The following is a 72,089-nucleotide window of genomic DNA, read 5'->3' as shown; positions in this document are numbered from 1 at the left end:
GTGACCTCGCCTTTTACATGCTAAACATAAAGACGGGACGAACTGCGTGGTGTTTTCGCTGACTACTCATTTTGTTGCGGACACTTTTTCATGACCATCAAATAGACACTGCCATACGTTTAGTGGTATCAACAAGCTTAACAGAAAAGCTGTAAATCCACTTGGCTCAGTCGCTTGTTTTTCCCATGCTCACAGTATATGCAGGTTCACAAGACTTGAAAAGAAATTATTTTCGTAGATTGCTCTAGCTGTTCGTCAAGTCCAGCAGTCTTTGACATGTATTTTAATTTTGGCAGCTTAACAGCAACTGTGGAAAACTCCAAAATACCGCCATGAAAACGTTGATTGCACTGGTTTATAGTGCTATGCATTGCCAAATCTTTATACTAAATATAGTCATTTGCTCGAATGCATTAGTTACAAAAGTAACAACATTGTTATATCTTACTCCCTCTGGAGACGTATGCGGATATATTATTGCAAAACCTATATTTTTGCCCTTGGAAAAAAAAAAAAAAAACTTGTGGCTTTGGTGTCAGAGATGGCTAGAAATATACGTCATTAGCAGCTGCACAGCAGGAAAAATGTCATGATGTGATCATATGAGGCCCACAGCAATTAGCCGAGATTGCACTATGCATCGTGAATGCATTCACAGCGATCCAGGACGTATATATATAGACCACTGCCATTTCACAAGTTCTTATAGGTGCCGTTCCTCTACGTGTACTAACGACTGGTCGACCTTCGTGTTGCGCACCCTTCCCGCATAAGCATAAAAATTTCGATTAGGGTTTATTTTCGTTCCAGGCGATGCTACATTATTTTTTATTGCATGTAGTATGCATATGCTTGTCACGGTGGAGGCTATTCCGGGAAAGGAATTGAAACCAGTGATATACACCGTATATGTGCTTCCAGTTGCATACTTTGGAACCGTGAGGTTGCGGGGAATACGGCCAACAGACGCCGCTTGAAAAATGAGTCTGCATGGAATACACAAACACACATGTCGAATGCTTGACCAGCCCAGCGAACTTGCCAAAAACTTCACTCTAAACCATTAATATATGTAAGCAGTCTTAAATCGGTAAACATAAAAATAAGCATAAACGGTAGCTGATAGGTGGTGTGACGATATCCCTATATATTATGCGTGTCCTCTAAGGAAAGAATCAGTTGCCAGTAGCGCGTTGTCCTGTCTACCTGCCTTGTGTTCGTATGGTTTGCTCCAACTTTTCTGCCGTGCAATCGAGGACTTTGAACCAGCAACAAGTTTTACTTCCGTACTATGTTTTGCTACTCGAAGCACTAAGAAAGGTGTTGTTGTGTCTCCACTCGTGAAAAATATTTTTAGTGTTATGCTGAAAACGACTACAACATTGTAATCAATGACTATGAAGCTGTGGCTATTCATTGCAATTGTTCAGTGGTACGTATAGACTCCCTAATGAAAGCTTTGATGAATTTGTACCTTCTTTTAAAAACGTTGTGTTTGCATGAGAAAAATGCTGGCGCTTATTGTTGGCGATGATTTAATGTTAAATTGCTCAAACGTGCATGAGACACACATATTTAATTGTATAATTATCATGCACCGCAACGAGAGTGACGGATCAGTAATCAACTTTGCTAGATATATTTGTAACGAACCTCCTTCGTAAAAGAAGAAAGACGGACATATCGCGATATTTGACAGCTGAATTTAGAGCACTTCAAGTCATCCTTTCAGAATCTTACAGGGCAACATTTATACACAATAACAGATCTTGAGGAGGCCTATGCCCTTTTGTCCTTTTGAAGTTCTTTTGTTCGCTACTCTTGGCACACAGTGGTAGTCTTACGTAAAGGTCAGATTGTGAACCGAGCATCGCAATTGCATTCAAGCGCGAAGTGCTGATGCATTATGTTGACAGCCGTGTGCCTTGGGGGATAATAATGTTTGGAGGAGTACGCGTAGCCAATGCTCCAAACTAATGCCGTATGCTTCGTAAAGCAATGGCCAAGCACAGATACTAAATATATGAAAGACTAATAAACTGTGAAAGCAACATGCCGCGTATTCATGGAAATCTTTTGTAATTTCGCTGTTGAAACCTTTCTTTAAATTAACAACCTTTAAACCACATTGTTTGTCTCAGTGTTAGGCTTTATATGCGATGCCTCAGTTCTCTCCTCACTGCAAAATATTGTCACTATTTTTGTTACACTAGCGTTTGTCTTTATAGCCTCCGTTCTGTCTCAGACTCATGCTCTTGAATACAATATAATTATTCATTTCAGACCAGTCAAGGTTCCGAGATTGTGAACAGCCCTCTCAGAGAGCAGTCGGAAACATTAATCGCTATGGACTCTTTTTGCACCCGGAGACTTACTGCAGAACGCTCCGCTGATAGTTTGCCTTCTTGGTTATCACATCAAACTTCCGTGCCAGCATTCCTTATCTTCCTGTTTACACTGTTAAATCTTTCTCAGGACCTATTTTTTTTTTGTGTCAATACACCTGCTTATACTCTCCATCAGCCTCAAAGGCTGAGCTCCCAATTGTCCTCTCTTGGTGTTGTGAGTGGGGCGCAGTTTTAAGCTGCTAAAAACACTTCTGCCTCAGGTCTCTTGGATCCTTGAAAACTTAAAGCTGATTTTACTGCTCGCTATTCATCAGTTCTATGTTTGAAATTGAAGCCATGTTCATGAAAACAAAACAAAAGCCCTCAAAATGATTGCGGCTCTGTCAGTCAGACGATATATCATGTCATACTTTACTTATCTCTCTGTAATGGAGAATTGTGATGAGAAACAGGAATCACTATTTTAATGTATTCGCGAGAAGCTTTGTTGCATCAGCTCCGGCCAAGCTCGTGGAGCTCGTGTATCTTCGGCAGAAACCTGTGCATAATTTTACAGCTGATGACGAAGCTGTGGCATGATACTCAGAAACTGCGTCTCCCTTAACCGATTATTTTGAAGGCGAAAGGAAATCAGGCTTTATTATCAGCACGTACTGCTGCCCGGTGAGTTAAGAACGCTATTTTTTTGTCAAAATCGGCTGTTGGTTTTTTCGGTAAAAGCTGATAATGAAACGGTGTCAGGTTTTCAAGGCACAATCACACACACGTTTTTAGTTAAAAAAGCCAAGGGCTGTTAGAAATACCTATGTCCCATATTTAATAAATCTTAATATCAGACAATACTATTGCTTATTTGAAGGTAAATATTATTCCAATAACCAAAGGATAAATTTCACCACTTAACGTGTGACGTCAAAAGTTTTCAACATGTCCTGATTTTCTCTCGTCAACGCCAGGGACTCCCGTGATCGAGTTCTTTCTAGATACTTCTAGATTTCTGACGCGTTTACATCCACGAACATATCTTGAGCTCATGAGCAAGCGATGTGTTTAGTCTTTTCCCGGCGACTTACTCTACTAAAGCAAAATAACCTATATATCTTTATGTAGCTGTCATCGTGTATGTTGTGTTTTTAGGTCCCTTTCTTTTCGCTGCATTTGCCTATTAGTAATGACTAGAGGCAGGATTTTTAGGCCTAAAAATATACGTTAAAGGCGGCGAAATAGGCAGCTAAAATTGCACTTTGTGCACCAAACAGAGAAAAATGGCTACTAAGAAATTTATCAAAAGTGCATAACATATAAGATCTGAACACCAGTGCACACTATCTACCATAAACTGAAAAAAAAAGCAATAAAAATGAGAATAAAGACTTTGCGAATTTGTTAAGGGCGATAACCTTACAAGCAACATCTGGCCACCATTAATGTACCACACAATTTATATGCTTCAGTAAAGCAAAGGGGGCGCTAGGCAGATGTCTGCTGCGGGAGACCTTAGGAAATAGTGTTACCAGCCATTTTCAAACCCATGTGACGCGTTTGGAAGCAAACAATAAAATACAAATACAGCTGCAGAAAATCCTTAACATCTCTAACCAAAGTTTTATATGTGAAACACTAGAATTGGCCTGTCACGCTACAATAAGTAAAACAAAAAGCAGCTAAAACTTAACAGGAGGCCATGTGTTTTGAATAAAATTAACAGGATAAGCAGGAGGAAGAAAAAACCTTTATTTATTAAAAATTCAGTCAGACACTCCCAGGAGGGCCCTTTAGTCCAAGAGCCCTCTGACCTGTTCCCTATATTCTGGCGCGCTCTAGCAGTCGTAGCTGATCGGCAGGTTGCGTGGCCAGGGAAGCGGCCTCCCTGGAGGAGGGGGTGGGGTTATTGTTGGGAATAGCGCGTATGGGACGTGGGCATTCCCATAGGTAATGATAAAGAGAGGGTGGAGTGGCGTTGCAACTGGTGCAGTGCGATGGGAAGACTGTGGTGTTAAAGATGTGGGCGAATTGAGAAGACGGAAACAAATGTGTCTGCAGTTGTCGCCAGTACGTGCTTTCGATGTGATTGAGCGTTTGATGTGGTGGCGAGTACGGTGGTAGTGGTGGATATTGTAGTCAAGATGTTCGATGCGGGGTGCATACTGAAGGTTTGGGGAGGCCATCCGCCGGCGCCGCCCGGAAGCTCAGTTTGAGCGCGATCATTTCCGGTGATGTACTCGTGCCAAGTTCGCATGTGATGGGCATCGGAAGGGTCGGGTAGTGTAGACAGTATTGGAGCGGATGAACGTGGGAGGGCCCCTCGCAGGAGATTATGGTATGCTGTTTGGGAGTTTCGTCGTGTATCACTACTGCCACCACTTGCGCCGTATATATACACAGTATATATGGTGCCACAGGCGCCATTCTCTGTACATACACCGATTTACATACATTACAAATGTGGACGAAGTACATAAGCATGTTTCAAACCGCAAACCGGTTTCTTTTACCGGTTAACATCCCTGCCTTTCATCCTCATCCTCCTCCTCCTCCTCCTCCTGTTTGGGAGTCAGCATATCGTGGTATTCTGAGCCTGCATAAATCTCAAGTTTGCGATAGCGAGTGTGATGGCCAGGCATTCGGCTTCGGCGATACTATTGCATTGGATAGATGCCGCATTGAATGTTGAGCGGCGAATGTCCGTGAACACAGCAGTGCTGATGTGAGAATAGTCTAAATGTGGCATTAAATATAATTTGTTCGGCACGAACCTACATATATTCGTTTTAGGCCAATAATAAGGACCGTTTATTTAGAAATAACTGCTAAAACAAAAAAAGAACAAGCACACAAACACACAATATAGAGGTAGAAGAAATGAACTAGGAAAGGCTTTCGCGTTAAGGTACTTGAGCAAAGTAGAGTTCTGGGCTAGTTGGTAATACATGATAAGTACATGATAAGCGCTCGTCCTGTGTGCCTCTCTCGTCCTTGTCTGTTCCGCGCTAAGCCTCCCACTTATGCGTTAAGGTACGGCGACGGTTTCTCTGCCGAACGGCGCTCAACGCTATTTCGGAATACGAAAATTTGAGAGAGATAGAGAGAGAGCATTTGACTGCGTAGATCACAGCAGATTGTGGCAAGCTCTCCAAGAGATGGGAGTTCCAATTCACCTCATCTGTCTCCTCAGGAACCTGTATGAAGAACTAGAGGCCACAGTCAGAACTGGGCATGGTCTTACTGATTGGTTTCCGATTGAGAAAGGAGTGAGGCAAGGCTGCATACTTTCGCCCTGCCTATTTAACCTATATGCAGAGTGCATCATGAGGAAGGCCGGTCTGGACGAGTCTTCAGCTGGAGTGAAGATTGCTTGAAAACGTATCAACAACCTTAGATATGTGGATGATACCACTTTAATGGCAGAAAGTGAAGAGGAGCTCAAGAGACTTCTGATGCACGTACAAGAAGAGAGTGAGAAGTTTGGGCTTAAACTGACCATTAAAAAGACAAAGATCATGGCGTCTTGCCCTATCAAGTCCTGGAGCATCAAGGGACAAGAAGTGGAAGCTGTGACAGATTTTCTCTTTTTGGGCTCGAAGATTACCTCGGAAGGAGACTGCAGCCATGAAATTAGGAGACGCCTGCTTCTGGGAAAGAGAGCAATGGTTAGCCTTGACCGCCTAGTAAAGAGCAGAGACATTAGTCTGCCAACCAAGATCCGTATAACTCGTGCTATGGTCTTTCCAGTTGTGATGTATGGATGCGAGAGTTGGACTGTGAAGAAGGCTGACCGCCGAAGAATTGACGCATTTGAATTGTGGTGCTGGCAGAGACTCTTGAGAGTTCCTTGGACGGCCAGAAGATCAAATCAGTCGATATTGTCGACCATAAACCCTGACTGCTCATTGGAGGGTCAAATTTTAAAGTTAAAGCTCAGCTACTTTGGTCATCTGATGAGAAGAGAGGAGTCGCTGGAGAAAGATTTGATGTTGGGAAAGGTTGAGGGTCGCCGGAGAAGGGGTAGGCAGCGAACGCGATGGTTAGATGGCATCCTCGAGGCACTGCAGATGAAGTTATGTGATGTTACGAAGAGTCGGACACTAATCACATCCAAGGCCAAATTAACAAATTTTAAACGTATCCAGTTTCTTTGAAATGGCGCACAATAAAATACACGGTGCCGAAAGACGGACGTGAAACGTCTCGAAATATTTGTTTAAGTTCAATGATCTCAAAAAAAAGTCTGTTAGGTGCTATGTGGCCTGCAGACGACAGTTTCGACAGATGCGGTTTAACAAGCTGTACCGGTAGCCGAATGCCGAATTAGTGCGCTGTTGGAGATCTTTCACTTGGATATTGCTGATAAGCCCGATAGAAATCTGTGGCCAAATATTAAAATATATCGATACGTGCTGTACCAGCTCAGCTTCTCCTGTTTTTGTTAGCGTTGCTTTTACAGGGAACTTTCACAATGTGAAGAAGCGACGGAACGAATTCACTGGAATAAGCAAGGGAATACAGCGCGAGAGTGACGGTTGTTATTTTCTTCATGCTGGCATTAAATTATAATCTCGTTAAACGTTGTTGATGTCAGAGCATGCACTTACCTCTGACAGCTTTCGAGTGAAGCATGTTCCTGTTCCTACATCAGATTGCTGCCAAATATCATTTTATGTGGATAATATGGACCAGAGAACATAGGAAGATACGGCGGATAGTAAGGTGAAAATCGTAATACCCAGCTAGCTAGTTCTAGCTAGTTTTTTGCCACAATTCTCAGTTTGCTCTAGGCGAACCGAACTGGGAATTCGCCACATAAATGTATAAGCCACTTCAAGTACTCCATTATCACCCAAATTCTACATATACTATAACGAGAAACGTCAGAAATATGAAAATAGTTGATTTGGTATTTTCCGCTCATGTGGTTAGCGCAGTGTTTCGATGCTATTTTAACCAAAATAGGGCAATATTAGGTGCCAACGTCGGAAACAGGCATTTGCAGGCACTAACAGCAGAAATCGGCATTCAGGGGTACTAAACGTATTTGCAATACCAAATTCGTGCTCATATGAAAACATGGTGCGCCTATGATGCACTAAATATAGGCATTTGCCAAAAATCCGGTTTTCAGTCATGAAGCAGCTGGCCTGAATCTCACTTTTCATCCTTACACACCAGTCTGATAGGTCCTGCTGTCAGAAACAGTTATACCACTACCGAGAGGCTTTTGGACGAAGAAATCAACATGATCATGCTTTGCTTCAATATGCTTACCGAAGGAGAACAATAAGGTTTTCTGGATGGCCTTGGGGAAGTCTGGAACCTGAAAGTAAATCATTTGTATTAGAAGCGCGAAAGTTTGAAGCTCCTCAGGTAGCAACTAAGGTCAGATGGATCACAAGCTTTATCGCTTGTCGATCGTGTGCTTCTGCAATTGCTGCATTTGCATTGATTGCTGCCGCAGTGCACGACGTGATGACAATTTTGTTTATGTTTTGACAGTATTGGAACAAGGCTCTGGTGCTCCGCTGCGACCCTGCAAATTCGCAAAGAGCTTCTCAAGTGTTGGCTACTTGTGCAAGCTACTGCGGACGAGAAAAAAAACGAACGGGTGGCAGGGTCGCAGTAGATTAGAATGCCACACCTCGGTCTTTTCTGTTTAACGTTTCTTGTGCGCGTCTCTCTTTTGAAAGCGCTTTTTTTTTGTTCTGGACCTGCTTTTCCCTGAGTGGCAAATAAACGTTAGCAGTTAGAAACGGTGGTCATGCGTACTTCGCTGGTCATATCGTATTCCGTGAGGCTGGAAGCTGCGACATCGCTCTCGGTGACTCCCTGCAGCTATATATAGCGTCGTTTTGTTGCAACACTCCGACCACCAAAGTGAGACCTCGGGTGGCCCCAGCTATGCCATGAAGAGGAACTACGGTCTCCTCCTAAAAAAGAAAAAAAAAGGTCTCCACCGGGAATCAAACTTCCATCCTTTGGATCACCAGCCGAAGGCTTTAGCCAACTGAGCCACTCTCGGGATTATTTTTTTCCTTATTCGACTGGAATTACTTCAAGCTCGATTTAACCAGGTCTCATCTCGTAGCCTGTCATATACAGTGACACGAGCATTGAGCTGTCACTTTGGTCACACATCAAAATTCTGGGAGACATATACATGCATCTTGTAAAGGTAACCAGGCAGGAGGTCCCTTCTGCGCAGCATAAACTCCGCGCACCATAGCACATTGTTCGCTGAACAGACTTCGATGAACGTGGTGGCTCTGCGTGGTGACCTGTCATGCGGTTTGTCTACAGGCTAAACAGACACATGAGCACAAAAAGATCACATGCAACCTCAGGATCCTCCACTGCAGGCAAAACGCTTATAGTGTAAGGCGTAATATCAGTGACCTCTTTCAGAGTCCGTTGGGGAATGTCCCTCCCCCTCTCCCCCAAAAAAAACAACAACAAAAAAAACCCCAGCAAGACTGCATCATGGCCGTATGCAAAACAATGATCTATAGTTTCTAGTTGCTGACACAGGCGACAGTCCACTGACTCCGGCACCAAAGTCCCTTTCACACGAAGCCACGTTGTGACAGGTAAGGTTGATGTGTGAAGTTTATAATAGAAGGTCCTTGTGGCTGACTGTATATACATCCGTTGAATCCGCTTTAACACACTGTTGTCTAGGAAGGAGAGGTAAGGCTGCCAACACATCGGTACAGAAAATACAGGTACAGGTTGTGGCGCCAGCTGGCGGCAGATGGTGCTCCTTCCTAGAGATTGGGGTAAAGGCATCGTCGTTGCGTCCCTACGTTGCCATGGAAGCGGCAGGAATGCTAGAAAGGAGAACTAAGATCTATTTCACACGTGAAAGGGCACGAAATCTTATCGCCTCTCCTGATCGCGAAGGAAAGTTGCAAGCTCCAGGTAGGTATCACCTTCCAGTTTGCCGACAGACGTTGATGATGCTTTACATAATAGCGCGTCAGTCACAATGGCGGGCACCCAGAAGCTGATCGTCGCAACCATTATTGTGTGTGGACTCACTCTATGTAGAAACACGTACATCTGAGCCAGTTGTTTTCGAGCAGTCGGTTAGACATTGTACCTGTTCAAGAGACTGAGAAAGAAAGTGAATTGGATGCGGAGGCAGCCTTTCTGCGCTCTTTGGCGGATTTCAATGCTTGTGTGTCCCTTTCGATGGGCCTTTCGGCGGGTTCCTTCCTGTTCTTTAAAAAGAGTCCCTCTCTTTCTGTTTTTAACCGCCGGGTTGACGCAGCAGGGCGCTCTATATGCATTGACTGTCGGCTGAAGGGCCATCCGTGGAGGTTTATCAATGTGTATGTTCAAATAATCGGGTTGAGCAAGCAGCGTTTTTCACTGATATCGTCAGGAGCCAGGTCTTAGCAGAAGTCACACAGCGGCAGCAAGCTAGGTCAGGCCAGCGGCTCAACACCATTACTTCGGCTTCTTCGTCTCGAGGAGCCAAACGTTCGCGAAAGCACAAAGCGACGACGAGGAATGCGCTGTCATTGCCCCCCCCCCCCCCGCCCCGGGTAAATAAGCATCATCCCTATGCTGGGAAGTTGAGCTTGAGAGAAAAACAGTAGCCCGGAGGGCAGTCGCTGGGCTCACATACGTGCACACACACACACACACACACACACACACACACACACACACACACACACACACACACACACACACACACACACACACACACACACACACACACACACACACACACACACACACACACACACACACACACACACACACACACACACACACACACACACACACACACACACACACACACACACACACACACACACACACACACACACACACACACACACACACACACACACACACACACACACACACACACACACACACACACACACACACACACACACACACACACACACACACACACACACACACACACACACACACACACACACACACACACACACACACACACACACACACACACACACACACACACACACACACACACACACACACACACACACACACACACACACACACACACACACACACACACACACACACACACACACACACACACACACACACACACACACACACACACACACACACACACACACACACACACACACACACACACACACACACACACACACACACACACACACACACACACACACACACACACACACACACACACACACACACACACACATGTCAACTGTTTCGGTCGTAATAGGGTTTCAGGCGGACCACTTGGACCACCCGAGGGAGCGCGTAGCGTCCAGACTTTTGGAAGCCATCCGGAACGACTTCATTATTTAAGCCCCCAACTGGTTGTATCACCTTGTACGGACCGAAGTATCGGCTGAGGAGTTTCTCGCTGAGGCTCCATCGGTGTACCGGAAACCAGACCCACACACGGTCTCCAGTTGCGTACCGAGCATCACGGCGTCGGAGGTTGTATCGTTGGGCATCTCGCGTTGCTGGTTCTGCATTCGCAGCTTGGCTAGCTAATGGGCATCTTCGGTGAGGTGCACAAAGGTATGAACATCATCGTGCTGATTGTCGTCATCCAGATGTGGCAACATGGCGTCAAGCACTGCGGTCACTTCGCAGCCGTGGACTAGGCGGAAAGGGAACATGTTCGTTGGTTCCTGGACGCCGTATTGTAAGCAAAAGGACGTACGGTAGCACTTAATTCCATGTTTTGTACTCCGCGTCGACGTAAAGTGAGAGAATGTAGGCGATTGTCTTGTTAAGCCGTTCAGTGTTAAGCCGTTCAGTCAAGCCGCTCCTTTGAGGATGGTCCGGTGTCGTCTTCTGTATGACTGGGACGCAAAATCTGCTCTAGCAATTCAGCTGTGAATGCAGTACCTCTATCGGTGATCACAGTATGAGGTGCGCCATGACTCAGAACATTGTGATGGATGAAAAACTTTGCGACATCTATTGCTATGCCGTTGGGTAGAGCAGATGTTTCCGCGCATCGTGTAAGGTAATCTGTAGAAAAGATGACCCAGATGTTACCGGAGTGCGAAAGGGGAAATGGTCCCTGTATGTCCATGCCAATCTGCTAGCAGGGCCTCGATGGGAGATCTATTGGCTTCAAAAACCCAGTGGTTTTTCTCGGCGGCACCTTGCGACGCTGACCGCCACAACACGTTTTGACATAGTATGAGACGTCCGCATTAAGATAAGGCCAGGGATATTTCTGCACCCTTGAAAGTGTGGCAAGCATGTAAAGCTCGTCACGCAGACGCATGGACACAACAATTAGGTACGGCGTATGGCGGGCGGAAAAATTTTCTTCACCAGCACATCGTCAGGCACGCACAACGATGGTAGAACACGCTTGAAAGTTCTCGGTGCAGTTGTGTATGCACTGTGAAATAGTCCATTACGCGACGAAGTTCGGGGTGGGCAGCGTGCGCTTCAGCGAGGCACTCTGCGCTGATGACATTTAAGAGCATGGCGTCATTAGCGTCATCTGCAATATCATCGATGGGTGATCTATAGGGACACACGAGAGAAAATCGGCGTCCGAGTGCTGGCGGCCAGACTTCTACCTGACCATTATGTCAAACGTTTGCAGTCGGAGACTCCATCTGGCAAGGCGAGCTGAGGAGTCCTTGAGGTTTGCGAGCCAACACAGTGCATGATGGTCAGTAACTACACTGAAAGGTTTCCCATAAAGATACGGCCGGAATTTCGACGTCGCCCACACAGTTGCTATCTCTGTGGCAGAATAGTTTGATTCAGCTTTAGACAGACAGTGACTAGCGTAAGCAATGACACGTTCCTGGCCACCTTGGATCTGAACTAGGATGGCGCCCAAGCCAATAATGTTTGCATCGGTATGAAGCTCCATGCCGGCACTTTCATCGAAGCGATCTAGAATGGGAGGGGCCTGAAGGCGGCATTGAAGCTCGTGGAAGGCATTAAGGTGCAGTGCGTCCCAAGTGAAAGGCGTATCTGCCTTTGTCAGATGCGTCAAGGGCCCGGCGAGTCTTGCCTAAGCTTTGACGAAGCGCCGGTTGTTGGCACATAAGCCTAGAAATCGTCGAACTGCTTTCTGGTCTTGGGGTGGAGGGAAGTTGGCAATAGCTGCCGTTTTGTCGGGATCCGACAGGACATCAGCGTGGTTAACAACGTGCCCCAAGAACTTGAGCTCGGTGTAAACAAAATGACATTTCTCGATTTTCAAGGCAAGTCCAAATGATGTTATTGCTTGTAGAACTGTTTTGAGGCGACTACGATGCTCATCAAACGTTGGAGTGAGTACCACTATGTCATCAAGGGAAACGAGACATGTCTGCCACTTGAGATAGGCAAGGACTTGTGTCCATAAGCCGTTGGAATGTTGCCGGCGCAGAGCACGGACCAAAAGGCATAGCCTTGAACTCATAAACCCCATCCGGAGTAATAAACGTTTTCTCTCGGTCCCACTCATCTACCTCTATTTTCCCAGTATCCGGATTTTAGGTCCACCGAAGATATAATTCACGGAGCAGAGGCGATCCAGAGCATCGTCGATTCGTAGCAGGAGGAGATGTCTCTTTTAGGGATTTAGTTTAGTCGGCCGTAATCCACGCAAAACCGCAGTGTAATATCCTTTTTCTTGACGAGAACGACAGGTGAAGCCCATGGACACCGGGAGGGCTGGATGACTTGGTCTCGAAGCATCTCTTTCACTTGACAGGTGATAGCAGCATGTTTAGTCGGATACACTCGACAAGGTGACTGTCTAAGAGGGGGTACAGTGTCATCAGTAATAATGCGGTGCTTGGCGAGGTAAGTTCTTACAACACATGAAGAATTAGAGAAAGTCACCCGATGGCGCTATACGAGGTTTTCAAATGTCGATGCTGCAGCTCTGAAAGCGTGGGGTTGATGTCGAATGGTAAATCGGTTACATGCCCCTCTGGATTGGTTGATGACACCATCACAAGACCAGGAGCCTTTCGAATATGCGCAATAGCGCAAATGTGAGCCACTACAGTCAAAATGCTTAAATGCTGGTGCTCACCTCCGAAACTCATCAGCAGAACATCTGCTGTTCCGTCTTCGAGGCGAACAACTCCCCTGGCCACAGTAAGACTCTACTCAAAAAGTAGAATCGTTTTGCTTTCCACGACACCTTAAGGCACAGAAAATACAAGCACGTTCGATAACAAGTAACTGGCTAGCAACAGCCGAGAGGACAACCAGCGCTTCATCGTAGAAAGAGTCAGTCCAAAGAATCAGTGCCTCAGTGTGCATGTGGCAGGTGTAGAATCATACGCCAAGCCCGGCAATGTCCTGCCTGCGGCTCTACGTGCTACGCGTGAGGGAAGTTCGGACACTACGCGAGTGTTTGCCGCCAGAAGCAACGAACAACAAAGAGAAACGTTCGAATGCTTAGCACTGAGCATGATGACTACTCCGACGAAGAATCCTTCTCGGGAAACCTCACCGTGAGTATTTTAGACGATACAGCATCAGACTGGTTTGAAAGCATAGACGTGAATGACAGGAACGTGGACTTACACGGAATCCGACGTGACTATTCTCCCAGAGCAGCTAGTGATCAAATGGAAGCCTCAACCATCTTTCACAAGAACAAAAGCTAAGGTCAGAACTAATCTAGGTGAGAAACTCAACATTTATATAATATAATAATAATAATAATAATGGTTTTATTTGCGCCAAATGAATACATGGCGCGGGAGACCCGCAGTAAAAGCTGTCACAAGCGACAGCTTGACAAAGCCGGAGGCCCCCCTATACACTTGACAGCATCATAGGCGCAATGAAACGGCATGTCTCATCCAAAAAGAAAATAGAAACAAAACATGAAAACATCTGCAATTACAATCACTCATAAAAACTACATAAAATTATACAGAAAATGTGTTAGAATGAAGCTAGAAAGCACTTACAAAAGCAATGGAACATTCATGTGCGATGGCAATGAGTTTAGCGAAAGTAACAGATAAATTAAGCACATTTTTGCTTCAAATAAAATTCAAATCAAAGTGAATACAGACAAGCGGTACAGTCAGGGTAAACAACAATGTGACAGAGTAAACAGGAATGGCAAGCGAAGTGTCCTAGTACATGTTGAAATACCGGCGGAGTGTTTTGAACGTCACCTTTTCAAGTTGGATATGTTTATGATTTAAATCATTTAGTAACCGGGGTAGTTTATTCTGTAGTGTTTGTAGGCCGTATGTTGTGCGAAACGTCCTTACTTTCCAGAGCTCCGTGTAACGTGTCTGGCGTGTAGTAGCGTTTTGTTGTAACCTGGCTAGACGATGTAGAAATGAACTGTTGCTGGCGTTTTCATTCTTAATTGCCTTGCAAAGGATATAATCAAATAGCTTGGTAACAGGAATTATGTTGTATTTGGGAAAGAGATGGTACGTATGTGAATAAAACGGCAGATTTTCTATTACTCTTACAAACCTTTTCTGCAACTTGTGAAGCTTCTGCAAATTTCCATAAGTTGTCGTAGACCAAACTAAGTGACAATAATTGAGTCGGGAGGAGAATAGGGTATTATAAATTAACAGTAAGATTTTTGGTGGTAGTAAATTGCGATTGCGGTATACTAGCCCAATTACCTGTGCCAGCTTAATAAGCATACTGTCCACGTGGACATCCCATGACATATTCTGCTGAAAGATAACACCTAATGTCTTAATACTGGAAGTTATTTCGAGAGGAGTGGCATTTAAGTAGATAGACTTTTGTATTGTTAGGTTTTTGTTTTTACTTCGAAAAAATACGGCTTTTGTTTTGTTTGCATTAATCGTCAGGCTGTTTTTACGCGTCCATTCGTCTAGTTTTATTAATGTTAAATTAGCAGCATCAACAAGGTCGTCACTAGTTTTACCGGTTAATAATATGCTGGTATCATCCGCGTACATGATAAATTTCACGGTTGCATCAATATTCACAATATCATTCACGTACATATTAAATAAAAATGGTCCTAATATACTGCCCTGTGGGACGCCTGCTGAAATAGATAATGGGTTAGAACTGTGGTTGTTTATGACGACTATTTGTCTACGAAATTCCAAGTAGGAGCATAAAAGAGATGCGGCTTTACCACGAAAGCCATAGTGTTGGAGTTTCTTAATTAAAAGTTGATGACTAATGGAGTCAAATGCTTTTGACAGGTCAATAAAAATTCCTAACACAAGTCTTCCTTCTTCAAACTGATTTAGTATGTGTTCTTTTTGTTGTAGCAGTGCGAGTTGTGTGCCTAAACCCTTACGGAAGCCATACTGGCAATCAGTCAGCAGGCAATGTTTCTGCTCAAATTCGGATAGTCGCTTTAAAATAACTTTTTCGAAGACTTTTGAAAAGACGGGAAGGATTGATAACGGTCGATAGTTTCCTAAGTCGTTTTTATCGCCTTTTTTAAAGAGCGCAGCGACTCGCGCTATCTGCATCGTTCGAGGAAACGTGCCTTCGCTTATACAGATATTAAAGATATATGTAAGACAAGGAGAGAGAAGGTCAGCAACATATTTGATGGGTTTTATTTGGATACCATCAATATCTTTAGCGGTACTATTATTTAGACTGTGAATTGTGCTAATTATCTCTCCCTCATTTACTGGATACAAAAATATAGAGCTAGAGTTGTATGGAATACCATCAAGATCAATGTCTGGTGCGTTGTTACTTCCAATTTTAACAAAGTGTTCGTTAAAAGCGTCGGCAAGTGCTTTTCCCTCTAACTCAAGACCATTTATTTTTAAGCTCTGTATCCTTTCCTCAGGATTATTGCAATTCAACAAAGAGTTCAGTTTTTTCCACATTGTGGCCGTACGTGGAACCAGTGAATTAAAAGAAAGTGTATAGTACTCTCGCCTGGCCTTTTTTATATCTTTGTCTAAACGATTCCTAATTTTTTTAAAAGCCTGAAATATTTCGGGGTCTCTTGTCTTTATAAATTCACTGTATAATGCATTCTTTCTCCGTATTCTGGCAGATAGCTCTGCACTAATCCATGGTTTACGTATTTTCTTTTTTTGTTTAATGCACTTAAAAGGAAAGCTAATGTCATAACTTTCTTTCAATAGGCTGAAAAAAGCCTCGTAAGCCAAATTTGCGTCTTTAAGATCGTATACAGTATCCCAACATGTCTGAGCTATCTTCTCACGAAAAATAGAAAGAGTCTGATCTGTTATTAGTTGAATGAAATGGTTTGTCTTTGTTTCCTTGTTTCGTACGTGACCCTTGAAACATAAATATATCGGCAAGTGATCACTGAGATCCGATGCGAAGACGCCAGCATTAATGACTTCAGAACTTAAATTCGTAATAAATACGTCAATTAAAGATGACGAATTCTCGGTCACTCTGGTAGGAAGACTGATAGTATTCCAACACGCATTCATCTCCAAGAGAGTATCTAACCCAAGTTTTGGTGAATCATTCTTCATCATGTTAATGTTAATGTCTCCGCCATAAATTAAATTGAAATTGTTTTCATTTATAAAGACGAGAAAAGTTTCTAAGAACTCCAAAAATGATGCAACGGAACCATTCGGCGGGCGATAGCAAACAGCGAAAACAGTATTGTTTTGTATCACTGATAAAAATTCATAGTCATGAGTTATTACTGAAAACTGGTTCAATATTTCACATGCAGACGGCTTTTTAACCAAGGTGCATATTCCGCCACCACGACCTGTTGATCGATTCAGGTAGAAAGTATTGTACAATGGAAGCCGAAAGATGTTCACATCGTCAACACACCAAGTCTCTGTCAGCATAATGACGTCAAAGGATTGCTTTGTTTGCTCAAAAAAGAGTTGTAAGTCATGTTCCTTGCGAGTAAAAGAACGTATGTTTAAGTGAAAACATTTGAAAGCCTTCGAAAACGCTGTACCTAAGTGATGGTTGAAAGTGTGTGGCAATACATACGAGTGAGTAGGTGCCATAGTGTTCTTAGTGTTCAGCTGATCTGTTGTTTAAGTTTGTCGCGGTCACTAGAGCAGGAAATGACCACCGCGTTTTGCCCATCAGCTTTCCGGACCAAGACCTTGTTGTTGTTGTGCCATACGTATTTGTAGTTATTTGTCTTCGCCCAGAGCTTTGTTTCGGTAAGCAGAGTACGTGTCCTTTTTGTCAGGTTTTCTAACACATAAATGCTGTCATTTCCTTGGCACAGTGTTTTCCTGTTTTGCCACCATTTGTCTCTTGCTGATTGTTTGGCGAAACGACAGATAATGCCAGGTATCTTATCTTGCTTTGAGGGCAGGCGATGAATGGACACTATGTCACTTTCCTGAAGCTGTGGCAGGTTGTTTAGAGTTGCCAGCTTATTTATCTCATCAATCAGGTTTTCATCCTTCATTGCTTTAATTCCATGGAATTCAAGGTTGAGCTTTCGGCTTCTCCATTCCAAACAGTCCATTTCGTTTTTCAGCTGCGTTATTTCATCGTCTTGCTTCTCAATCTTATCTACCCTGTGTTTCAGTTCCTTGACTTCACGTTCGTTCTTTTCTATCCGAGTTAGAAGCTCATCGTACTGGTCACTCATGTACTGAACTGTGTCTTCGACGCTGTCAACTGTTTCTTTTAGCGGTAAAAGGTACTCCAGCTTTTCATTGATTGATTTCAGCAGTGCACGAACATCTTGGTCATCCGTATCAATGCTGGATCTATCGAGTTGTGGAGCACGACCTTTCGAGCGCCTGCAATTTGAGCAACGCCACGCACTGCGATACTGCTCCCCTTTTGACTTGATAGTAGCATCCGAAATTCCTGCACATTTTCCCGTGTGATAGACAGATTTACAGTCACTACAGTCGATTTTGGAATCAAGTTCCTCGAGTTGCATATCACATGACCCACACTGTTCATCAAGGGGCATAGCGACACTTCTGGCAGCAGCAGCAGCAGCAGCAGTAAAAGAAGACAGCGGGAAGATATATTAACAGAGCAGCAACTAACCTGCAATTGCAGAGAAAAACTTCTTAAGATGGTGCCTTTCCCGTGCCGCTGCCGCTGCCAGTGTGACAGCCGCAGGTCTCTGGGCTTTCTTTATAGTCTCGTCCGATGGGTGGGCGTGTCCGCTGGCCGGTAGCGATGCAGTCCTGGATGACGTTATCTTCCGCAGCAACCAGCACACGTGCACGCAGACGGTTGCAGTCGATGTCAAAACTTCATATCTGCAATTGCAGAGAAAAACTTCTTAAGATGGTGCCTTTCCCGTGCCGCTGCCGCTGCCAGTGTGACAGCCGCAGGTCTCTGGGCTTTCTTTATAGTCTCGTCCGATGGGTGGGCGTGTCCGCTGGCCGGTAGCGATGCAGTCCTGGATGACGTTATCTTCCGCAGCAACCAGCACACGTGCACGCAGACGGTTGCAGTCGATGTCAAAACTTCATATCTGCAATTGCAGAGAAAAACTTCTTAAGATGGTGCCTTTCCCGTGCCGCTGCCGCTGCCAGTGCCGCTGCCGCTGCCGCTGCCAATATGAATTTGATCTCTCTTGCTCAGTGAAAAACAAGCAAAGCCTTCTAAAATATCTGCTTGTCAAATAAAGCCTCAAGCCCATACTCAGAACAGATGCATGCACAGGGCTAATTTTGGTACACAGAGTCAGGAACATCGCAGTAGAGGAAGAGCCATGCTGTACGGATTCTGAGAAGTTTGAAGCTCTGCTTCAATAATTTCCTGACGTGTTCAAATGCATCGGCAGGCTACCAGGAGAGTACAGCATACACCTACAGCCAGATGCAGTACCTACAGTTGCCGTCCCTCATCGTGTACCAAGTGCAATAGAAAAGACTGCCAAAAGTAAACTCGAACGAATGAAAAGAACGACATAATTAAGCTTGTGATAGAGCCAACAGACTGGGTGCCTCCGATTGTGATAACCACAAAGAAAGATGGAAGTGTGCGATTCTGTTTTGACCCAAGAAACCTATATGCAGCAGTGAGGCGACATCACTATTATATTCCAGTTCCAGAGGAACTGTTTGCACGAATAAGTGGGTGTACAGTGTTCTCAGTTTTGGATGCTAAGAGGGCATTTTGGCAGCTAGCACTTTACAAATGCAGCTCGTATGTATGCACACTTTCCACACCTTGGGGACGCTACCGGATCCTCCGGGTACCATGTTGCCTTCGTACAGCCCCCGAATGTTTTCAGCAAGTAATGACCCGTATCTTTGAAGGTCAATATCTTGGAACACCATACTTCGACATCTTAATCGCATAAAGAATACTTGAAGAACACTTAGCTCATATACGTAAAGTGCCCGACATAGCACGAACAAATAACCTTAAACTGAACTACGACAAACTCAAACTGGGCTTGCCCTCGGTTACCTATCTAGGACATCAACTGACAAAGCAAGGCATAACTTCTGATGCCAGCAAGGTTAAGGCCATCTGTGCTATATAAGCTTCAAATAGCAAAGCTTGCTTTTTCGCTCTCTGGGAATGGCAACATACCTCAAGGAGTTCGTCCCAAACTTCGCAACAAAGACACTACCTCTTCGAGAACTACTTAAGTCGAATATCTCATGACACTGGACTCCGAAGATGGCAGATGCTTTCAACTAGATCAAGAGCAAGCTGACAACAGCACCAGTGTTGCGCTACGTTGACCCGGCATAGCCTACTAACACATCCACATATGCGAGTTCCTATGGAATAGGCAACGCCTTTCTTCAGAATAGACACCCGTGCATCCCCACCCACGCCCCACCCCCGCCTATGCATCTGCAGCACTTACACCAGCACAGCAGCGCTATGCGCAAATTGAAAAGGAACTGTTAGCTTTTGTGTTTGCCTGCGACCAGTTTCACTATTATATCTATGGTCGCAGCAATGTGGTTAAAACTGATCATAAATTTCTCATCGGTCTTCAATATAAAGACTTCCACAAAATCTCTCCCAGACTACATCCACTGCTTCTTTTCCAGCGCAACACAATGAAGTTGATGTCAGTTCAGTTCCGTCGTTCAGTCGTGTCCGACTTTTCGTGACCCTTTGGACCATATCACGCCACGCTTTCCCGTCTCTCACTATCTTCCTAACATTACATAACTTCATCTGCAGCGCCTCGGGGATGCCATCTAACCATCGGGTTCACTGCCTACTCCTTCTCCGGTGACCCTCAACCTTTTCCAACATCAAATCTTTCTCCAGCGACTCCTCTCTTCTCATCAGATGACCAAAGTAGCTCAGCTTTAACTTTAGAATTTGACCGTCCAATGAGCAGTCAGGGTTTATGGTCGACAATATCGACTGATTTGATCTTCTGGCAGTCCAAGGAACTCTTAAGAGTCTCCGCCAGTGCCACAATTCAAAGTTGATGTACGTATCTGGTAAACACCTGACAGTTGCGGACACGCTGTCTCGAGCTCCTGGTCCAGCAGTCACCATTAAGACCTCGGACCAAGTATCAGACTATGGCGCGTACATTGGTGGAAGCTTCAACTGCCGAGCTAGCTGAGATAAGAAACTGCAAAGCTACTGATAGTACACTCCAACGTGTAGCCACATACATTAAATATCTGAAAATTTGCCCGAGCAGTGAAGCCCTACTACTCCATCAAGAGTCAACTATACACAACTGATGGTTTTCTGTATTATGGTTAACCACTTGTGCCCCAGACATGACAGAAGGAAGTACGCCAAGCTCCACATAACACATCGATGCATCGTCTCATGCCAAAATACAGCTCGTCAGAGTGTCTACTGGCCAGGAATAAACCAGGTCATTGAGGAGATGATATCCAATTGCGAAGTCTGCCAAGCCGTCAAAGAGCTAACCAGCAAGAGCCACTCCTTGAGAGACACGTCCATGGGAGGAATTGGCAGTGGACTTCTTCCACCACAGTGGTGCTACTTATTTGTAGTGGACTACTATTCAAAGTTGTGTAGGTAAAGAAAATATAAACAACCTCAGCTCGTAACGCATGCATATACTATCTTTGTATTGTAAAGCCAGTAGCGCGGGCCATGGCGCGGGCTGTGTTCGATGTGACAGAACGAGACTCTCAGCGTGCAGATTCACGACCCACTTAAATTTATTGTAAAAAAAAGTCGAAAGAGCGCGGAGGCAAAGAGAGATGGGGGTATTTCAATGGGCAAAGCATCCAGAGGTTTGCTGATGCTGCAGAGCCAGGTGGAATCGTCTCCTGTCACTTACGAGCGGCGCATATGCGCGGGGCGGCTTGAGGTACCGAGCACAATGCGGTCACCGCGGCGCCGGCAAGGTGCAATGGGCGTCACTAGTGCCTCACGTCATCTACAAGCATTCAGCTATAGGATTTCATCTACAAAGCTCGGCAGAGAGGCCCTTATTCACACCCCCTGCACAGGGCATTGTCCCGGCCGGAATGCACCCCTGTAGGAAACACGCGGCATTTTTCTGGCAATGAATGATGCGGCGCTGTAGAACGGATGTGATCGCAGTGGTGAAAAGGTCCTCGATGCACAGAGAATGGTCATTCTGTTGTGAAAGGATCCACAACCTTTCTGCCTCTGGAGCGATTTCTGCGGAATTGACGACTCTGAGCGCTCTGTTCTACGTCCAGAGCGCTCCACTCCGCAAGTGAACGAGCATGAATCCTCCAGGAGACTCATTTGTGCCCGGCGGTTTCCGTGCCGTTGCAGACATTTGGACGAAGATGACGACTTTCAAGCTCCCTAAAAAAGTGCAGCTGATTGCGTACACCGAAGGAACAAAATCTGAATGCTTTGGCGACAATGAAGACGAGCCTGTAAGGTAAAACACTGTGCGTCGTGCAAGAGTGTCAAGTGCGTCATATGCTCCGAGCGGGAAAAACACAGATACTACAGGTATGTATGCATCTTAAGGAAATATGCATGGTGAGAATTACCTACTGTAGTTCGCACCCAGCCTGTAACGCACCAGTGATAGCTGCAATGATGATTTGTTCAGTGCGTGTTTACTTTATGTGCGACGGGGCCAGATGGCGATGTATATTGTCGTTTGTTTTCTTTCTGTGCGAAAGGGCCAGATAGCGCAGATATCACAGGCGGCTGTGTGCGCTAGACCGTAATATTTAGCATGTGTTATCGTGACTGCCGCCTGACTAACAAAAAAAAAAATGCACCGCGATGCACCGCCATTCGCGAGCCTCATGACCAGCTCTACCATTCGGCTCGCGAACGATGGTGCATCATAAAAAACGCTGTATTTTTTTTTCTTGTTAGTCAGGTGGCAGTCGCGATAAAACATGCTAAATATTACGATCTAACGCACATAGCCGCCTTGCGCTGCTCGGCCCTTTCGCACATAAAATAAACAAACGACAAAATACATAGCTATTCAGGCCCCGTCGCTCATAAACCAAACACGCATCTAAAAAATCCTCATTAAGGCTATTACTGTTGTGTTACAGTCTTGATGCTAACTCCAGTAGGTATTTTTCATCATGGACATTTCCTTTGGATGCATACATACCTGAAACGAATTAGTTCGCAGCAGTCGGTTGCTGAGGTTGCCCATTCACATCTTGACGCTTGGTAGCCCTAATTCAAGCTTCACGACGTTGTTGGTCGCGGCTCGCCGAAGGGAACCTGAAAAACCGCGTCGCTCACCCCGCCATGCCTCCAGAGTGGCAACCGTACGCGGCAGATGTGGTTGGCATCGCTTCGCCAAGTCTGCGACGGCCACCGTGCCGCCAGCCCCCGTGCACTGGCGGCGACGAGAAACGCCGTCGACGCCGTCCAATATGTTTCCATCAGTCGCCGCTGGGACTTCGCGCATGCGCACAGAACTCGCGCAAATGGCGGATTCCCCAGGAACATCCCACCACTACGCACCTAGAAGTTGACACCTTGAGGGCACATTTCCGACACATCTATTGGGTTCCCTCTCATCATTCGGCCTTTCTTCCCATTACCAGGCCGCGTAAAATCTTTACAAAGACCATTGATACGCATAGCGCTATTCTGCCGTCCCAGTTTACACCCGCCTTAAGAATGTCTTCTTCACTATGAAGCCAACACCAATCCCATGTGCCTATTTCAATACCCGGAATCAGGAAGAAGGTTGGGCTATCACCGACAGTAGTAAAACAAGTCACTCTTGAATACTTCCACGAGCACTATGCAAATCGTCTGCACGTCGACACCAATGGCTCAGTGAACGCCTTGAGCTCTTCAGGTTACATGGTCATCGCCGCAAGGACTACAGAAATAGAAGCCTTATTGTGTACCATCTTCGCTCTGCGTATGTTTCGTGCGCGGCCCATACTGAGTAGGGGCGCGGATCTTGTCCGAGCGTTCGTGCAAAATAGAGCACGACACGTGCTCCGCATGATGACTTGACGGGCGACAAGCGGCAGCACAATGTCACACTTAACGTTAGGGTCCTGGATGCAGCACGGACAAGCCGCCAAGGTGTGCAGCCCTACTCACTAGGTGCAAATCGCCTTCGAAGGATTATTCCGCAGTTTGCATAGCTTCAAAGCGTGCCCACACTCCGCACAAAACGTGCACAGAGGAACACGCAGGTCCTCGCGCACCTCGGCGGAGGTCCACCCGATGTTTACTCGACGCGCCGCGCAGAGACGGGCAAAAGCAGGGGGGTCAGTGGCAATGATGTGAAGAAACTCTACGGAGCGTTGAGGAAAATATAGTCTGATGTTACAGATAGAGGGGTCTAAATGAAGAGTGGTGTTTTAATGGTTGAGTGCTGAAATGAGCTACTCCGGCGTGATATCAGGGTCAACCCCACTTTGTTGAACGTGTAGGTACCTCTGCATAGGGATTCGAAAGTTGACGGAGGTCCGCGTGGCCTCGATGAGCGAGATGGCGGAATTGAGACGAGCGAGGGTTTCTGGAGGTAAGCGTCAGGGCGCGACGGGAGGGTCTGAGAGTTAGAGCCTCGGTGCCATCGGCTTCTGGATCAATGTTCGCCTTGGGCAGAGCAACCCCTTCGCTGCCGACGTAACCCACGGAAGCAACAGGAATTAAGATCATCTGGTGCGGCTGGTGATTCGGGCAGGAATCTCCGGAAGCAGGAGACCTAGATAAGTTCGAGTTCGCATCAGGGGCTGCAATGGCTGCGTCTCCGTGTATAGGAAATACTGAAGCACCATTCAATGCGGCAGCAAATGTCGGAGGCACCTGGGGCTGCCGCCTCACGTAGAAAAGGTGGACCGCACCCCTGGTATCCTGTGTAGTCACTCCAGCAAGCCGCATTCGGAGGCACCCAGTTCATGCTCTGGCGCAGCCAAAGGTCCGAAGCGTTTGAGAATGATTCAACTCGGCAACCGCGTACGGGAAGAAGTCTGCAGTGTGGCGGTAAAGGGCACAGACCAGAGGCAAGAGGACTGCCCTGGTTACAGGCCTAATCTTGTTATGCTTGTCCAGAATAGTGGCAACGGTATGCTCATGACCCTCATGACATCAGTGTCCGTGCCAAGCTTGAAGTGGTTGTATTGCGGCGACTTCGAGTAAGCAGTTGACCGCGGCGAAATGTCGAGGGTTCCCGACATCTGAGAAATGTCGGATTCCAATAGAGACTGGCAGATGGGGAGGCAGGGTCGGGCTCCAGAAGCTCACCAGGAGGTACAAGGACGTCGGGTTGGTGGGTGGTCTGGTCCATTACGATGTTTTAAAAACCGTCCGACATGAGGACGCGTCGCACGGAGGCTGTGGCCCGCCTGGAGCAGCCTGGTTGGTCATGACCGAACAAACAGTCGGTAGACCCAACCCGCCAGCACCAAAATACCAGAACGGGGAAAACCGATCCAAAGGCACAAACAGCCAGTAAGGAGGCGACTAGGAGAGTCCCCCAGGTCTTACCTGTCCTCTCCTAGCAACATTGACGCCAATAATATCTAGGAACAAAACCCTTTTAAAACATTCATATTCTGTGGATGGCATCGCACTTAAAGAATCGCCTGCTGTTAAATACCTCGGTGCTACTATTACACACAATCTGAGTTGGGATCTTCATAATAATAAAGTTTGCACCAAAGCCATTAAATTTCTCTGGTTTATTCGACGCAAGCTTTCAAAAGCACCCATACACGTAAAGCTAGCAGCATATAAAATGTTTCAACAGAATGGCAACGCGGGCGAGTTGGTGATACATGGTGTAAAAATAAAACAGCGCAAAACACACAGACGGTGGTGTCTGTGTCTATTCTTTCGTCTGTGTGTTTTGCGCTGTTTTATTTTTAAACCATATAAAATGTTATTCCGGTCATGTCCGGAGTATGCTTCATGTCTAAGGGACCCTTATACGGCGAAAAACATTCACAAAGTAGAAAGAGTTCAAAAAACAGCGGCCAGATTCATTTGCAACAAATATAAACGCACTGATAGCGTGACAGAAATGCTTGATTTTCTTGGCCTCGATACACTTTGAGCGAGACGTTCTGAATGCAGGTTAAAATTCTTTAATTTAATATATAACAACATAATACAAATCAACAATCACAATTTCAATACCCCTCACAGTCTGCGCACAAGCTTGCGTTTTGATAACGGGAAAATGATTACATGATTACGGGATTACAGGGGAATATACCCCCTGAACAATACCTTCAAGCATTCATTTTTTCATAGAACCACACACGCTTGGAATAAATTACCTAGGAATATTGTGGACAGTCGCAGTGCCGTACAGTTTATCGCAAATTTTAAAATGCTTGGGTGAAGTTGTACTTGTATCCGGCATTGTTTTTTTGTTGTTGTTGTTACTGTTGTTAGATATGTTTCATGCTTTCACTTTTTGTAATTGATTGTGATTGCCTTTGTTGATGTATTCTTGTGTAGTGGTTTTTATTTGTGTCCACCCCTGCTTGGAGTCAAGCGGCTCTATAGTATTTCTAAATAAATAAATAAATAAATAAATAAATAAATAAATAAATAAATAAATAAATAAATAAATAAATAAATAAATAAATAAATAAATAAATAAACAAATAAATAAATAAATAAATAAATAAATAAATAAATAAATAAATAAATAAATAAATAAATAAAGAAAAAGACGGTCGGCATTTAAAAATTAGCGGGGGTTTAGCTTTAGTCAAACCCGATAAGTTGCGCAAGCAAAGCCAACGTATCTTCTTCTTCTTATTCCTCCTTTTCCTCTTCTTTATCCTGTTCTTCTTCTTCCGCTTCATCTTCTGCTTTACCCGACGGCTTGAAGAGGGGCCCCATCTGCGGTCGCTCTAAAGATCAAACGTGGCTACAGGCTCGGTTTATGCGATGGGCTGAAACCTTGTGTAGTATTGCTTACGCAACAATATAAAATCCAATTATCAAGAAGAGCGAAAAGAACGGCCTGTGTGCCAGCCGTCTTCGTGTTCTTTGTCCACAGAGGAAATCGCAGAAGTAAAAATCCACCTTCAAAACTTCGAGGCAGATTGCTTTTGGGCTGCCCATGCGAGACCCTGTAGCAGTCGTGCTTTACTATCTGAGCAACCAACTAGACAGGCATTACTTGGTGAACATCGCTACGCGACTGCAAAACTGGTTTCTGAATTCTATTTCGGTGATGTTTGCTCGCTAACTCCGATGCAATAGGAACCAAAGTTTGCCAATCATTAAACATCTCCTTTTCTCTCACTGCAAACAGTACTGATGATGTTCACATTGAGCGCCTTGTACCTGTGATTACGCAGGTTTTGATGATGAGTGGAAGGTGATAAGATGTCCCTTAACTTAAACGAAAATCGTTTGCCGCTTTCTGAAACGCCGATTCTTGATGGTCCTTCGAGAGAGTTTGAAAAGAAAATTATGTCTACTTGATTACATTATTTCAGAGCAGTAGTGATATGAAATTTTTGCCAAGTGCTTTACAAAATCTCATATTGTGTTAGTAGCAAAAACGTATTATAAGGAAAAAAACTCCTTCTTGCAGACGGTTATAAGCCTATCATGCTTTCAAATGTTTATTATAAAATTTACGCCGAAGTCCTCTCAAATCAGCTGCAGGTTGCGACATCTATTTTAATTGGAATTCATAAGACGTGTGGCTTGAAGAGATGCTCAATGCACCATAGCCTACATGGGGTGTGTACGCTTTCGCAGTATTGCTCACGAGCAGCTGGTACTGCTGCAAATTTACCTGGAATAAACATTTGATCGCGTATGTTATTATTTCCGTTTTCTCCCTTAGATCGTGCGTATCTTGGTTCAGTATACAACAGTTGCATCTTACCTGTACTCACCTACGGGGCTGAAACGTGGAGGCTAACCAAGAGGGTTCTACTAAGTTAGGACAACCCAGAGGGCTATGGAACGAAAAATGGTAGGGGTAACATTAAGAGATAGGAAGCGCGCAGAGTGGGTCAGAAAAATAACTCAAGTTACCGACATTCTAGCGGAAATTAAGAAGAAATGGACGTGGGCAGGACATGCAGTGCGAAGAGAGGATGAGCGATGGTCGCTTAGGGTAACAAACTGGATTCCAAGGGAAGGAAAGCGTAGCAGGGGGCGGCAGAAAGTCAGGTGGGCGGATGAGGTTAAGAAGTTCGCAGGGGTCAAGTGCATGCAGCTAGCACAGAACAGGGCTAATAGAGGATTTACAAAAGTACGTCTGGCAACCGTGAGCGGCACGCTGATCCCGCGCTGGCCGCCATATTTTGCTCGCTCCATCCGTTCGCTTCATGTCTGTCCGTCAGCGCTCGCCGTTCTGTTCGCGCTTTTCACGTTTTAACCTAGTGTGCTGGGCTTGGATCTCTCTTCGGTCCCTGGCAGTTTCTGTTAGCGACGTCTAGAAGCGTATTTTGACAGACGAGACGTGGCGGGGCCCACCGGCTGCGCTGCCGAGCGCAGTTACAAATTGCTCTACGAGTCGTGCATGGGCCCCTCGGCAATCCGCAGCGTCATCCCTATCCAGGTACAGTATCCAGAGTTCTGTAATGGGGATTTTTTTCTCTGTGCGCCTTTGCTGTTTACATAAACGTCCATGAGAGATCATCGCGAGTTTGTTTGCTTGGTTTGCGCAATCGCCGTCACTCATCCCACTGGAAGATACTTGGTTGGTGAAATGAGCGAGAATGAATTTTATTTTATGATAAAAGGATCGTGCGTAATTTGACGTAAGTTGGACTGGCGCTTAGCACTTTCCTTCCCATGCCATCGACGCAGTAGTTGGCATTAGTCTCGGAAATAATCGGGGGCTGCGTAAAAAAAAAAGTGCCATGGTAATTTGTGCTTGACACTACTCGCACGGAGCACCCTATTCGCGTCACAGGTTTCGTAAATGCAAATCAAATATAAATGAAGCACAACCATTTAGTAAGAACCGAAATAAAGCACGATTGTAGTAGAATTAAGCTTGGATTTCACCTTCCTTCCGAGCCAGCGAGCCGGTTATGTCGTGGGCAGCGCGCGGAGTCCGCACGTGCTTTTGAGACTGCTAGCGTTCGTGCCTTTGAAGAAACATGTCCTTCGGACTATAGCTTATTCTTCTACTGCAAGATTTGCTTTAGTAACGCCGTAATAACAAAAACAAAACCGTATATAGATCTCATGCTACAGGCCAAAACGATGATCAACAAGCGAGCAGCTTTATTTCAGAGTACTGATAATACTTCCGCACTTTTTAAACATATTATAATGTAGCAGCTGCTCATCGAGATTCTCGTGCGCGGACTCGAAGAAGTGGCTCCGTGGCGTTCGATGAGAAGAAGCTAAAGTCGGCTGCTGTCACTCGGTGCTCTGGACCTGCTCTCCTGTGCCTGCTAGATCAATACCCTATTAAAAACCAACCTTCTGGTTACGGGCCTAAACGGCTACGTGACAATATACGACAATATAGTTACATAGCTGACTTACCTCGAGATGAACTTCCTACGTTTTCGCTAACGTGGGAAACGCATTCACAATCAATATTTACTCATTGCCGTCTGTCGTCTGCTCTACAGTGCAGACGTGAATAAAAATTTTCTCGCCTGTAATTACGTTTCCTCCATGGAAATACGCGGCAGGTTGTCCGATCATCAAGACGGAATGCAGGCGGCATGTCGCGATGCGCCTGCGGGGGCGCGTCAGTACAGTGCCATATTCCAGCCACTGTAGCGTCAGGGCGCGTGCTCGTTCGAGATAAAGCGCGCGGCGCACGTCGCGAAGGCAGCGAGCCGAGCCAGCGGCGTCCCAGTGTGTGTTTTTCTGCCACAGATGGCATTGCCCATCAGGAGCCGCAGCGCCGCTCAGCGATGCTTTGGGAGCCTATACAGTACTGTGCCCGGCGGTGCTTAAACATTTCAACCCGTCCTTTGATGGTGCGTGCCAGTACTGTGGGAAGGTGGCTGACACCTTCCACATGGTCTGGGCGTGCCAGTCAAACCCATCCATTCCCCCCAACCCCAATCCAACTAGAGAGGACTGGGAGGCGGCCCTGCTCGGCTGTCAAGACCTCAAGGCTCAAAAGGCCTTGGTTCAACGGACGCGGGCAGCGTTGCTTGCCAATGGGGCCTAGGTATAGGGGCTCCACCTAGCATTGTGAGGGGAGGAGACCGATACGTCTCTAAAACAAACACCTCTGTAACCATTTAATTGTTATTTATAAATGTTTTAACCACCACCTACCTTCCGCAGTGCTACAAACAGATTCTGAGATGAAGCATATATAGTTGATTGTTCAGGATAGGGGTGCGAAATGGGAAATTGAAAGGAGGTACGTGTCAGTGCCTTTCACCCCTGCGCACTTTAATAGATAATTGTCCTACTGTCGCCCCCGCCAATGTCGAGGCGAAAGGCGAATAGAAGCCCAATTGACTATTGTAGTGCGCGTGATCCTGATTGGAATGGGGTTCGTCTGCCTTGTTACATATGTTACATATAACTGACATATAATGTGCTTTATAAAAATTTGAAAACTGCGTTTTTGCATTGCTGGCAATCATTTCGTTTGGTGCATTGCAGAAAGAGTAGTAGTAAGGGGTGTGCTTAACTAAAAAATAAGAAGTAAAATATATGTAGGTGCGGCCCGCGGTATAACTTCCATTTATTCCTTGGATTTCTGACGTGCTTCGCAAGTAATGAAATCGATAGGGTAGATAACATAATATGAAAGATGCATAGTAAATTTAGGAAACGTAACAGCTCGAAATCATGCTCACAAATATGTTCGCAAATATACGCTGTAATCACGCGTATGCTGCATCTACACCACGAAGATAATGAGAAAAGAAAAACTGTTCCTGCGCATGTCTTTCAGAGTCTCGTGCAGTATACAAAAGCAAAAAAAAAAAAAAAAAAAAAACTGAAGTGAATGCTGCATCCACATTTAGAACGTTTAGGTAGTAAATTCGTAATTAACAGCAATGTCCAAATGCAACATTTTCAGGTTTTCCAAAACACTATTCATGCGCGAAAATTATTACGAAAAACAGAGGACGACGAAAGCGTACAGTTGAAAGCGACCGTGAGCCGTGCTAGCTGAGCCGTGCGCTCACCCGCGCGCGCATCCGTCGGCCGGCCGCATCTCGACTACGTACAGCGCCACCGCTGCATGCAGTACGGAGGCGACTCCTCCGAGGGCGCAATACGGAAAGCTAGCAAGTCTTTCCAGGGACAATACCATAGGTGAGCAAAAGTTAAGACAACTGTTACGTACTTTCTTTTTAAGACATACCTGTAAGCTGGTGATCATAATCATAATCTGCGGGTACTTGCAAATTCGCTCCTTCCCAATCTTATTCTCATCTTTCATGGTCTCCGGATCCGCGGTTACCACCTGTCCTAAGTATACATACTCGCCTACCAGTTCCAGTGTTTCGCTACCTATTATAAACTGCTGTTCCTTTCCTAGGCTGTTAAAGATCACCTTAGTCTTCTGCATACTAAATTTTAGACCTAGCTATCTGCTTTTCCTGCCTAGCTCATAAATCATTCTTTGCAATCCATCCCATGTGTTACTGAGCAAGGCAACGTGAGCAAGGCAACAGAGGTTTCGACTGAATGAAATGCTTTTCTGTAAACAATGGCTGCTATATATAGAGGTTGGTTATATCCGAGCATTTTTTGTCTCCTTATTGATTGTATGAATATGATTGATCGTAGAGTACCCTTTCCGAAAACCGATTTATTCCTTTTGATAATTGCAGTCAAAGGTTTCTGTTTCTATCAGCAATTACCACAGTGAATGCCTTGTACTTAACGGATGGTAAGCTGATTGGCCTATAACTTTTCATGTCCTTTGAGCTCCGTTTCTTATGAATTAATATAATGTGTGCGTTCTTCCATGAATCCCCTATCGTTGACGTCACCAGGCATTGCGTATGCAGGATGACCAGGCTTTGTAGCGTAAGTCTACACTACGCGGGTCAGGGCCAAGTTTCGCGCGAGTCTTGGCCACCAGTTATGCGCATGCGCGAGAGCCGCCAAATTAGAAATGACCAAACAGAAGTCTCATGCCGAATCACCATTGAATCTATACTTAAAAATCAATTAATAAACTTTGTCTTCCCCCGGGGAATCGAACCCCCCCTCTCTTGGATCCCCAGCCCAGCGCTTTACCACTCCGCCACTACGTTCTTTTTTTTTCTGACATGGTATTTATGTGTCACCGTGTCACCAGCGGAAACCAGTCAGGTTCAAAGTCATTTTCTTCATAAATGTCCTTCAATTACAGCATCATTCTGCTAAAATGAAGTCTAGGTGGAACAGCAGGTTCAGTGTTTCAATCCAACATGAGTGTCTTCCACAAGCTATGAAGTCAAATAAGGAAAAACATGTCAGATGGTTCGTAATCAGATTGTGTAACAGCAAGATACCGCTCACTGTACGAATTTAGAACAGTCTTTCTTTAGAGTTCTTTTCAGTACGTTCCAAAAGAGAATTGCCTCTTTGCAATTAATGAACGGTGCTCAATTGTTTCAGGCACATCACACAGACGGCAGTTTAAAGAAGGTACAAAAATAATTTTTCTATGGAGCCATGTGTTAACAGGTAATGCTTCGGTGTGTAGTTTAAAGAAACATATTTTCGTGCAAGGAGAAATCTGCATTTTGCGCACCCTCTTTAGCACATCATGACCCTAAAGACGAAAGTGTAAAGAATGATACAGTGGCGGCAGAAAAAGCATTGTTATCAATTCCTTGTATAGACTCTTGCACGAAACAGAATATAAGTAATCATTCGAGAACCGTACTGTCAAAAACCGCACTGAGGCATAAACTTCCTGCATAAATCCTAGTAACTGGGGGGGTCAGTAAAATTTGAAGAAACCACTAAATTGAGAAGCAAATTCTTGAAGTTAACTTGCAAGAATGCTCTAATAATCGGATGTGAACAATGGCGAAAAAAAGAAGAAACGGGCAACTAACTGCCTCACACACAGGTGCACTAAGCCGAGCCCCCTGCCAAAATAGGTCTGAATAGGTTATCATGTCGAATCGGTTGAAACTTTGATGACCAAATAAACGTCGCAAATATTCGGGGAAAACGCTGGATGCAATGTCTAGCACAGTGGAGGACGTGAAGCACGTAATAAATTTTTGTCTCCAGAAGCATGTTGAAGGCCTGATCCCGACCGAAGATTGAAAGCCGATAGGGGACAAATGTATTAGCATAACGCTGGACGACTGGAACTCGCTCTTTCCACTAACTTACACTTGACTTAATTGCATGAAGCCAAACGCCCAGATCTTTAGGGGCACATATGACCATTCCACTACTGCCTATAGGGATGGTGTTTAGCCCCACGAACAAAATCAAAGGCCAGACCTCTTGGAGCAATTCATCTGAGCAACAGAAACAATGCCAAATTGTTCTATGCTGGATATAACTTTTTCTTGTTTGGTTTGTCAGTGCAGAAAAACGCAAGATCATCCGCATATGCAAGCACTTTCTCGTTTCCAAGGAGAGAGAAGCCATTAATACTACTATTACGTAAAACATTCAGACAAAGTGGCTCCAAGTAAAGAGCGAAAAACAGCGGATACATCGGACAGCCTTGCTTCAGAGAAGAGTAGATTGGTACTGGGATTGATAGGTGGCCATTTACAATCAAGCGAGTCGAACAATTCCTATAGCAAAGTTCGCGAGGTCGGCCTGAAGTAAAGCAACCTGATCATGAGAGCAGGAGCACGATTCGAGGATTGGGCGCACACTGTGTACATTACTTTGAATGGCACGGCCCCTCAAGCCGCACATCTGCTGAGGGCCAATGAGAACGGACATTGCGAACTGTAGGCGATTTGATAAAATTTTGGCGAAAATCTTGTAATTCACATTGGCAAGTGTGATTGGTCTTAGCCTGCCACTGAGCGTATTTTTTCTTCATCAGTACTCTTTGAAATTAAGACTGTGCCACATTTTGCAAAAACTCTCGAGGAGGACTTCTGCATCAAAACTCATCGCGAAGACATCTAGCAGGATAGGATCAAGAACAATTTTAAAAGCTTTTTAAAATTCATAGGAAAGGTCATCAGGACCAGGCGTTTTTGAGAGATGTAATTAATCAATTGCCACTGCTACTTCCTGCTGCGTGAATGAGCTACTAATTACAGAACAATCATCTTCTGATAAAGGGGTCACTTGGGATGTCAAACGCGAAATAATGTCAGAATTTCTACAGGAGGAGTGGCACTAAACAACATCGAGTAATAATCCACGAATACGAACGTAACCTCATTCGTACTCGTAACAAATGTGTCATTACGCATTAATCCCTGAATCAGCTTTGCAGTCGTATGATGACGTTCGTCAAGCAAAGCTTGTTGCGTCAGGCGCTTGCAGTGCAAAGCACGCTTGACACGAGATCGAATTAGGGCACCACTGTATCGCTCCGCATCATGCCTTTTTAATTCACTTTTGACACTAGCAATTTCGTCCGTATATGAGCCAGGGATTCACATTCTAGTTCATACAGGTTACACAAGCTTTTGTTTAGTGCCTTCTCCTGATATTTCTTGTAGAAAGATTTAATTGAGCCACATTCAATTGCTATCGCACGTACTTCCTACCTGAACATTTCCCAAGCGGCAAACGAAGGCAGACTTACGGAAACACATGATTGGAACTGTGAGCGCACAGGGCTGATAAATTCTTGGTAAATTCTTGGTTATTTACCAGCGATGAGTTTAACTTCCAAAGTTCCCTCTGTGGCCTAAACTTTGAATGGTCATTACTACCGAGTTGAGCCACCACCATCCAGTGATCAGAAAACGAAACAGGTATAGTTTCGCTGCAAGCCCGCGGGAAACTAATGTACAAGATGCATAAATCTGGTCTATATGAGCATGGGAACACCCCTGAATTTGTGTGATTGATCTATAAGCACGGCAGGACACTTCTGTATCAACTAGTCCTGCATGTTCTGTAGCACGGAACAAAAGTTCACCGCTCCTGTCACTGCGTGCCTCTAGACTAGAACGATCCATGGGGTTGCAAACGCCGTTAAAGTCGCCCATTAGCACACGATGTCGGTCACAGTCCAGTAAGCTGGCTATGTGTCCAAAGAAACTTAAGCGCTGAGTCACAGTATTAAAAGCGTGAACGTTAATTATCCGCCATGGCTTTCCAAAGAGTACGAGATCGCAACATATCAACCGGCCCTCGGCGTCGATATTTTACGTTAGGTCAGAACATGGCTGTGTCTTTCGTAGAAACCAAAAACAACCTTCCGACAAGCCCACAGCATGCGCGACAATGACATTAAAATCTGAAAAAGGGCAGTAGCGCCCTCTCGGGCTTCTCATCGCTCTCCATCATCGAGGTGAAGTTGGCAAAAGTCGGCGAAGTTGCATCTGTCTCTGGCGAAACCTAAGACCCCGTACATTGAGAGTTGCAAGCACTAGCTCTTCAGGGACCGTCATGGTGACAGCACATAGTTTTGCGTACAATTCCATTTGCCTGTCGGAAGACGGCGAAGCCGCCTCCGAACCACCGCCAGGATTCCTCGACCGCGAACGCCGGAGCATCCTTTTGTGCTTCTACGCTCGTCCGCGACAGTGATGCTTGTTGCCAGCTTGATCGTCCTCCTCACTGGATTCGGAGGCGCATGATGAACGGCATTTCAATACTGACTCATCGGCAGCAGCGAGCCAGTCAGCCACAAGAACCAGGTACTTGTCTGGAGGTTGCTGTACAGCAACGGCCACAGGGGTCATATTATCCGCGGAGGCATTCGCTGGTTATTCGAGAACGAGTGGTGGCTCGTCGGTGATTCACTCCTTGTCAGTAGCTTGACACGACATCTCGTCCAAGACCTGAGACGCAGCGTTGTTCACATTACCCTCAGACGGATGAGCAGTATTTTCTTCATCAGTAGCCTGTGGAGCGGTACCTGAAGGCTTAGCCACTACGGCGGCAGGAAGGTCGCCAGACGCATCAATTATCTCAGAGGCATCCATGACGTGCTCCCATAATGCGTCGTCATGAGGCCGGACTCGATGCCGAAGCTTGTCCGCGTGTGTAACCACATACTCCTCCGCTGTGTGGCCGAAAAGCTGGCAATATTCGCATTCCGCAGTACAGCCGCAGGGCCGCGACTCTGGCCTGTCTTCTGCCTTGATTATACGTCGGGTGTACGTTTCTCGAGACTTCTGCGACTTGGATGCTGTCCCTGATGTGGCGCTTGATTACGTGTTTGTCACCGTGTTGACGGTGGTAGCCGATGCCAAGCTGCTCGAGTATGTGTTGTCCAGTGTCGCTGGTCGTCGGTCTTTCTAGCTGTGATACTTTCTGCGTTTCTGCAAGTTCGTCCAGCGTGTTGTGGATTCCTAATTGCAACGGGAGCTCTGTGCTAATCGAGTCTGACTTTCCAATTGCCGTCTTGTATCCCCTGCGTATAATCACGTATCTTTTCTTTTTCTCCACCATCGACCAATTGTGAAAGGTGGCCGCATAGGTTTGTGGCATATGACCGAGTGCAAAATTGGTATCAGGCTCTCCTTATATATGCCGCTTCTATCGGTGACTCTCTTTAGTAATCTCATTGCATTGACAGTCTGACTGTTTACGCCTTTGGATTCAATGATCATGCCTAAGGCACTATTTTAATTACGGGGATGGTTCCGCCATTCTGTCTTGTGTTTGGATCTTTAGTAAGGTCGTCCATACTTATTGAACGGTACAGCAGGAGTTCTGACTTTTTGCGAGAGCAGTGGAACCATATATTTTTCAGATATTCTTCCACGACATCTACCTCTTCCTGCAGCGACGATTCTAGCCGGCCGTCGAAACCACGGTTGACACAAGTGGTGATTTAGTCGGCATAAATTGCGTGATAGACATTTCCGACTTTTTCGAGCTTGTGCGGAAGCTTAATAATTTCAGCCTGAAGACCATAAGCGAAATTGCCTATCGTTGCGGGGTGCGGGTGCTTTCCGGTTTGCTCCTCAAGCGTTAGGTCTCCCGCTACGAGAAGGGCCCTTCTGTCGGTGAGAAACCCTTTTACTTATTTATAGGCTCTTTCGTCGAGGTTCATGCGCGAGATTTGGGCCAGGATCACCGAATGGGCGACCTTGTCGAATGCACTTTCTGGGTCGAGTCCAAGGTTGGCTTTGGTGGAACGGCTCCTGTCCAGGATCGGGTGTTTCAGATGGAGCATACCGTCTTGCGTCGAGAGGTGAGGCCGAAACCTGGTGACGTTGTGGGGGTGGGCGCCTGTCTGGTAGAGGTAGGTGTTTACTGTATTGAGGCATGCATGTTCTATTACCTTGCCGTGCACGCATGAAGTAAGCGAGATTGGGCTCAAATACTCGAACTAGCAGCCTTGCCGTGCTTCGAGATAAGTACCGTCTTCGCGGTCTTCCATTGCTTTGGTACTAAGCTCTCCCTCCATCGTTCATTGATATAGTTTGTGTGCTTCTACGCAGAGTCGTCGTCTAAGTTTCTCAGCTGATTAGTAATGCTAAAGCATTACTTCGCTATGTTCATAGACTTCTGTCTGCAGACCGCGTCCGCAAAATCGTGTCCGCGGCAGTTATGTGTAATTGAGAAGTGATAGAGGTTAATCAGTAGCATCAATCGATAGAGGGTGACGTACTGTTGTGTCTCAAAAATAATTAGGTCAATAAGCTATTAGGTAATTAGTTAGAGGCAAACACGCAAAATTTTTCGCTGCAGCTGTGAGTAATTGAGTAGTCGCAGAGGCTAATGAGTGGTGTCAATCAAATGTGCCAGAAAAAAATAATTAGGCCAGTAACCTAATTAGGTAATTAATTAAAGGCATAACACGCAAAGTCGTGTCTGCAGCAGTTGTGAGTAATTGAGAAGTCGTAGAGGTTATTGATTGGTGCCTATCGATGGAGGGTGACGTAATGTGTCCGAAAAAATAATTAGGCCAGTAAGTTATTTAGGCAATTATTGTGGCAAAAAATTAAGTGTAAAAGCGCAATGGTCTCATTAGCCAATGGCTTGGCGTCACATTTAAATGTATCAAATACCAAAGTAGTTAATTATATCAGTGAATTAAGGTGACGTTAAGGATGTGATGTCATGCAACCTGAAGTCGAGTCAAAAAAGGGCATAGGAAGGAACTGGCGAGCAATTTGAAAGTACCAAAGACTAAAGTAGTTAATTAGGACAGTCAATTAGGGTGACGTCAAGGATGTAACGTCATGCAACCGGAAGTTGAGCCGAAAAAGGGCATAGGAAGGGATTGGCGCGCAATCTGTAAGTACCAAAGACTAAAATGGGTAAACAAGAAGTGAATTAATATGACATCAAGGATATGACGCCACGCAACCGGAAGTAGAGCCGAAAAAGGACATAGGAAGGGATTTGAGCGCAATTTGAGACTACTAAAGACTAAAATGGGTAAACAAGTACTGAATCGAGCAACTAGAAGCAACCAACAGTTGCACCCTTGCTTTCGCATTACCCCAACGCAGATTCTGCAGTGCTCTTTAATTTTTTTGTGACCACATTCGGTCCGGGAGCCGAGCTACCGATGAGGTCTTGCATGGCCACACAAATTTCTTCGCTGCTGAAACCTTCATCTAGCGATGCATTGGACCTGCCCGCGTACGAACCTTGTTTGACAGGGGGCTTCAGAAGGAGATGCCTCTGGCGCAGTATTTTCCACACCCATTCTTCGCCAAGTTTCTTGACCTCGGTGTATAGGAGTCTAGCCAGGCAGTTCCTCACCAGACTCCTATACACCGATGTCAAGAAACTTGGCGAAAGAAACTTGTGTTAACAATAAATGGCTGAGCAGCTTTCAACTTTGTTATGTAACTGTCCGTCAACCGAGCTGCAAATCTTGTCTTACTGCTGTTTGCAGATGATTCGACAGTGCTCTTAGATGTTTCTATTCAATTCGGCAACTTTCACAGTTTTTTTTTTGTTTAGTTTCTGATGTTTCCGTCTGGCGAGGATGGACGCCTTAGCTTTGATTAGATAAGCGAGGCGACTGCACATCATCCCTTTCTGGACTTTGGTCGCGAGGGTGTTCGTGCCGTTTGCAGTTTCGGCAATGAGTGCACGCGCCCACTCATCGACATTTGATGTGGACGCGAAGTCCTGCCTCGCCTTTTTGAAAGCCTTCGAACTTCCCACTTGAATCCCTGCTTGTCTGGTACAGGCTTATCGGTGGTCGGGAGTGCGATCTCCAGAATCTTTTAATTGGTGTCGAAGTCGACGGCGGTGTTTCTCCAGGTGGTGCCCTTGGCGTTCTTTGTTAATGTGAGATAGGGCGTGGTGTCTCGGCTTACTGAATTTCCCGTCGTTGTCGGATCAGTGGGATCGGTGATTGTCACGAAATCGGCGCACATATTTACTAAGCCGTCGCGGCGCGAGGCCCGTGCGTCGCCGCATGGAAAGTTAGAGAAAAACCTCCTTCCCCGCGCGAGGGAGCGCGTAGCTTTGTACGCGTCGCCATTGCCTTCTTTCTCATCACCCGGCGATGAACGTGACTCATCTGCCTAGATTATGCCAGAGATCTCCAGAATTTTCTACGGGTCCTAGCCATTGACGACGCGCGGCTCGACTGGAGGAAAAGGGAGCGCTCTAACCGGCGAAGCTAAGTGTGTGTGCGTGCTAGCCTTAGCGCGCCTTAAAGGGGTCATGCAATGCCTAAAACGGGGTAAAGCAAATCGGTCGAGAGATAGGTACTCCCTCACAGGTCAATTCACCGCAAGAATTTTTTAGCTAGCTTGATTAACACAAGAGATATCGGCGATTAAAAATGGCGCTCCTCCTCGCTCCCCTCAACTCAACACTCCGAGACACCAGAAAAAAAAAAAACGAAGAAAACAGCTCGGGAACTCCGCCCCGCTAGCCCCGCCCACGAAGCGTCATCGGGTGACGCTCGGTTCTCAGACTTCCGGTCGTCGCGCCTGTCTTCCCCCGAGCGTCGCCCATGCATTCACGGTCTGCCTTTCCCGTCCCGTCTGCGTTTGCATAGCTTTCAACCTTGTCTGCTGTCTTCCTCGGCCGCCGGTGTCTTCAGTTTCGTGACCTCTCGGAAATGTGTGCGACAGCAGCCTGAACGACTCGGGTCGTTCGCGAGCGCATACCTGTAGGTGGGAAGCTGCTGTCCACACATACCGGCGGCCGCCGCGGAGGGAGCACTTTCCTTCATATCCCTGTCCCATTGAGCGCAAATTAGCGTGCACTCCTGCCGAGCACGGCTTTCTACAAGACCGCCTTCTTCTCTCGCGCTGCCTGGGCCAGTCTCTGTGGTACCGTCTTCTCCGGTTTGACCAACGGCGGCCGGTGACCCCTCGCGGAGTTAACGCGATAGCATCGACTCTGCATGGATGCTGGCAGACGATCGAGCGTGCGAGTTGCCCGCGTGCAAACATATGTCGTCGTCGCTTTTAGCGCGGAGCTGCTTTCATTATGGCCGGCGAGAGGCATCTCTTGTGCATAACGAATGGAATGTATACTTGTACGTATCACCGAGAGCACGGACTGATTATCGCTACAGAGTTTGGATATCGGATGACAGGTGAGCACGAATTATTCGTCCGCAAATCTTAAAATTGAGATTAACAAAAAGGATAGTGTAGTGTTTTTTTTTTTTTTGACTTCCTTTCGCACATCGTTTAGGAAGTGCCAATACGCAACGTGCACGCGTTTTTATCTCATGTGTACGCATCGTCCGAGCCAGAAGCGACGGCGCAAAACATCAGCAAAGCAGCTCGGCACATTCAGTTCGGCAGCGCAGGTTGTCACTGATTTTCGCAGCGACACGCAAGAATCGCGCACATGAGCATGCGAGCGGCTACGCTAGAGACGCAGCGAAGCGGGTGATTCCAAAACGCCGTCCGCCGTGGCTTCGACGCAAATAAGGCCTAGTGACGACCAGGGAGCAGCGCACGATCGGAGTGCCGTCGGCCGCAGCGCCCGCGGACGGCATCTCTGCGGTAACCTGGCGACATCCGGTGCTGCACATAAGCGGTTCGAATTTGTGTACTTTCGCGATGAAGCTGAGGACAGACCTTTTTTGACGCACGTTTCATTTACACGAAGGTTGATGCTGCCTTTTTAATCGGTACGGTGTTGAATCGGACCTGCTCGTGCTCTTTTCGCACTGATTCACCGACGCGCACTTTCAGTCGGACGCACATCGTTTAAGAAGCGCCAATGCGTAACGTGCATGCGTGTTCTCATGTGTACCTATCGGCCGAGCCAGAAACAACGGCGCAAAACGTAGAGCAAAGCAACTCGCCACATACAGTTCGGCAGCGCAGGTTGTCACTGTTTTCCGAAGCTACATGCAAGAATCGTGCACAGGAGCACGCGAGTGACTACACTAGAGACGCAGCGAAGCGGACGATTCTAAAACGCAGTCCGCCGTGGCTGCGACGCAAAAGAAACAAGGCCTAGTGACGAGCAGGGAGCAGCGCACGACCGGAGTGCCGTCGGCCGCAGCGCCCGCGCCTGGCGGCATCGGGTGCTGCACTGAAGAGGTGCGAATTTGTGTACGTTCACGATGAAGCTGAGGGTACACCTCTTTTTGACGCACGTTCCAGTTAATTATCAACATGCCGCACAAATGGTCGATGCGGCAAAGACGAGACGGGACTACAGTACGCTGCTGCGCCGTCGGTCGGTACATGAAGGTTGATGCTGCCTATTTAATCGGTACGGTGTTAAATCGGACCAGCTAGTGCTCTTTTCGCACTCCTGCACCGACGTGCACTTTCAGTCGGACGCCACCACCTTTTCGGTTAACATCGCGAACCGAAGCGCCAAGCTCGGGTTCACGCATGCATTGCAGCACTCGAGCAGACGACTTTCGCAGCTACCGGAAGTGTGTCAGTGACGTAGTGGCCGTCGCGGCTGCAGCCAATGGCAGCCTGTCGTGGCCTGTCACTCTGTGACTTGTGACGTAGGTAATCACGGCAGAATAGTCCCAAATGTCGCCGCCACGCGGAAATGGCGCAGCCCGCAAATTTTAAAAATTAATATTAAATCGCTGGATTTTTTCCGATGAGTTTTACTTTGGACGAATGCTCGAAAGAATTTATTCTACATATTGAAAACGTTTGTCAGTGACCTTTCTAGCCGTTTCATGTCCCCTTTAAATGCAATGTCGCACTGTTCACTCCATGCCCACGGCGCATTCTCACAGAGCAGCTGATTCAATGAAAATATAACTGTTGCCAACTCTGGCAGAAATTTTCCGTAGTACTTTACCATACCTGTAAACGTTCTCAGCTGCTTTTTATCGGTGGGGATAGGAGCTTCTATTATAGCCTTCACTTCCTCCGGTGTTGCAGAAATTCCCGTTTTACTGATCGCGGCGCCCAGAAACTGCAACTGTGGTTTCAAAAATTCGCACTTCTCTGCCTTAATCTGCACGTCCCTTTCCTGTACCCGGGATAGGAGTGATTCTCAGTTTTTAAGGCGCTACTTTTCGTCTCGGCCCATGACGAGAATATCATCCAGGTAGCATATTACCCCTTTCAGTCTTTTTAACATGTCCATAATCTTGAAAAATGGCTGGAGCCGATGCAACCCCGAACGCTAGGCAATTTACTGCTAAAAACCCTTTGTGCGTATTCAGGGTGAGTACTAGCTGGAGTCCTTGTCCATTACCACTTGATGGTACGCTCGATTCAGGTCAATCTGAGAAAACGTGACCTCCCGCAACAGTGGCGAAGATTTCTTCAATCCTTGGTAATGGATAGCTGTTGATGTTTAAGCATGGGTTCAACGATGCTTTGTAATCTCCGCATATGCGTACGCTGCCATCTTTCGTTACCAATGGCACAGTTGGTGAGGCGAAATGACTGTTAGAAATTTGCTCAATGACGCCACGAACCACCAACGTTTCCAGTTCTTTCTCCACTGCTGCTTTCAGTGCGAACGGAATGCTCCTAGCATTACAAAACTTTGGCTGTACATCTGGCTGGATGAACAGTAGGGCTTTCTCACCTTTAATTTCTCCAAGTTCATTGACGAACAACTGAGTGTGCCGATCCAAGACTTCCTTCAGGGCGCGGCGATCTTGCGCATCCATGCGATTGACGCTATTCTACTCGAGCCGATGCTGATGCATCCAGTCCCTTCCTATAAAATCAGGTCCCTTCTGGCGAAGATTCTGCAGAGAGAGCTGGAGAGACTGACTCTGATGCTTAACATTCACTGTTACCACCCCCTCTGTACTCACGCACTCTCCTGTGTACGTACGCTGCACTATCGAAGCGGGCGTAACTTCATCTGCGGGAAATAGGAGCGAAAAAGCCGATACGGCATCACCGATACTGCTGCCCCCGTGTCTAGTTCCATTTTGGGCGGCACCCCTTGAACACACATTGTAAAGCATATCGGTAAAACATATTTTAAAGCAGCCACTGCTCCAGCATTGCCTGGAGCAGTGGCTGTACATCCTCCTCTGTCTCGAACACGCTTAAGTTTTGTTTTCTGCCGTCTTTTCGTTGCGCATCTTGTCCGGTCCTTTTTGTAGTGTGGGATTTAGACGTCGGCTGAGAGCGGCACACTTTTTGGATATTCCTTACACTGTGGCATCGGAAACACGTCGCTGTTCGGAAACGGCAGTTACGATTGCAATGACGCGAGCCGCATCGAGAGCATGGCGAGTCTTCTCGTGCGTGGCTGCCCTCAGTAGCAAAAGTTTGGAGGCCCTCTTGAGCTCTTCCAGTCGGTCGGCACTCAGCTACATTCTTCGAAGCCACCTCTACTGATAACGCAATCTCGACTGCCTTTTTGAATGTCAGTGACACATCCTCAACAAAAAGCCTCTTTTGTATGTCGGCCCGGGCCAAGCCACACACGAACCTGTCCCTCATAGTTTCTTCTAGGTTCGCTTCGAAGGCACATGTGTCTGCGGATTCCTTGAGGTCTGCCACGAACTTCGCAATGCTGCCAGTCTCTAATTGTGTTTTTCGGTGAAACTTTTCTCTTTCTGCGATAACTGACTGCCTGAGTGAAAGATGCTGTCGTAAAGCTATCTGAAGTTCGGACAAAGACTGACCAGCGGGCGTATTAGGTGCGATTAAACTCTTCAATAATTTATACGTCTTCGGATCAACAGTACTCAGAAAGGCGTCTACCTGGAATGGTATTCACATCCAGGAAATTATTAATCTTCTCTTCGTATGTTTCCCAATCTGACTGAGATTCATCAAATGGTTCCACTTGCCCGATTGCCGCCATCCAGGATGCGTCCGGGTCGCTCAGCGGTGGCTCCTTTACGCTGGCTTGAACTTCGATTTTAACGGCCCCTGTGGAGGCAGTCATTTGTCCGCTGGGGATCTCATCCTCGTCGCCAGGAAGAAGCTGTGTCTTGGAGGAAGCACGCCACGGCAGCCAAGCAGTAACCGAGAGAGAGGTTTATTGTAATCTGGCCGAGAGTCCCGCTGGACATCGACTGCCCGCGGCATACACAGTGCAGTGAACTTTTATCAAGATACAAAGCGGTGACAAGGGGGCGGATACAAGGAGGCGGCACCCCAACGCCGACACGTGTCCATGAGCTGGCTGTTTGATCATCAGCTGAACTCTAGAGAGATCCATTGTAAATTCTAAGATAAAGGACAGTTGGCGAATCCCGCGTTCAGTGGAGGTGCTGTGATTCCGTTGCAAGGCAAATGTCGAGAGCTTATGGTGTGTGACGTTGTGAAAGTCCCGACCCTCCAGGAAGTGGCGGAAATGCTTGATTGCGAGATACACCGCGAGGCGTTATCGACCGAAGGTGCTGTATTTTGCCTATGGTGGCTTTAGCGTTTTTGAGAAAAAATCGAGACTGCCAGTTAGAGACGTGCTGCTCAAGTACTGGGCCGACTGCAGTGCTAGATCCGTCAGTGACAAGACGCAGGGGAGCGTCAGAAACGGGATGTATTAGCAAAGTCACGTCTGTGAGCGCCTTCTTCGCAGCAGCGAATGCAGCTGCAGTGTCGTCAGTCCACTAAATGGCTGAATTATTTCTGGTAACCAAAAGGTCGGTTAGAGGCTTTTTTAGCACACTTGGGGAGAATGTGGGGGTTTCAGTTCAGAAGGCCCAATGATTCTCTTAGCTTCTTAAGTGATGTACGGGCTGAAAAATCTTGAACGGCCTTTACTTTGCTGTCGAGAGGCCGGAAACCTTGGTGGTTCTAGAATTTTTGTTTTAAAATTTATGTTTCTTAATATTACACTCTTTTCTGCAAGAAAACCTTGCTGTGAGCGCATGATGTCACCGTGATATCATGGTGGTGAATATGGGAACAAAAGCAGTACGCCCTAGATGAATATGTGGCTGCGTTGAATACAGTTGCTGACTTTGCTGTCATCGGGAATGCAGTCCGTTTGACTGGAGTCTAAGTTTGAAAATGAGTATTGGAAGCTCCAAATGCAAATGGTCCGTGTGTAGTCGATGGTGCTTCGTAATTAGTATGTAATTAGTGGGTCTTTAACGCGAAAAAAGTCGTCACTATTACACTACAATGGAAAAATCCCACACTCGTTAGCTGGAACAACCGTGGGAGCTCAACTGTATTTCGGGATTAAGTGAACAAGTACGAGGATGATTCCTAAAAAAAAATCTTCTTTGAGCAGGCAGAGTTTGTTTTCTCTATGCTGCTGTCTGGGTCAAACGCAAGGGTTAGATGCATGTTCACACACCCAAATATTATTATATATAATCAGGAAATCTGATTAAATAAAGATAACGAATTCCATCAGTATTAGGGCCGGACTCCTGAGGCAGGCCAAATGCTACTAAGACTACCAACTACTCGCAAGTGTAATCCAAACGGTCGACAAGATATGAAATTGTATGTTGACAGCTCAGCTAACCGGTGACGATTACAGGCAATTGCCAACGGACCGCTCGACAAACCAATGTGAAACACACGACGCCTGCGAGTGAAAGTGCCTGCAGTAAGCAGTTTATAGTCGCAATGAAGAAAGAAGAGCTTTTGCATCTTTAATATAAACCTTGAAAAATCAAGCAGGATATGCTGCTGAGAATTAAACAATTGTTAGCCTAAATTTTCGAGTCGAAGGGGGATAGGTGTTTTATGTTATATGTATTATAAAAGTAGGTGAGCTTGTGCTCGACCCGCGTGGTCTTCGCCTGTGCGCTCGCCTGGCTGGTCTCACTGGCGGAGGGAGCTGGGACAAATGATGGCCAAGCTAATTTGTACGGCTTCGTGGTTGGCGTCTTCAGGCATCGCAGGAGGTGGTAACGTGAGGCTGCTGAGTTCCAGGGTGAGATAATGGATGTTAACCGGCACCAACACCAAATGTAAGGGGGGGGGGGTTATTCCTAGAAGAACTGAACTGGAAGAACTGAATTAGGCGTAGCAGCGGTCACATATCAGCGACACCAGCCAGGCGCGCTCACAGGGGACGACCACGTGGCTCGAGCACAAGCTCGTCTTAAAGGCTGAATAGCAGAATGAAATGCCGTCCGTCCGTGCTTCCTCAAGAAGTGTAAAATTTATTCACAAGATTCCACGTGGTCCTCTTTACATAAAGCGACCAGTGAAGAACTATTGGTTAGTGGGAGATAGTGACCGATAATGATAGTGAGAGCAGTGATAGTTACAGTTAGTGATGATGATGGTTTTAGTGACAGTGATAGTTTCTTATGATGACAGTTGTTGATGATAATGATAGTGACATCAGCTCTCATGACCGAATGTGACGCCATCATGATGTTACATCTGGCCATGATCGGCGACTTCAGGCAATCCATGCATTACGAAGCTGACCCCGCCGGGCGTCCGATCTAGGCGTACGCGCTACACCTTTCATTTTCTCGGACGCCGCACTACATGGCATACAGAAGCAGACGTGGTAAAGCAGGATGGTGGTAAAAATATTTAAGTGAAAATCTTTAGGAGGTTGTAGCGGCGGTTGGAGTCTTCAGTCCGGAACTCCGCCTTCTTCTTCCCGCAGAATTTGCATTGCGAGTCAGATAACTCTGGATCTATTGCGTATAGTCTTCGTAGGTTGGTAACAGTGTTGGTCTGTAGCTTGCGGAGGTGTACCTCCTCCCCTTTGTCTAGTGTCTTTACCGGGGGAGGGTAGACCTGGAGAGATATCTTACGTGCTGAAGTATTTCAGTGTAAGTTGGCAATGGGTTAGGAGGTTCCACGAGATCCGTATTGGGTGCCCGGGGGAGAAATGTTCGGGCTGAGGCGTGTGCGCTCTCGTTCCCTGAGATGCCCTGGTGACCTGGTACCCATACTAAGTGTTTATGCGTGGGTTGGTAGCTACGAGTGTAACTATCTTCCAGGATTTTAGTTACTAGCGGTGCTATCCTGCGCCTGAGGTAATTACGATATGCTGTCTGTGAATCTGTACGTATGTATTCTGAGGTAGTGTGTGTTGCAGCTAGGGCAATCGCCACTTCTTCCACTGCCAGTGTGTCTTGGCTGGGCAATGTTAGTCCGTCCACTGTTTGATCTTGGTGCACTACTTTAACGGCAGTAATTCCCCGTTCAGGACCAGCGGCACCGACATAGAACACCCGCGCCCGTTGTAGTGCCTTTTTATGGCTTCCGCTCGAGCTTGTCGTCTTGGCTGGTGAAAATTGGGGGGTATTCCTCGGCAGTGGAGTTCTCTCAAATTGTCCTCTCCATGAGGCTGCAATGTCACTTTTAAGGTCTAACTGTTGGGGGCAATTGATGTTCAACTCGTTCAAGACTTGTCGGCCAGTAAGAATTGTGGAGAGTCGTGTCACCTGAGCTGAGAGGTGTACCTCTATCAGCTCATGTACCGTGTTGTGGATACCCAGTCGTAAAAGTCGGTCCGCCGATGTCGTAAGAGGGATGCCCAGGGCCTTCTTGTAAGCTGTTCTGATTAAGACGTCGCCAAACGTCGTGAGCCGGAGGTAGGGTGTGGCATAGAAAATGCGGCTCACGACGAAAGCCTGCGCCAGTCGGAGAGTATCTTCTCGCATCCCTGATTTCCGCGTCGTTGTCCTGGCGATCACTCTGGCGACTTCTCGCTCATTAGGCGGAGTTTCTGGATGGCGAGGAGGTTGTTGCCATTGTTATCGATGTACAGACCCAGTATCTTGACGGTCTGAACTTCCTTGATGGGTGAGTTGTCAACGTGGATGTCGACCGTGGCCTTATATTTGCGCTGGCGGAAGACTAGGAGTTCACATTTTTCGGGAGAGCAGGTTAGTCCACACGCTCGTGCATAATTCTGAACTGTTGTTGCCGCTGTTTCTAGTTTTTCTTCAATCATTCCCATAGTTTCCGTGGCTGTCCAGATGGTTACATTGTCAGCGTACAGGTCGTGTCGTATGCCCTGTATCTGATTTAGGAAGGTTGGGAGATTTCGGAGTGCAATGTTGAAGTGGGGATAATACTGCCCCTTGCTGAGTGCCTCTCGTGCCAATCTTCGTTTGCGTTTTGTGCCGATGCTTGTGTAGTGCTCTGGAGGTTCTGGAGGATTGTTGAGTGCTTGGCGTTTTCAAACGCTCCTTTGAGGTTGAGCATTAGAAGTGCTTGTTAACTGTTTCTACGTGCTGGATCAATGACTTCGCGTTTGAGTTGCAGAAGTATATCATGGGTGGACAGATGTGCTCTGAAAACAAACATCGTGTGTGACAATAGCTGGGTGTTATCTAGATAGTTGGAGAGACGTGCATGGACTGCCTTTTCCCCTAGTTTGCCTGCGCACAACGTGAGGGATATAGGGCATAGGTTTTCATGCTGAATTTCTTGCCGGGTTTGGGGATAAAGTGTACATTGGTTGTTTTCCATGCCTGCGGAATGGTGTTGGTGCGCCAGCTTTCGTTTACATAATCCGTAAGTTGCTGCAGTGCCTCCGTGCCGAGGTTGGTTAGGCGTCCGACTGTAATTTTGTCTTGTCCCGGGGCTGTACCTCAGCGCATATCTGCTAGTGCTGCAATGATTTCTTCTAAAGTGAAGTCTTTACCTAAGTCTTCGTTCGGTTCCCCCCGGTATTCTGGATTTGAGGATTCTGCGTCTCTAGAAGTGTAGATATAGCGACGCTTGAGCTCATCCACGAGTTCGTTATCCATGCCTTAAAAGCTGTGTAAGGCTCGATGAAAATTTCTATGTTGTTCACTCTTCAATTTCAATGGATCAATTAGGCATTGGAGTGTCTAGAACCTTGAGGGATTCGCACCTTTTTATACAATTGGTACGAGCGAGGTTCCATACGTACTGGTCTTCTTGACTAGTTAGCTTCGCAATTAGAATTCTGAGTTTGCGATTGTACCTTTGATTCTTGCACCGTCTTATGAGGCTCGTCTAGCTTCCCAAAGGTGTAGGAGATGGTTGTCAACAACTGGGTGGTCCATCATGGTGGCAAGGGTTTTTGTGAGGTTTTCTTTAAGGTCGAGAACGGATGCCACCCACTCTTCGTAACTATGTATTTGCTTCGATGTAACCAGTTTGGTGTCTTTTCTGAATTTCTCCCAGTCTGTCACTTTGGCTTGCCCACGTGGTTTGCTGTGCTTATTGCTTTCAAAGATGGTCTGCAGCGCATAGAAATCGCTGCCTAAGGTCTCTCCCGTATTAAGCCACTCATAGTTGCGGGCGTTTCGGACAAGCCTGAGGCAGGGGGAGGTATACTGCGTTATGCTGGTACCGGCAAAGCAGGAATCATGGGCTTTTGAAATTCGGTTACAAGAAAGAAAAGGCGCTGCATCTGTCCCACTTCTCTGCGGACACTTGAACCGCACCATACGGGAATGGAGGAGGGTGCCGAAAACTCAAAACTAACGCGCTATAAAGGCTATAGCCTCATCGTACTTTATGGTACAAATGCCCCCTAGAATGTTTGAGGCTTCCTGTTGCGGGTTTTCTATTTTTTAGTTAGCAATACTGGCTGGAAGGACTAGAGGTGAGATTTACACCACGACGACTGACCAGAGGTGAATACTAGAACTGCATGGAACAGTACCTAGTGGGAATGATCTATGATTACAATTATATTTTGTATTTCTGCTAATCATAGCGCCACCAAAGGCCCTTTTCCAATAAGTGGGCTAGGGTGTTCTTGGCCCTTTCCCGAAGTCGTTCACTGGGAAATGCTGAATTGAAGTCGCGGTGGATTACTTAACACGGTACGCTCAGACCACGTCCCTTTAAAGCGGAATTCTGCTGTTGAAGTGCAGAAAATAATAATCATCGATAGCGTTCCTGCAGATATCATCAATGACTGTTTAACTACGTTCTTGACCAATTCAATCAGACTGAGCTTAATCTTGCACAAACCAGCCATAGAGCTTTTGCCGATGTCATTAATGACCGTTTAGCTACGTTCTCGGCCGATTCGCTCAGACTGTGCCTAAACTTGCTCACACCAGCCATACACATAGGACGAAGTACCACCACCATTTAAATGGCTGATGGAACTCTTCAACATTGTATTGGCTGACGTGCTTTTCGTTCATGTTGGTGTTGAACGCAAATCACGGAATCAAGCTATTTTATACTCAGAATTTGCTTGTAATACTTCTCCGCGGAAGAAGACGCGACGCACTCCCTTCAAACTAGTTTCGATCGTATCCTGAGAGTGAGAGTGAACTAGACCTCGACGTCTCGCATTTGTGCTAAGTGCAGAAGAAGCGCGGCAAATAACCCGTCAACAAATCATGGGACAGTGATACGTTACTACACGACAGTCGACTATCTGTGGGTCTGCAGGCGCCGCTACTCCTGTCAATATCTCAGTTCACCGCCTGAACGAAGTGATGTACGAAGTCGCAACAGCCACACTAGTCCGCTCTACGGACAGCTCCAAGCGTATCAACGTTGTGTGCGCTGTGCGGATGAAAGCACGCCACGAGCGACCTATTGATTGACTTTGAGACTAGCTGGAGTTAATTACCCGGGTCTCGTGTTTTCAGTCCGGTACGCTCTTTCTCACCGGCCTTCATTACGCAGGATGCTACAGAGAAGAAAGCAGGGACACGTGTTAGAAGTAGTAGTAGAAACGACATGTGTTAGAAAAGGATGCAGAATGGAAAGGCCGTCTTTTCTACGCTGGTTCACTCCGCTGCTAGCAGTGAATCGGTCTTTGAGAAATTCGCCACTTAGTTGATATTTCTCAGTTGCTTATAGTAATGGCATTTAATTTCTGGTTTTTCCCAATTATGATTTTGTTCAGTTCCTTTTTATCTATTATTTCTCCCTGGTTTGTCCGTTACGGCGCCAGTTTTAAAATTACGACACTTGTTGACTTACTACATCGAATTGACTTGCGCGATTGCTAAACTTTGCTTTAAATTACGCATACCTAATATCTACCAACCCAAAACTTCTCGACCGTTTTGAGGCTTTCTTTATGCTTGAGTGGTTTGGCCCAGAAGAAGACTTTTCTCATGAACGGGCTGGTCCTGCTCGTTCACTTAGGGATCGACATTTGTTAACGCATCTGAAGAAATAAGCCGGAAAGTTCATATGTTGTTTGCCTCAGGGAAGAAAAAGATGCGGCCCTGTCTTCGAGTTTTAGACACCGGGTTTCGAAGTAGCGATTATCCCCAGTCTCACAGAGGGCATCGTTCTTGAAAATGTGCATCATGCACTAAGACAACGGACTAGCCAGTGACGCTATTTCGCATGATAATTCTCTTCAGCGTGTGTTGCTGATACGTACAGTGAGAAAATTGTTTGATCCGTCGGGGACGCAGTATGTTTTGGCTTGCTGTCGTATCACATAGGACAACATCGCGGATGTTGATTGGAGAGTATTTCCATTCTATAACGCTGCTATGACTAGCATGTGTGCATACAAAGGATGTTAGACCGGATCTGGAATATGTTCGTGTTGCCGCACGTCCAGATACGGCTTCGGCGACGGCCCAGATCATTACCGTGACGAATGGCTGGCGGTGAAGAACACGCTGGGCCTGGACTTTCCCAATCTGCGTACCTGATCGACGGCGACGTGCGCATGACGCAGAGCAAGGCCATTCTGCGTTACCTGGGCCGCAAACACGGACTGGCGCCCAAAAACGAGGACACGCAGCGGCGAGTCGACGTGTTAGAGCAGCAGGTTGCTTTTTCTTCGTGCCTATATATTTTCACTGCGAAAGTCTTATGTACGATTTTGTGCTAAGTTAAAGGCGTTGTAATACGTCATAAACAGACTGCCGCTATTCTCTTAGGCCCAAAGATAACATTGTACGTGTCGTACATAGCCGAGCGGACATGTATTGAGAGGTGAGTGAGCCATCTCGAGAATGGTCGACACATGGTTCATCTTTTCCAGGAAACAAAGAGATGCAGTAAAGCTATCGCTAATTATAAGCGGAGTGGGAGGCAGAGCTGGCCCACACAGGTCTCTCAAAGCAGCGCAGCCTGCTCACCAGGGCCCGGGAGGCAGCCCAAGCCAATGATATCCTGGACTGAGGAAACCACCCACGCTATTCCGTTAAACAATTAAAGTTTACTCTCTCTCTCATTAGTGGGGGTCTTCCGCAATTCATATTCAGCTTCCTTTGACTGTGCACCTGTCTCCTACACCTTGTTTCACCCTTAATCCTACGTCCTGGTGAACACCCCCCTCTGGTAAAACATTTCACTGCTATCTGGCGGCTGCGAGCTGCGCTCGAAAAACGCTCATCAGGAAACAGTGTTTAGAACGATTACTATATTTATTTTGGGGCTTTTAGACAGAGAGGCTCAGCCCGGATTACTCAGTGCGCGATATATAACTTCCCAGCGGCCATGAATTACATACGCTAGTGCCCAACTTCCCTTCAGTTAGGTTCGTAGCGGGAGGGGGTGCGCTAAAAATTGACTTGATGGGGGAGGCCATATCGTGGAGCGGTCCAAACAACCTGCACTGTAAAGGGAGTATCGGTAGGTGGCATCAAGCAGCGCGAGTTGCGCGCTCGCGTGCATCCGCGCTCGGGAGAACGCTGTCCTTGCGGATTTTCTACTGCACCGTACCGTTCCTGCTGCGGCGCGGCCGGCTTGCGACAGCAACAGTGTGACGGAATGAAAGGCCAAAGGCATAGCGCTTTCAAAGGCGCACGCATTGGCGAACAAGCCTACCCGAGCGCGGCAAGAAATCGCGCAGAGAACAGATATGGTTTCCTTTTATTTTTATTAACTGTTTGCAAGTGAAATAGATAATGACAGAATACGACTGAGTATCATACACACACAAATAATTTACGCGGTCAAACGTTTACAATAGTATTCTTCGCTAGCATTGCAATCTTGCTTGCCTGCTTTATCTATGCAAAAGAATCCAGATTGCCGGCAAATGATTCAGCTTTGGTCTGTCATCGTTTGCACAGTTGATAATAAATTAAATAATTGATACACATGTTCATTCCATGCATTAAATACTACCAAAGCAATGCACAAAAATGGAGCTCACACATGTGTCCTGGTTACCTGGTGGTTGGTATTTGATGCAAGTAATCACATGTTGCCGTGCTTTACATAACCAAAATACATGATTAAAAATTTACACTACCCTTCCTGGAAGAACCGTCGTCTTCGAAACGCATCTACGCCTTTCCGCAGCACAGGAAGGTAACAAGTTCTAACGATACCATCCACAGCGGGTGTCGCAGATTGTAATACTCCAGCACAATTAGCAGAGAGACGGTTCCATGGAACTGGAGCTGCACGCAGACAAACGTCTTTCGTCTCACGAAGGGACGGGGAGCCGGCAGGAATGAGATGCAAGCGTACAAAAGCCGGAAAGAACAATCGCGACTGTGGCCGATAAGCCGACACGCAAAGAATTCACGGCGCAAGGCTAGACAGGCGACCGACGCAAACGTCCGTTCAAAATTCAAAACAAGTGGAGTCGGAACGGCTGCAGTGGTCTGTCTTTTTGCTCTTTCGCTTTCGCCCCCGTGTGTGAGGATGGGCGGCGCATAAGACGGGACGGAAGTGCCGCTGACGATTTGTCACCGCTGACGGTTGAAAATCAGCATCTCGCAGCAGCAACTTAGTGGCTTGTGGTATGGACGCCCCTCTTGATTTGGGCAAGTGATGGGTTCGAATCTAACCTCCGGATGTCGACACCGGTTAAAACGGTTGCAGACGCGCTTCAGACCCGCTCGGTTATTGTAAAATATAAAATACGTCTCACAACAAAGCTTTGCCAGACTAAGCTGTTTTATGTGCTAGAAAAAAGGCCGCCAGTTCTAGGCAGTCAGTAGACTCTCTGAAACAACGTTCTTTAAGACACCTTCTAGAAGCGACTTCGTCACTTTCACACATTCTTCGATTCCAGTTTTATGGAGCGCTTATGTGTCACATATCTTCGATTGGAGTTTCTTGGAGCGCTTGTTTTTATCAAGCTGTATAACGAGAACATGACGCAAGTGTCGCTACCTCATATTTTCATGCTTGACAACTATGGCTGTGTGAAACTGTTTTTCCGGACATCTTGGGTCTTGCTTTTGTTGGAAAGTAGCAGCGACTACTTAAGTGCGTTTCATTATAATTTCTCTGGAAATTTCAGTTCTTTTAACAATTTCAAAAATCATAAGCTAGCTCATTTAAATGCAGATTTCCTCCAGAAACGCAGTGAACGCGGCAGTACGAGTGAACCCTCCAGTCATAATCTGGGCTGTCTTAAAGGGGCCCGCGCCCCTCCTACGTATATAGGCATCTAGTTTCGTCCTTTCGACCATGGGAAGGCGGGGTCAAATGAACGGCTCTTTCCTCCCCGCCCCTCAGCACCTTAAAGAAACCTAAACTATACTTTACAGTGCATTGTGAAGTGACAGTTTGAAGCAAACATTGCGTGGAAATATTGATGATTTTTTTCGTCTTCTCAATAAAAGTGGCAAAGAAAAATCTCCTTTTTTATTCGAGGTAAAGAAACCCAATTATTTTTTTTTCAGTTGTTTTGTATGGCACGTGCATATTCAAAGCACTGACCGTCTGCTTATTGCTGAAGTTCAAACTTCGTCAGGGTAATTTCAGTGCACATCATATCTTGCGAAGAGAAGGCCATTGCCAGTTAGCCCACATTTGTTTCTCTATCTCAGGGTTCACTATTCAGGAAATAGCTCGAAATTTGTTTAATTGGGATCGAATTCAGGACCATTCAAAGCATTGCTCTCGAAATATGCGATCAGTTCTAATAACAATTATGAAGGCGAAAGTTATCAATGGCTTGATAAGTGATTCCACAAGATCTAATTTCAAGTACACTCGAAAGCGGTCGTCGACACCCTCGTCGTCAGTGAGCGCTAAAATGTGAAAACAAATTAATGCAATCAAACGCAAATAATAGCATATAAATGTATTGAAAGGCATGATAGAACATTTCTGGTTCGATCTAGTTGACGTAAAACGCCCACCCCTTAACTTTCTTCACTTATGGATCAGGCGGTTGGGCTCATCGACTTCTGTTGGGAAGGTACGTAAGCTGGCTTTTTTTTATCGATATTTATTTCCTCAGGGCATCAGTAGGGTATGAGATGAAGGATGAATAAATGATTAATTTCACTTTTGTAGTGCACGAAGTAAGTAAAATGAACATGTCCGATCTTTAAATATACTACTTAGGCACTTGGTGTCATTCGTCGAATGCTTTGCAGGCCGTGGACGTTTTCACGTCTGCGGCGCTGCTCTGCTATGACGCGGGCTACGGGGACGACAAGAGACGCCAGTTCCTGGTGAACGTTACCGAGAAGCTCCGCCAGTTCGAAGCTTACCTGGTCAAGCACGGTCCGTTCGGAGCAGGGAAGGACGTCACATATGTTGACTTCCTGTTGTACGAGACGCTACAGGTGAGAGCCACGTCTGCGAGGCGCGCTGACGTCCGCGTTCTTACCTCCGAGACATTCACCACTGAGGAAGGGCAGTAAGATTTGTAAACTTGAGAAGGTAACCTCACCACACGATTTCTGCTCTCGTTCAGGATAGTTTTTATTTTCGTCCATGGTTTCTAGTTTGAGCGGTACAGGCACAGCCACCAGGAGCATGGGCGGCTAAAGTTTACATCACTTAAACAAATTGACGTGAATTCGAAGTTACTGAGAGGCTGGCTCAAGCTGTAAAATAAAAATACGTCTTTATTATCCTGCAGTCTGAACCACAACTATCTATAGAAGATACCAACACTGCACGAAGGTTGACTACGAGCAATAGGCAAAAACAAAATGGTCATATTACGATGACTTTCATGATGCCTTTCCATTTTTGGGCAACAAGTGAGCCGTAAACGGAGTGTTCGTTTTCGGTAACTGCATCACAATGCTTAGCATCGATGTCTTTCTTCACAATAACAATATGGTATCAGTCTGATGAGGCGATAGCGAGATGGTAGCCTTGCAGGTAAATGTGCTGGGAATTGAACTCTAACGTGAGGGCTAAAAAGAGCAGAAAGGGAAAGAAAAACTATAAACTAAGCGAAAGCTAGCGCTGGCGCGTCCCTAATGCAGTGGTGGTCCACCATGCCAAGGCCCAAGTGCCATTTCATGCAGCACAGTTTGCAGTTGTGCATGTGACACTTGAGTACGCTCATGCTGCACGGCCCCTTTTACAGAAAGTGAAGTGGATGGCCAAAATATCAGTGCACTATATCCTGTCAGGTTGTTCCTTTAGTACATTCCTCCTTTTGTGGAAGTACAGAGGGCTGAAAGAAATCTGAACAAGTAGTTTTTTTTTTTTTTAATGGGAAAGCCTTGTATGGCTCATGAATCGCCGGCGTGTCATTTCGTTCACCTGAGCGTACGCGGCAGCTGTCAATCCTCTCCAGAAGGATTAGGATAGTTTTAATGCTGATAGTTAATCAGTGATGTAGTAGTAGATTATAACAGTAGTTAATAATAAAGAGTTAATTTGTCAATGATAATTAGTTAACTGAATAAGTCTATTTAGATATTTAGCGAATGGTAATTAGGCAATTAGTCAACGATGATTGCTTTATTGGTAAGCTTTCAGACACCTTAAGCGTACGCACTGAGCGTGCGCAGTGTCCTCGTCCGCAAGCCTCAACCAAACCTAGTAGCTACCACGCCGCCCTATATGGATGCATACGAGACCCTTTTAAGGCGTTCTAAAGCTAAGGCTGAGAGCTTATTGAAGCGTATAGTCACAAGAGACGAATCACATTCTAGCAGCCCTCACTACAGGAATAGCGATAGGCATACTGGTTAGGGAAGCCAACCGCATGCAGTCAAGTCAAAACGTCCCGCCCTGAGTAACCATTGGGAGCGGTTAATTGCATAAATCATGAACGGTCACGCAGCTAAAAAGAGGTTCCGATATCTCTGCCAGGAGCAACCACTGCAATGGCGGTAAGGTATTTGTTTATGCTTTTGCGTCATAACCGAAATTCATTTCTGCAGCAGGCAGAGCCAGCGAAAGCGTATAGGACTGCAATTTTTATGCAGATTAATGTGAGCTGTCGCCATTGAAAACCACTGTCCATCATATTGGTATATTAAGTCTCTGCTTGCGGAAATAGGAGAAGATTTAGGCGGCCGCCGGAAAGCACATTTGTCATATCACGGCATGGCGCAGGCGGTCAAGACTCTCGGCCCGAGCACCTTTAGCAGGAGTTACCAGGCTCTCGATGAATACTGCCAGCGTGTCGCCTCCCTGCCGGGACTGAAAGACTACTTGGTCTCGGACCGTTTCAAGCCTTGGCCTTTCACCCCTCCTTACTGCTACGCGCTGGGGCCACAGCATGACTCTCCGCCGGAAGACTGCTGAACGACGAGCACCCTTGGTGGTAGAAGACAACCCCGCATTGTTTACTGCAATATTCCTCATAACTGAGACCCGGACATTTGTGCACTCAAAGATCCAAAATGAGCATGCATTCGTTATCTTATAGGCAAAATTAGGCTATTATAGGGATACTTTTTTTCCTTTAGCAGCTGAGATTGCGCTTTAAACCAATCATGTCCAAACACATCGGCCTGTGTGTGTGACAGGTTCGATGAGTTGGACAATTCACATCTACTAACTCACGCTTCAATAAATGACGTCGTTATGTTCAAAATAATCAAGCGTCTTCAAGCTCCATGCTTTACTTTGTTCGAGTTGGTATCACTTCATTACAAAAGACAAGCATAACAGCTTGTCACCTATGACATATCTGTGGTACTGCAAGTAAGTTCGCCGCCTTCTCTTCAAGACTGTCCCCGACTGGCTGAAGCGGTGGAAGCAGAAGTTGTGCTCTGCTGGGACGAATCTCCGTGAAAGACCGACGGGCAGGATGGTGAAGCGCACGTCGTCGTACCGAAACGTGTTCAATTCGCTGTTTCTTTTTCTCTGCAGTAGCCGGCAAAGAGCGCGCCTGACAACGGGCTTTTCTTGTCACCACAGGTTGGATATCAAGTTTATCTGCTAACACTGTTTTTTCTTATTGTCGTCGTCAGTCGATCTCGTCAGTGATGATTTGACTGATGTACTATGGGTACTCTCCCGAAAGGTTTCAAATAGCAACGCAGAAAAGAATAGGAAGAATTCAAATGTAAGTAACAAATAAATTATTAGTAGTTCAATTTGCTTAAACCGAAGTTAGGACGATATCTTCTTGTGATTATTTCAGTTTCAATTTCTTTGTATTTAATACATTAATGAGGGGTAACCGGAACTAAAACCGTTTTTTTCCAGCTTGAGGCTGAGAGCCTGATTAATGACAAGACGAGGCATTCCATACAATATACAAAATAAAGGCAAATGTGCACAATAAAAAAACTGATATAACACAGGTGTGTAGGTAAAAGATTGATTGCAACTAGGACACGCATATAGATATATAGTAAAACTTAGGTATGATATAATGGAAAGTATGTGCAAATAAAATAACACAAGTCCCATATAAGGTAAAATATCAATGTTTTAAAACATGCAGAAACCAAATGCATCACTTATAATCACAATGATCATAACACTGAATGGCAGAACAGAAATGTCAACCCTAAAGTCTGAAAGGGCATCATTAATATACAGCAATTTGTTAAGTTTAGGGCTGGTAGATTGCTGAAGCTTATTAATAATTAACTGAAGTTTCTGCTGAACAGACGGTTGCTTCTAATTGATGTGGAAACGTGGGATCAGCGAGAAAGAAGTGCTGCGTGCAGAGACAATACTTCCGTTGCCAGAATAGCGAATAGTTCCCGCCTGGGCCCTTATAAGGAAAAAGGTCTGAAGCGCCCAGCGCTTCGGAATTTTATTTCCACATCTAGGCTCCTTGTTGCAAGCCTGGCGGAGAAGCTCTTGCCACCGGCTGGGTTTTTTGTCCTAATGCGTCTGAACTGCTGCCTGGTTGAGCTGCCCACTCGCTTATAAATTCATTTTTTTTCAGTTATATCTATTATATCTCAGACAACTTTACAATGATTGGAGTCAAATTCAAATTATACCATTTAGAAAATGGTTTGTTTCTTACAGACACATGTTCCCTCATGCCTTCTACCCGAAATTCCTGAATATTTTTTTTTTTCAAACACACTTGAAAGTTCTCAGATGCTTACAATCTAACCGATCAGAGAGAGCTTGGTTTCTGCTATGGCTTCTGAAAGCAACATTTTTTCTCAAAACAACTGATAGTTTCCTAGAAGTCAATCGCTTGTAACGAAGTAGACGTCCTGTTTTAGACGTACATAAAGCACCCAAATACAATTCTCAGACTAAGTTCTTAACAAGGTTACGAGCTGTATAAAACAGTGACTAGTTTCTGGCCCGGAAAGACACCCATGTTTTCACTGTACTAGTAGTAGTAGCAGGAAATGCGCGCTAAAATTGTATGCTTATAAAACCGACAGTCCGCAATGTTTTGTGCTGGGATAGTTATCCTCGTTGATCTCGCTTAAATATCGGGTGCCGTTCCCACAGTCAATTAAGGAGAGTGGATTGGTAGTCATGTCGAACAATAACCACTATAATAAATTTTCCTCTTGCCGCTATCAAGACTATGAAAATGAAAAGAATAGTGCTTTCAATCTGCAGTCATCCTGGTTTGACCAGCCTTGCTATCGAAATTGGAAAAAGATATGGCAACGCGCAGAAAGGTATTTATGTGAAAATGTACCAGCAGTACATGATTGTAAGTAATGAGTCGTGACAGAAGCCCCTTGTCTAGTATTTGCCCTCAAATGTTTTTAAGCTGAAAGCAAATGGTCCAATCTGACAAAAAAAAATAGGAAGAAATAAAAATCTGCGAAAAAATTAGAAACGTATTCATCAATGAAACTATTCGGTATACAATAGTTCAGATGTAGAAATTGTAACTTCATTTAAAATACTTCGTGTAGTCTTCATAGAACAGATTTCATGGGATACTCAAGTAGATCACATAATACAGAAGTTGTCACGTGTCGTTGGCTTGACTAATATAAACAAACATACCTTCCCTACTTAAGTCGAAGTTCTTATCTACAATGCACTATTCTACTCGCACATAAAATGCTCTCATTTGGTCTAGGGTACAACCAGCCTAAGTAACATGCATAAAATAGGTCGACTGAAAAAAATAAATGTTAGGAATTATTACTAACGTTCATTACGACCGCCCATCTGTTCCGCTTTTCAGAAACATGACATAATGACCGAATATGATATGTACACTTACCCCTCAACTACAGCCTAAAAAAAGGAAATAAGAAACAATGTCAATTTTTTTAGCGAACTGGCTTCCTTGCAGAGAAAGGAATTGCATAACCTTGTGTGTAATCCAGACAAACGGACTGAATTTGAGTGTCACACAAATTACGGCAAGTAGATAATTAACAAGGTGCTGACCTCCAAACTTGTTAAATTGACTCGGCAAGCATAGCCGCACAAACATCGAAAGATAACAATAGGTTAGGTATATTTATTTATTTGAAATACCCTAAAGGCCTAATAGGGCATTACATAGGGGGGGATGTGATGCAAATCAGGGTAAAAAAAAACAGGATAACAGATGATGTTATGGTGGTATGTGAGAGAAGTATATATCTAGTCATAGTAATCTTTATACAAAATTAGGAAACAAATAGTCGGGCAAGCAACATTTCAACATAATAAGAGAACTGTAAAAAGATGAAAAATGTGCAGCGATTTCAGCAAAAAGAAAAAAACATGCAAATCGCTCATGACAGACAATACAAAGCGGACCATGAATACAGAAAATAATACCAGAAAAAACATAATAAATGAACCATTTGAGATCTCACCGACTCAGAAACACAGATGACACCGAAAGAATCAAGGAAAGGAAGCTCTATACAGGGAATGACAAAACCGCACAAATTGACTACGATGCGTCTGAAGAAGCTAGCAATGCTGCTTGAAACTCTGATAAATCAGTCAAAACAGCGATATTTGACGCCAACTCATTCCATTCATTTATTGCCAAAGAGAGTGGTGAATATTGGTATTTTTTTGTTCGTGCGAAAAGTGCGAGGATTTTGTTCGCATGGTCAAGCCGGGATGAGACGTGAGGAGCAGGAAGAAGATGGGAGCGAGCAAATTTCGAATTGCTATAGTATACAATGCGTAAAGAAATTATAATCGCGCAAACTTCCTTCTGAAAGCGAGCGATGGTAGGTTTAAAACTTCTTTATTTGATGATACGCTCTGAAATCTTGAGTAGGATGATGTAACGAATCTTGTTGCTTTATTTCGGACGGATTCAAGAAGATTAGGAATGGAGTCCTGGTGGATTTGCCATAGAATCTCCTTGTTGTTATATGCCCTTTACAACACTGCTTGTTTTTGTGCTATTCATGTGTTATTTTGTTATTGTGATTTTTTCTCTTTGTTTCTTACTGGAAACAAAATTTCGTTTCATATTAAGGGTATTATGTGGTTTTGCAAATGAACCTAGTAATTTCTTATAGGCCGTATTGAACACTGCTTGTGTCTGTGTTCTTAATGCGTTAGTTTGGGATTGGGATTTTGTTTTCTTGGTAGAAACTAAATTTTGCTTTAGGATATTTTCTTGTTTTTCTTGAGTGCGAAAATTTCACACGTGTTCCAAGTTTCCGTACTTATACCTAAAGCGAAATATCGCTTTTTTTGTGTTACTATCTGGAACGAAATCGGTCCTTTAGGTGATAGTTGGCAGGTGAGGTGACCGAGTAGTGTACTTTTTTGTCCGTGCTCATGCTGTGACTTCACTTTTTGTTTAGGCTATCTATTTCTCGCTCAAACTGCCGTTTTTTTTGTAAATTCTTTAACACATACCTTAGAGCTTGATGTGTCGTCGTATATACCTTCATTTTTCTTTATTCGTTGTCGTCACTATAGTGTTCGTATTTGTATTTTTATTTGTAGTTCTTTGAAAGCGGGGGGGGGGGGGGGGCACGTCTTTAGAAAGTGGTGGCGAGCGCCTCTTTATATGGGCATTATAAATTGACTATTTCATTCCACTTGCAGCCTTGTTGTGCGCTAGGTCTGGAGTTTCCATTCGACCTAAATGCCGTTAATTGTTTGTATGTGTATTTTTTGCCCCATTTCTGCGGCAGGTGGAATTTGGCAGGTGACGGGAGCGAGCACTGATTGGTGGTCGCGTTGTATGACATCACGAAAGGGTACATCGGACAGATTTGCCAACTTGCATACTTCTCTTGGGGTGGGAATTGAACTCACCAGGACCATTTGAGGCCCTAGACAGAGACATTACTCCTAGGACACGCACGGACAGTACAAAGCCTAAGCTAACTGTGATAGCGCACAAAATTTGGCTTTGATTTTATCCTTCAATGTTCGTAGGTTTCGGTCGGCTTATATTCAAGAAGCGTTTTTTTCGTTCCTTAGCCTTGGACTTTCGGGTGTCGGATTATATTGGCTTTAACCTAAAATTGGTGTAAGTGCTGTAAAATGAATATGGCAGCGATTATTTCACGTGGCATAAGCAAGCCCCCTAAAATGGAAGAACACACTGGCGTAGAATTTAGAACTACATATTTATTGCGTTGCCCGCCGAGAAATGCACAGATTGGCGGTGTCAATAGCTAGAAATCTTCTCGGCAGTCGTCGAATTAAAGAATGCTCGCGAATTAAAGATTGCTCCCGTATTTCACCCGTAATACGGTGGACCGTCTGCCCTCGCTTGCGCGCCTCGTACTTGTGGGAACCTGCACTGCCTAGGTGGCGTTACAATTGTTCTGCCGTGCGCCTCAAAAATGCAGCTGTTAGTCGCTTGGTTCGCGATAAACTACCGAGCATATTAAGCACTGTTATAGATAGGCGTGCTACAGATAACGTCCTTACTCGGGCGCTCTTGATGTAGCCCAGTTATCTGACACACGCCATGCAAAGCTTCGTCAGAGCGTGCAATCTGATCCCGGTCGGCTCATGCAGGTGGAGTGAAAACGCCCTACGAAGGCGACTCAAAAGTAGTTGCTCTTCTCGCTAGGATATGTATTACGGCGCAGCAAACTGCATTCGTTGCAAGCTACCTATTGCTGCATTTGTATTGATTGCTGCTGCTATACGGGAGGGTATAATAGCAGCTTTTTGTTTTCTGCTATGGTGAGAACAAGCGCATTATCGTGTAGAAAACTCTACTGGCATGGAGTTGAGCAACGTTTGTGCAGCGCTTTCACGGTCAAAGTTCAGAGATGGTTTTTAATATGTTCGACTTTGCGCATGTTGCATCTTCCCCCACCACACGAATTGCGTTCAGCATACGTGAACTGTTCTGAAAAAAAAAAAAAAAAAAAAGAAAACGCTCCGAATCGGCCGTATCCATGACCTTCTAGAATTACGACAGGTGTGCCAGGCTGCTACTGAGGGCTTTCCCTACTCGAGAAATGTTTCTTTAGGGACTGACTGCTGTTATACTTTTTTTCATGTGAAAGTTAAGAGATTAGAGAAATATCGATAGAAATCTTGCTTCTTGATCGCACATAAAACTTTTCCGCGAGTGCTTTCGCTTTAGCTGAAATGATGCTTCAAGCAAAACTTGTCGCAGAAATTTCTTCATGCCGGCGTACTGGTTGCATTCACTTGCGTGTCTGAACTCAAGGCTGGACTAATGCGATTTGTTTAAAACAGCTGGGCTTAGTCGTACGTAGCTATCGCGTTCATCGCCAACGAGGGATCATCTCTCAGCTTGCCCAATTATTTATTTTATGATGCGAAGAATGGCGGTGGCTTCAAAGTGTTCGAGCGCAAGTTAGGCACAGGCAAAAATGATGTACGCGGAAAAGGACAAGCAGGCAATGCCAGCAAGAGTATACATAAAATCGTCAAAGTTGCTGAAGGGTTTTACATTGATCTTTACAGTAACCGGAGATATTAGGGCGACAATAACAGCGGCCTTAGAGTAGAGAAATCAGACGGTGTGATGGCAGCGGAGACAGCTTTAGAAAAACAAATTAGTGGTCTAATCAGCGCTGCGCCTAGATTATTCTACTTCAGGAATGCATGCTTGCTGGCCAATGTTCTGTTGGAATAAAAATTTTCGAGAGCACTGTGGAATCTACACTGCAGAAATGTGAAACCACAAGCGTAGCTGGTGCACACGGTTCATCATGTTTGCTGTCATCATGATTATCAATTACATGCACCGTCATTATCGTTGTAATCTCATCATTGTCGTTATTACTAATTGAAGCTTCATTTCCAGCGCTACGATTATCCTCAAGGTAGACAAGCAGAATTATTACGTGCGTGCTTTGATCAAAAATGTTCTTAAAAGAGTGAAGAGGATGATGTTGCCGGCATGGGTGAAAACGTTCTTTTTTAAGCTGCACACTGGAACATTGGAGGTAAAGAAATGGAAGGAACAGAAAGGGCTTTTTGTACCCTGGGGTGTCCACTGCATAATATGCAGGAAAGAGGAGACGATTGAACACGTGTTTCTCGAATGCTGGGATGCCGTATTTTCATGGGACGTGCTCCAGAGGACGCTTAAAAAGGAACTACCCATAAGCCCACATGGTATCCGATTCTTGCCAGTAGAAGCGAACAATGATACACCGTTGGATCTTTTGATGGGCTCTCCACAACATGTGGAAAAGCAGAATGGCTGTAGAGCACGGTGACGTCGATGCACGTTCAGCGAGACAGCTCTTTAGAGAGAGCATACGGGCATATGTGGACGAACAGAAAGCTTTAAAACTAGAGCCAGAATGGTTAGTTAGTTTTGAAGGGTTCTCACATATGAGGGATTTTTAATCCGACAACTTCAGCTAAGGAAGGCTGAAGCTTTAAGTGAATGCTTGATCTATTATTTTGTCACGTTATTGATGCCACATGTGCCTTTTTTCTGTACGTCCTCGGTCAGGAAATAAAGAAAAAAAAAACGGGCGTGGCGCAGCTGGTTAAAGCGCTCGGCTGGGGATACAAAGGATGGAAGTTCGATTCCCCAGTGGAGAAAGGGTTTATTTATTTGTAACCATCTTCCTCACAACTGACAAAGAGAACTCTTATGTGCATTTGGGATGATGACGTCATTTGATTGATACCTATAGTGGGACAGGACGCCGGGCGCCGTGGGTATGAGCCATTAAAGGCTTTCGCCTTAATGATCACAGATATTGAGAACACTTAATTTTAATCGGGCTTGTTCTGCCGCGCTGTCGCCCATACCAGCCAGTAGCGACATGTGGTGACGAAATAACACAATAGTTGATGTTGGTTACATCCACGTGTAGTGCAAATATGTAATCAGTAAAAGATGCCCTTCTGGTAGTGGCTTGAAGTGCATTGTTTACAATAACCTTAAGTCATAGCGCCTTAGCAACATAGGTGTGAGTTGATGAGGGCTATATGCAGAAGGAAAAGTAATGGTTTAAGCACGAGGCCTGATTAGAGCAGTGTAAGGCTACGTTTTGAACAAGTGGCGCAATCTGGTGCCGTTAACGCGATTCAAACAAAATTGTTCTGCGCGGTAGCTGTGCCAAATGGCGCTGCAGGTACAATAAATGGCCGCGAATGCACAGTATAAGAAATCTTACGCGCTAGGCTAGAGTTAACAAACTTGTAGCTTCAAAATGTCGTTATTGGAAGTAGTAAAAGTAACCTCTTCACAGTTAGTACTTATTCACCTGACATTATTTTAAAGTTAAACCTACCACAGAAACTCAGAAAAAATTATGAAAATCCTTTGATAGTAATCGTTCGACGTCGGTATGCCCATTTGCCTTGGGGGACGGGACCGTGACGAAGAATAGGAGCTGAAAATATAGCCGTTAAATTCATTCCTGCATTAAAAAGCGGGCGAGGAGCAGGTAAGTATAGGTTTTATGGAAGAATTTCGATATATCTCAATAGAAAAACTGAATTTTTTCACACGCAGTGCATTATTTTCTCGAGAGCTCAAGAATTTTGAAAGAAAGCTAACGTTATCTTATTCCATAAGAGTAACAATCCAGGATAATATTTTATTTTATTTATTTACACATACTGCAGCCTCGACGTGGCTATTGTAGGAGTGGGGTACAGTGCAAAACAAAGAAACAGAAAAAAAATACACAACATTACGAACAGGCTTCTAAGAATTCCTCTAATAATAATGAACGGATGTTGCGTGGTGAAGAATTCCAAGCTTCAACGGTATGAGGCAAAAACTATACTTAAATACGTCAGTACGTGCGAAAAAGGGAGATATGTTTAGGACGTCGCTTCTTGTAATTGAAGGTTTAGAAAATCTGAGATAATTATGCAGCGAAGAAAAAGGAGGTGAATTCACTACATTTTACATGAATTTGAGACACTCAAGGTGACGACATGCGGCGAGTGTGCTAAGACCTAGTTGTGGAAGAAAGGGGGAAAAATCCACATCGAATCGCCTACAAACAAAACCTACAGCCTTCTTCTGTACAGATGCTAGTTTGTTAATGTTACACAATTTATATGGATTCTAAACAACACAAACGTGTTCAAGTATGGGGCGAATGAGTGTTTTATATGTCAGGAGCTTAGTGTCTTGAGGAGCAGAGCGCGAAGTGCGATGTAAGTATCCTAGTCTTTTAAGTGCCTTATTTTTATTTTTTTTTATTTATTATAGCCTCAGGGCCGTTACGGCATTATAGAGGGGAGTGGGTACAAAACATACAAAAAGTTTTTACCAACTTAAGTTATTAAAGCAGAATAACATAAAAAAATAAAGAAAAGGCTCTTTATTATACATTGTTAGCATTTGCGGGCAGAAAAAGAGAAAAATATGAAGAATGTCTCTCAGTTATACAGTATTAGCTATGACGTCCTTGAACAATTAGTGGTCAGGGATGATGGCCGTCGAGGAAGGAAGATGATTCCACTCATTCGATGTGCGCGATACAAATAACTGATAGAAAGCGTTTGTTCTGCAGAAAGGGTTGCCAACCTTATCAATATGGTCAAGTCTTGGCGATACACACGGGAGAGGTGAGATAAGTTCGGCACGAAACTGCGGGTGATGAAATAATTTATGAAAAAGAGACACACGAAACATTTTGCGACGTGAGGACAAGGATGATAAATTAATGTTGATTTTATGGCACTGATACTCGCGATTCTGTTGTAGTTTGAAAGAATGAAACAAGTAGAGTTATTCTGGATCATTTTTACTGTCTGTGTTAGGTTTAATTGACCTGGATCCCAAATTGGCACGGCGTATTCGAGCGTGGGCCGTATTAATGTTTTATAAAGGAGTAATTTTAAGGAAGAAGGTACTTTAGAAAAGTTGCGTTGTAAGTAACCCAGCATTTAGTTAGCATTGGAGATTATATGCGTGATGTGAACGTTCCAAGTTAAATAGGAGGCAATATGAAGGCCAAGATACTTGTAGGTATAGTTACCGGATCTAAGGGTGCATTATTAAGAAAGTACACAGGTAGTTGATTAGTGTTTCTTGATACACGCCTGAATTTACATTTGTTAACATTCAATTCCATTAGCCATAAATTACACCATGTGAAACCGCGTTAAGATCTGATTGAAGCCATGTTGCATCGTCACCAGAGGTTATTTCGGTTAAATTTACACAGTCGCCAGTGAATAGGTGAATGTGGGACGACACGCAGGAAGGTAAGTCGTTGATGTAAATAAGAAAAAGAACAGGTTCGAGCACAGAGCCTCGTGGTACTCCCGATGTACTGGACTCTGTTTCGAGGTTACATCGTTAACTGAGAAGGGCTGTGAACGGTTAGTTAGGAAGACTTCAAGCCAGTACAGAATTTTGCAATCAACGTTCAGTTGATGCAGTTTGTAGATTAATAGACTATGACACACCTTATCGACTGCTTTTGAAAATCTAGAAATATTAGGTCAGCAACTGAAGAATGATCAAGTATTAGGTTCTGTTTATCAGTGAAAGATACTTATTGCGTTTCACATGAATATGTCTAGCGGAAGCCGTGTTGAAATTGTGAGAAAAACGATTTTGCTTCTAAGATGTTGACAATATAAAAAAAAGAATATGTTCAAAAATTTTACATGAAATACTGGTTAAAGAAATCGGCCGACAGTTAAGGGGGCAATATTTTGTACCTGATTTGTAGAGAAGAATCACTTTCTCAACCTCCCATTCAACAGGCAGTGAACCATTGTCAAGCGATTGCTGAAAAATCTTCGTAAGTATAACAGAAGAATATGTGTTAGTGTTTTTCAGAAACTTTGGATTAATTAGGTCACAATAATTAGCTCCTATGAGAGTTGCAGTGACCCGATTGCTTTTTCAACGCCAACTGGTTTCATTAATAAAGGATACATGACGGAAAAGTCATAAGAATTCGTAGCTGAACGAGTGGCATGGGTGCTCCTGGAACAGTTGCGCGTAAAAACATAATTAAGAATGCCTGCAGAATCGGCAGGAGGAATGACGTTTTCAGCGTCATCAAAAAGCGTCCCCCGGCCTGGCGCTCGGCTTTTCCAGGGGTGTGCGTTTGGGAGAAGCTCCGTAAACCCCGCTGCGCGCCCCTCCTCCACAGTGGGCCCAAACCCAGTTTCGAACCTCGCAGCCTGCAAAGGTGGTTCTTTTTGTCTTGCAAAGATACTTCCTTTGACCCTCACCTGAAGTGCTCCCTTAGAGCCTCAGCTGCAGCAGTCCCTAAAAACAAAAAAGGGCCACATAATGGGCTGTTGCCACGCAAGGCGGACTTATTGTTGTCCGATGGCGGAACGAATCACTGCCACATCGGCGCGACTATTTGGGCCGTGACCCCTTTTCCCAAGCATTTCACCCCAGAAGAGCCGAGCACCAGGCCGGGGGATAGCTTGTACCGGTCTTTTAGCCCTACAGCCATGCTACAGCCATGGTGAAACCCGACCTGTGAGAACCCGACCTTTGCAGGTCATTAGTTGTTCGAAACTTTAAGCCCTCCAAGGAGAACAGCAGGGTTAGCAGAGCCTCTTCCAAACGCACACCCCTGATACAGCCGGGCGCCGGGCCGGGGGACGCTTGTACCCAAATTCACCGGTGGGTGTCCGGCGGGTTCGTATTGCGGTTGGGAGCTGGTTTTAAGGAGGTGATGCAGATGTGAATAGTCCTAAACATATATTATCTTGTTCTCTTTGAACATACGAAATGTAACAAATACATGCTACGTTGCAAGGTACGCGTCGTGTGGTACGTAATGCACTAATCGAGTGCGCAAGATATAACGGGGCTTGCCACGCACGAATGCCTGTGTCAAGCCCAGGGACTGAGTAGCCGCAGCTCTATTCAAACTCGACACTGAGCACAGGAACTGTCTTTCTCAAGCCCACAACCCTGCCTCGGGGTATTGCAGGCTCTTAGGAACTTAGCGGTAGCAGGTTCTTGTTTCACACCGCCTGCCGGCGGGATTCTGTCCGGGTGCTTTACGAGTGCGTCACCCACCCACACCGTGTTCGTATCTGCCAAGCCGAGCCAGCCATTCCTCTATGGCGGTGGAAGCATGGGAACCCCGGAGACGACGGGTCGCAGGACTCCACCATAAGAGGAAAACATGGATTTTGTATTCGGTTGGAAGAGCTGCGCAGCAAGGCCCTCGCCAGCGTAAGAATTCTCCCAGCGTCGCTACTAAAAATAGACAGGAGACGACAAGGATGTGAAAAAAAAACAACAAAAAAAAACGAGGGTTTCCACTAAGGTTTGCGAAAGCTCAGTTTAACTAGGTTTAGCTATTGGTCGGCATTTGTTTTTGTTCTCGCCAAGTTTGGTTCTTGTTACCCTCTAGGATATACACACATTAAGCAACGTGTTTGTTTGCGGCGTCTTCTATCTCGTTCCAACTGAGCCCGCCTAACACGGCGCGTTCTTTCGGTTGAGACAGTAGAAGGACCCGCCTCACTAGCAATTCTGGCGTGATCTGACGGGCCTCATTAATTGCGCGGTGCGCCTACGCAGGCAACCATGGCGCGCAATTAGTTTATAGGAAAGGCGCCTGGAGGAAAGTAATATGGGATTCGATGCAAGCTATATGCAGGGAGGACAGAAAGTAACACAAGTTCTACCAGGATTGATGTACGCGGATGACATTGTACTGCTGGCAGATAAGAGGGATGGGTTGCAGGAGCCGCTTAAGATCTGTGGAGAAGAGGGCGAAAAGCTGGGACTGCAATTTAGCAGCGAAAAATCAGGAATAATGGTATTTAATGATGAAAGGGGGGACGTGCTGGAAATACAAGGCACCAAGGTTTAACATGTGGAGAGCTATAAATACCTGGGCATATGGATCAACGAAGGAAAAAATTACCTAGAAAAGCATGAAAGAATTACGATAGACAAATGGAAAAGGAGTTCGGATATTATGAAACACAGGGCCCTCTGGAATTATAACAGGTATGAGGTTGTTAGAGGGGTATGGCAGGGTGTTATGGTACCAGGACTCACTTTTGGAAATGCAGTCCTGTGCATGAAATCAGAAGTACAGTCAGACCTTGAAATCAGACAGAGAAAGGTAGGTAGATTGGCATTGGGAGCACATGGCAACACACCTAATGAAGGAGTCCAGGGAGATATGGGCTGGGCATCATTTGAGGTTAGAGAGGCAATTAGCAAACTAAAATATGATCAGAGACTAACCGAAATGGAGGAATCAAGGTGGGCACGAAAAATGTACAAGCACCTCTTCATGAAAAGCCTGAATACGAAATGGACTAACAGAACCAGAAAGCTCAGATTTAAGTACCTAGAGTTTGGAGATACACCGCAGCAAAACAGCAGCATAGAAAAGCAGGTAAAGGAGGCAGAAAGGAAAATGTGGGAGGAAAGAATGCAAGGAAAATCAGCATTGGGTATGTATAGAACTCGAAAACAGGATATAAAGAAAGAAAGTTTATTCGACAACTCACGAGGGAGCTCATTGCTGTTTGAGGCTAGGACAGGGGCCCTCAGAACAAAAACGTACAGGAAAATATTTCAGGAAGTAGATATATTATGCGCGGCGTGCGGAACTGAGGAGGAAACAACGGAACATGTTGTTCTAAGGTGCCAAAACTTCGTCCTGCCCTTCCCGCGGAAAAAGCGGCAGATCTGGAGAGAGCGCTGGGATTTGCTGGGGAAGATGGACGAATGGATGAGGAACGCGTTCTGATAACAAAAGAGAGGTTAGAGGATTGGTGGAAAAAGTCAAGAGAATAAAGAGAGGAAAAAAAGGGAGGGGGGCAGATACGGGCGAGTTAGAAGCTAAAAATGGGGAAGAGATAAATATATTTCTTTTAATTTTTTGGCTAGGCGGCGCAAGCTGCCGTCCGATACAAAGGGCAGAGCCACTATCAGCCATCCATCCATCCATAGGAAAGGAAAGGCGCAGATTCTGTTACGTGCATCCTGATAGTTAGACCTCGCAAAACAGTGCATTCGCACTAAAACTGCAGACCAATCTAATTTATATTCGTCACACAATTTGGTACTTGCTAATGTAATGGGAGCAGACAAATTTAGACTTAAATTAATCGAAGAATTAACAGGCATTCCTACAGGCTCAGTTCAGTTCAGTCGTTCAGTCGTGTTTGACTCTTCGCGACCCTATGGTCCATATCACGCCACACTTTCCGGTCTCTCACTATCTTCCTAACATCACATAACTTCATCTGCAGCGCCTCGAGGATGACATCTAACCATCGCGTTCACTGCCTACCCCTTCTCCGGTGACCCTGAACCTTTCCCAACATCAAATCTTTCTCCAGCGACTCCTCTCTTCTCATCTTCCTACAGGCTACTCGGCAATAAAGTATATCCACACTATAAACCAGGTGACAGAGAAATACTCGGAATAGAAACAATGCTGATAAGTGCTTTCATAAATTGCGAGAAGGCATTTGATTCGGTCGAAATCTAAGCACTGTTGTAGGCTGCATTGCAGAATAAGAGTATAGACGAGGCATATGTTAAGGTCATCATGATCACCAGCCAGGCAATATCGATTGCTGGACGAAGGCCTCTACCTTACTGCTTCAACTGACTAGGTCGTGTGCTAGCTGTATTCACTTTTTCCTTAAATCTTCTGCTTGACTGCAAACTGGCAGCTCTACTACGACACATCAGGCACTTTATTTTGCTCCATCGTTGTAAGTAACGTCGACAATGTTGTTGGCAATGACTGGTCTT

General features: G+C 45.5%; 1 protein-coding gene and 1 pseudogene across 1 annotated transcript; one reads left to right on the top strand and one right to left on the bottom strand.

The window, feature by feature from the left end:
- Positions 1-14,026: 14,026 nt before the first annotated feature.
- Positions 14,027-18,795, bottom strand: LOC146209288 (uncharacterized). Its single transcript, XM_084598989.1, has one exon. The coding sequence runs from the start codon at positions 18,220-18,222 to the stop codon at positions 17,302-17,304; it is 921 nt and encodes a 306-aa protein (XP_084455115.1). The 5' UTR covers positions 18,223-18,795; the 3' UTR covers positions 14,027-17,301.
- Positions 18,796-24,970: 6,175 nt separating this feature from the next.
- Positions 24,971-57,635, top strand: LOC146209287 (glutathione S-transferase Mu 2-like; annotated as a pseudogene).
- The last annotated feature ends 14,454 nt before the right edge of the window (positions 57,636-72,089 follow it).

The sequence above is a fragment of the Amblyomma maculatum genome, chromosome 1 (assembly GCF_055883805.1).
Source record: "Amblyomma maculatum isolate TAMU_Amacu chromosome 1, ASM5588380v1, whole genome shotgun sequence".
Lineage (NCBI taxonomy): Eukaryota > Metazoa > Arthropoda > Arachnida > Ixodida > Ixodidae > Amblyomma > Amblyomma maculatum.
Note: the sequence above shows the minus strand (reverse complement) of the source record. Positions and strands in the feature narration are given on the sequence as shown.

What these genes read in the sequence shown, in the direction of transcription:
- LOC146209288 (XM_084598989.1), bottom strand. Translation starts at nt 18,222, where the DNA reads ATGCCCCTTGATGAACAGTGTGGGTCATGTGATATGCAACTCGAGGAA.